Source organism: Cyclospora cayetanensis, unplaced genomic scaffold (assembly GCF_002999335.1).
Source record: "Cyclospora cayetanensis isolate NF1_C8 unplaced genomic scaffold, CcayRef3 CcayRef3_contig_16, whole genome shotgun sequence".
Classification (NCBI taxonomy): Eukaryota; Apicomplexa; class Conoidasida; order Eucoccidiorida; family Eimeriidae; genus Cyclospora; species Cyclospora cayetanensis.
The window spans coordinates 1-52579 of NW_020312103.1; the positions used below are offsets into that span (position 1 = coordinate 1).

Genomic DNA, 52579 nt, shown 5'->3' on the forward strand with positions numbered 1-52579 from the left:
ATGCAAAAGCGGAATGAATGCATGTATTCGTTTGCAGTGGTCGTAATTTGTGGAATTGCTTGGCATCTGTGGGGTTTTTTATATGGACGTCGTGCGAATGGCCCACTGGGTGCAGTTTGGGTTACTAGCTAGATAGGACTAAACCCGTGGTCCTATCTTGAAGCCGTTTACATTTGTGTATAATTGGATACTCATTATTTTCTTATCGGAAAAGTCTAAGTCGAAGGGTAATGAGTCTTATTGCAGTACTTCTGATGCTGGCGACGACTGCCGAAGGGGGAGACCGGGAGGAGTTGAAACAAAACATCCACAACGTACCTACGGACTCAGGACTAGATCTGTAAAAGGTGAGAAGAGCGAGAGGCTCCTTATTACCGGAGACGGTGGTTGCAATAAGAGCTGCGTAGGCGCCTAGTTGGATGAGGAGGCCTAGTCGAAGATTGTAGTTCACGCAAAAGGTCCAAAACGGCTCGAACTGGGGTCCCCGGCCCTCTGGGGCCTCGCCTGGCCGAACTACGTAGGTGAAATACATTGTATTCAGGATAATACAGCTGTTTTCGGCTATGCGCGCGCAAAGGACATACAGCTGTTCTGCGCTTTAGTCTTGACCGTTAGCTACGAAAGCGAAGGAAGTTCGGACTAGGGCTTGCACATGAGACACCAAGGAGAGTAACCCCACGATTGAATTGGCCGTCTCTGATTTTAAATAACTTTATATCTTAAGCGGGCGCGACAATGTGATGAAGAAGCAGCGGCAAATGGCGCGGCCGATACAACTCGGCCCGATGGCCCCATGGTGCTGGAAACAACTGAACCAATGTTGTTGCTAAGGCTAATGCCTTCAAGCTCTGTAAAAACCCTATTTAAGCACCTTAATTGCCTTTAAAGATGATAATTCTTGCGTCATTTATTCGTATCCATAATTTTTAGTGGTATTTCACATAAAACGCCGCCCGCTGGACCTTCGCCTACCCTGCATCGAGGTCGCTGCGATCGCCGAGCGTTGCTCTGGCTGGCATGCAACAAAAAACCCTGCAAAAAATAAGACTAATCATTAGCGCTGTAGAATTTTCTACGAGAGTGAAGCTGTCTTGAGAATATTTCGGAATATGAGTGGTGATTGCCCTATTGTTGCCTGATTTTCGTACACACTGCGGCTGGTTGAGACAATCCTGTAACGCAAACTGCTGATAAGCGGCCCAGTTTTTCTGGCCGAATGAAATAGCAGAGAAGACAGGACATTGTACAGACTTTGAGTGGCCATAAAGAGGTGTTCGCCAGCTTCACGAGTTGATCTGCCTATAAAATCAAGGGTGGAGGCCCTTGTTCGAGGAATTCCTGAAGACAGGAATACTGCGAAAAAAGGAAAGCTCAGGCGGAAGCATTTTCAACTGTGCGAAAGAGCACCTAGCCTACGTTGCCAACATCCGACGGAGTCCCCTGCGTAAGAGGATGAATGCCAGCGTGGGGGAACCGCTCACTCTCAAGCCACTGTGTGGGCATACTTAACTTCACACCCAATGCAAGCTTGATAGACATTTTTTTGGTGTTCTACAAAAGGGTATTCTTTCTTCCTCCCACCCTCACCCCTCTTAATTTCCCGTTATGTTGGGGAAAGGCTCAGCCAGGGTGCACATGGCTGCACCCTCTAGGGACTCCTAGCATTCCCAGCTAGTAGGACATGCCAGCTAGCGCACATACACACAATGATGCGTTGCCATGTATCGAGCTGACACTACTTTGAAATAATTAAACTACACAAACAGGCAAACCAGTTAGTCAATTTTTAACAAAATCGCAGTTTATTATGGCAACTGTAAAAGAAAGTGTTTTGGGTCTAATTTAGCTCAATACATATTCCCCTTGATTCCGTGAAAGCACGCCCTCGTCCTCCTTACGTGTACACTGAGATCAGCTGCATACGACGGAAGAGTTGCCGCCCTATCGCCCAACATCCAGGCAGGTACAAACGGGGAGACAATGATAACGCAAATGTGCGCAACAACAGTAAAGTGAAATCGATGGGAAGAAGTATGCAAAGTACCACTACCACTGAGGCACGATGGCTCGTTCTCGACAGAACGCTGAAAGATGTGAGACTTTTGCTGTGCAAAACAAACTATGTAATTTGCGTAAGGTGCACAAAAAGACACTAGTTGGGCAATGGTTTGGCGCCTAATGGAACAATGGCTGCAAGCCAATACAGCCTATGTACGATGGCATAGTAGCTTTCCAAGCCACAAATCGGGCGCAAGGAAGAGTGTAGGGACAAGCCTGAGATTGCGTATGCATGAATTTGAGGAGAAAGCGCCTTAAAAGTAATAGACTTCACAACAAATTTCCGTAGACGAAGGTAGCTATTTTAGGCCGAACATGCGCTGGGGAAGGACAATTAGCAAGGAAAGGTACGGTCGCCATTCAAGTATTGCTAAACACAGAGCCGCAAAGACCCTCACAGGTAAGAAAGCGCGCGATTTTTCCTCCGTTAGCCACTACGGCTAGGGTTCGGCACCCCGTAAGTAGAGACTCGCGTCGACTGTGCCCTTGTCGATCAAGAGTTATTGAATCCTGCACGTCTACGGCACCCTACGGATCCTCCTTCTCCACACAGATCGGTTGCCGGCTCACAAAGTCCACCAATAATTCGAGGAGGCAATCTCTATACAATTCAATATGGATTGTTGAGTGCAGCCTCCAACCTGTAGTGAAAATGATATGGTAAGAAAGATCGCTGACTTGTTGGAGAACAGCAAATGAGCATACTCACCTTGCCGCAAACATCTTTGCCTGTTCACCTTCTAGCGCGTCCTGTACAGCTTGCGGATTGATCAGGACCAAATCTTGAGCCTCGAAGCATACAACTGGCCGCTGATTACGATAATCATGTGCTTATCCTTTTTCGCATACATTTTTGTGCACTAGCAGCTCTAAAGGCCTAATCTTATAAGGGTGGCTGCTGACCCTGAAGCCCCAGGTCCACGCTTGGATCGCAGAGTCACTCAGGAAATAAGCATGAATACAGGAGAGCAATGGTCACACGACGGTAGTGTCTTATGACGATCCCACTCTGCGCATGGAAGCAAATCAAGTCGACCGATTTCACTATTATCAGCATGGAGTTGCAAATATCACAGGGGAGTGAGGGTCGTGCGATCTGTCTAACCGTCGGCCTATGAATGGATCGCGGTTCATGTCACACTACACTGGCAGGTGGATTAAAAGAAGAACGATAAGGCACTAGTGATTTTCGGCTTTTTATTCATAACACTAATCCTCAGAAATCAAGGAGGCTTCTAGACATGAGTTAAGAATCAATGAGCAGCTTTGCGCGTCGTGACAGAGGTGAAGCAAGACAAGAAATCAGCAATGCCTGTAAGTCGGTTGAGAGCGACGCTAAAGATATCCTGATTCTCGACAGCTGACACTAGGTTGATACATCCAATACGCAGCTTATTACAACTGCTCTCAGGATGCGAAGAGACTTGTAGAACTTCGGTTTGAAGAAAATTGTGCTGCTGCAGCTGCTGGCGATTTGGGTATGATAGTGCATGCTGCTCTGCCGCGATATGCATTCCACGCCATCACAAAGATCGCAGGACCTTATCCACTGTATTATAACTTCCACTGTGGACCCCCAAAATTCGATTCTGTGCTATGCGCAGGAGCGCACTGCAGAGGGACATGGGAGTGCACAAATGATGGAATGCTTTGTTTCGAAGCAGCATGCCATCCTCAACGTGGCATTTTTTTCCCATTTGCGGTTCTGAGATATTGGCATTAGTAGGGTGTTCATGGATGTCAGAAGCATAGGACTATCACGGTTCCAATAGGGTCCGTGAGTCTCCATATGTAGAGCAGTTGCGTGCACAATGGTGAAGTGATGGGGTGTCGCGATAGCGCCTAGGCGACCACGTTGGTATAGGTGACCACGTTGGTGATGTTCTTCTAATATAGTTTACTCTAAATTGGCTCTGCAGAGAGCCCTAAAGCCAAGGATCAGCTTCGATTTTTATCAGTCCTCAAAACTTTTCGTACGGCACAAAAAAGTCCCATGGCTTGTCTGGAGAAATAAATGACGCCTACATAGTACCAACAACTTTTTCATGCCCCCATCACGCAAATAAATTTCCTTCTCTTTCTCGGTCTCACTGAAGCCACGAGATAGACAAGCAATCCTGTGATGCTTTGAAGAAGCCGTATCCTGTTAGGAACTGTCCAGCTCACAGACTGCCTTGCACAAGTCGATCGGACGAAGGAGCATAAATCCAAGTGAGTCTCGAATAAAATTTCGATAAAACAATGTACCCATATAGAGCTTTGCGAAATCTTTGAGGGGAGTAAAGGTAGAGCCAGACCTTGATTAAGTAAATTTTTGCCGGATCTGGCTCACTACTTGCAGCCGAAATCCTAAGAAACCCAAATGCTCTAAAGGGAACCCAGTACTTGCGTGTCTTCACATACGATTACTTGCTATTCAACAGCAAATGCGTACGCTGCAGAAATTGTAGGTGCTCGTGGACATTTCTGCTGAACATCAGGATGCGGTCCCTTAAGACTGTCATACGCCCCTTCTTGATAGGCATACAAAAGTCCCAGCAAACTCAAAATTCCACAATAGTTCACACAGCTTAGAGCTTACAGATATACCCAAGTGTTTTAGTGCGAGTGTGAAAGGCCGTAGTCTACGTGAAACTAAGGTGACTGAGTAGCTGAGAGACGGCCTCCGTAATGTCAAGTGTCGAGTGAATTGTTCATTCGTGCATGTTGTCTTGTGATTGGGCTCTAAGAGGCATTAAAATCTTATGCCTGGCATTTAGTTTGGATAAAATTCGTCCTTTTTCCGAACCAACGCCGGTCAAGGATCACTTGCGCTGGCCGATTCTTGCACTTTGCCTTTTTCCAGCAACGCATCTGGCTAAGGCATACAAAAACACTTTCTACTCTAGTATTTATGATCAAATAATAATGAGTGGAAAGTTGAATACGCGGTTCGTTTATTTGCCTAGCTTATTGGCTGCAATGTAGCGTTAGCCCGATATAAATAAATAGTGTTGTGTGCGTGTGCGCTGGATGCGATATGCAGTCAGCTATGGATGCTTTGAGTTTTTAGAGAGTGTACCTTAGCGCACAGTAATTGTACCTTTCCCCCTAATGTCGGGTTTCCTCAGGGGCGCGTGTAGGGAAAGGAGGGAGATTTTTTACAGATGGCCCAATAACTTTCCATCAGGTTGTACTGAGTGTGGAACTAAGCGTGTGCATGTGGAAAACTTGGATTGAGCGTCACATGTGGTAATACAGCGTGGTTGCATGCAAGCGTTCCCCTCTCAGCCACTTGCTGTGGATTCACTGGAATGAAAGCGTTACATACAGCAGCTGCCTAGTGTCTAGAAGGTAATACGTAGCACAGTACGTGCTTAGCAATATTTTGAGGGCAAAGTTTTCTGCGAAGGCAGTTCACTGTGGCGCAATGCTTGTTGAGGAGTTCGAACTAGCTTGCAAGCTAGTGCAAACGCGCTATCTCGACAGATGGTGGAAAGGAATGATTTATCAGCCGATAGAATGTTTGTGAGTCATCGATGAGGGTATGCCAACCACAGAAGTACGACTTTCGTACGGATGGGCATGCGCTTTTATCAGCTGGTTAGAGACATACCTCGCTTTTCTACCCTCAGATTAAAGGAACGACTGTTCCTTGTGGCAAGCTCATCCGAGAGAGAAGCACTTCGTCGTGGCGCTTATAATACAGATGAAGGGGCCTGCCTGCTCGGATCACTACGGCTCAACCTTCCTACAAGCCTTGAGTTATCGGTTGATGCCAAGTTTAGCTCAACAAGATATGGGAGTATCAAGAAAGCTGAAGCAGGAACACCTACCAATAAAATGGTGTGTGTGGAGGAAAATGTGCCTTTGGTTTGTAACAGTCACAACATAGAAGAACAACTGTTTTAACGTTGTTTTAACTAAGGTCTACTTGGAGTGCCAGGTCAGGAGATCGCAGACTGGGCTGCGACTCAGCCACAAAAGCAACTGACCGGTGAGGTTTCCAAGACCAACAGACCTCTTGGCGTCTCAAGAGAAAATGTACGCGATTTCAGCTTTTTTGGCTAAAAAGGAAGTGCGAAGTCGAGAGTTGGAACTTATGGGGCGGCTCTGTCCAGTTCGAGAAAAAGGCGCTGAGCCTGCCCCTCGTCTATCTGGCGCCATAACCGGTTTTTATTGCAGCATCCTAACAAACGCTCTCTCGATAGACATCATGTATGATTTAACATGAAGTAGGATTTTTGCGGATCTAATGGTGAGCTGCCCGCAGGTTGGCCATCCACTCTTCGTCCAACGCCCCGTACGAAGAGATTCGCCGGGACAGGCTCATTTATGTTCCACATGGCATCAAGCGCTCTCACAGCATGAACGCAATGACACGGCAGACGGACGAATTGTTGGAAAGTCAAAGTGGAGGAACTGGTCAGAGCTTTTGGTCACAACCCTGTGTTGGTGTCTGGGAAGGACGGGAGGTGGCACAAATGTGGTAATTTCAACCCCCTGAGCAAGAGCATTGTCAGTCTATGATTCGCAGTTAAAAGGGTTTTTGAGACTTTGACAGTAGTAGGGTTATGTGCTGGCTTCGGTACCCCCAGCAGTACTACTTCACACTGAAGTACTTTGAAGGCATGTCCAAACGTGCTTGCCGACGAGCCCTGGAGACGCCCCAGGAATTAACTATCTCGCACTGCAATACATCTTGTCTGTGCTGATTCAATCTTTGTACCAAAACTGTTTCTGACACCCAGCTATTCCGATGCAATCGTCGAGCTGCAGAATGGCAAAACGCTGGGCGTTGCTAAGTAAGGAAATATATTTTTTGACGCAAAACACAGCAGGGGCACCAGAGCTTGTACACTTCTTCTTGTGAAGCCCCTCTTGAATAGACCACACGATCATACTGTTTTGGGCTATGGTATTATTCACACTACAGCAGAGAAGCTCTTATGATCCTGGTGGTGGCCTAGGATGCATTTGGCGGCAGAGCAGTGTACACCGTCACAACCAGATCGTCAGCAGTTCAAGGCAGCCAATTTTCTTTAATGTGACATTTTGCAAAGCCTTTCGATTTCTTAGGGGAGTTGGATTAATCTGAGTGTGGAGTTTATTGTTAGACTGCTGGAGGCCAAGGGTCAGTAAGCATCTACGTCCGTGTCGCCAGTCTCAGGAACTGTTCATTTCATCTCGTACTGCAGCTCTGTCACAAGAAGTTTCTGAACTGTTCTTCATCCATGTCTGGAAGCTTTACGGATCACTCAGGATAACCTTGTGGATAGGAATTCCAGGCTGATTAGTGTATTCTGGCGCGTCTTTTTAGCCCGCCTGTACATTGACCATGATATAACTACTACGAACCGCCTAGAGGCAGATGGAGAGTTACGGCACACCAGCAGCCTTTTTTTGCAATAGGTAATATCCTATGCATGTATAAAGCTAATTACTTGCGCACTTTTGGAAAGCACCCCACCGAGCTACGCCTGGACCTGGGGCTCCTCAGTTAGCAGACACCCTCAGGAGAGAAGGCCTGTAAGAGAACAGCTAGCTAGTGCACCGGAATGTATGCGAAACGCCCTGAAGCGACAAGCATGGAACTGTTATAAGCAGCGGTCGGTCGTATGTTTCGAGGCTGAAGATTGTGCTCGTGTATCAGCAGGCGTAATGCTATCCACATGGTGACCAGATGAAGCTTGCGGCCAGGCGGGTAGGAACATTTGCGACTCCCTCAAGAATCCGTGGTTATTCTAACCATAGAAGTCTTTTCGCACGTTGGAAGTAAGGCAGAGCTATCAATATTTATCTCCCATAGAAGCTGAAACCCGCCAATTATTGGTGAACTTTGCTCTGCATGCAATTGTCCCGTGTGGTGGCGGAGGATCCGCAGGGAGCCGGAGACGTGCTGGATGGGACGACTCTACCTCTTCTAGGAAATAGTAGACAAAAGATTCTAGTAAAATGGGGTAAGGAACGCCAGCCTCAGTGGTTAGCGAGGGAGCTTGTGCTCTTCCTTGCCGGCGGAAGATTTGCATCCCCGGTTCACAAAACTATTCGCGAATGATAGTTTCCCTTGCGGTCCTCTAGAATTTGCCCCTTCCTAGCCCATTATCTGTCTAAAACGCTTTCTTTGTTCGTGCCTATTGCTTGGAGAGTTATTAATTGTTTTTGTTCTGGTATTTTCTGGACTGGACTGTATGCGCACAGACACTCAGATTTGCTTCCTTACAATCTTCTTCGTGCGTCTCTTGGGGCAAAAACGACTACTCTGCTCGGAATGGCACTATGTAAAACTCAAAAACATCATTTTGTGGGGCATGGAAATACTGCTGACCTACTGTGTATTTTGATTCCTCTGATACATTTTCTTTCTTTTTCATTGCGTTGGGGCAAGAGGCTGACACACTGCAGCGCTCCGTAGACAGTAAGCCATTGCGCCACGTTCGACAGGTTGATGTAGTCTTCCATACTTTTGCTGGTTAGAAGTGTGTTTTTGAAGCCTATTTACCCGCTGAAGCCCGCTCTGCTTTGTTCATTCGCATTGTCTTCGCATTTTTGTATACCTGGATGCTGGCTATAATGCTGGAGCTCTTCTGCTGTTCTGTAGACAGTTGATTTTGGGAGAAGGGTGTGGAACAGTATGACGCACTTTTTAAGATGGGAGAAGACGCAGCGGACTAAAACACAGTATGGCGCTTCCCTCTGCAATGGTTATAAATAGCTGGGAACTAGTTTTAAAATATCCACTTGGTTTGTCCTTGTGTATAGCTTATTATTGCAGCATTGAGTTGGTTATACATAAAAAGGTGCAATGCTGTGCTTTGGCACACTACATGCTGCGTGCAACTATTTGCTAGTGCTGGGATTGCTTTGAGGATGCAGCTACGCTTATTCTAGTAGTCCTGCTTTCCTCATTCCAGCAGTGGAAGGAAAGATCATTTCCTAGACAAACACTCCACTGAATAATGGGCAATGCAACTTGCACTGACTCTGAAGCTTAAGTGCCCTATTCGGAGACCCGATGAACAGTACAGCCGTTCACCGAAAGAGCCACGAAAGCATTGCGAAGGAACTGACAGCGAGTGTAGCAACCTCGAGCTTCAAAGCATCGCTTTAAACAGCTCGAACAAGTTCAAAGATACCGCATGCAGAGTAGACAGCAATTACGATTCCATCCAAACCAACTAGCGGAACCAGATGATCGAAGCCTTCCGGCTCAGTTTCTTGCCACCGACATGGGTGACGGTCTGAAAGGGAGAGGTTCGCAAAAAAGACAAGTAAAAGACGACAAAAAGCCCTTAATCGTGTTTGTGGTGTGTGGAAATCAGCAAATAGTTTCTCAGATGCCTTCAAAGGTTCCCACAAGACTTGAGTCAGCACTCAGTGCGTGCAAGGAACGATGCATCGATCGATTAAGCACGGATCTGCAAGCTCAAGTCACACCTCGTGCGTTGATGAGTCCTATTTAAACCCCATAATCCAGCAAAAAATTATAACTAGAGATTATAGTTTTGGAAGAAACAAACGAGAATAGGCTAGCGGCTTGCTGGTACACAACAAAGTTTAGGCAAGCGCCCATCGATGCAGACGAGCATGCAAGCGCAAGGAATGTCTGGAACGTGATATGGATGTGAGCTATGAAATAGCGAGAAATATCAAGTATAAAATGGGGGAATTGCATGCAGAGGCGCTTGAAAGCTGCAGACGCCAGCCCGACCCCGCCGTGGCACGCACGGCCAGCTGGTGGAGGGCACCAGCAGGGGCGCTGGACGAGCATTGGGAATATCAGTACCGTCACGGCACAATGCACGTCGGGCAACATAGAAATACGTTTGGTAGACCCGTTCCTCTTCATTTTCCTTTGACCTTTTTGCCAAGTTTAGATTGACACCGTCTTCCAGCTCCCAGCAATGGCACGTCCGCAGCGGAGAAGGCCAGCATTCGGCTGGACACTGTCCGTGCTGGTTGGCGTGCTAGCTTTAAGTTCTACGTTACCTTCTTCACAAACAGGTTTGTTTCAACCATCCTACAGCAAAAAGCAGTCAAAATTTTATGAATGAACCCACTATGCAGTGCCGCCACACGGGGTGGACGATGTGCTAGCTATGATGCGTTGACTGTAGCCTTCCGGTATGCGTAAAGGCTTTCAAGCTGAAACAGGCGCTAAACGTTCTCTTTTCTTGGCTGAAAGTGGCATTTTTGGCACCTGAGAAGCAACAGTCGTCGTCTGAGAAGCAATTCTGCAATAATTGTCGCTGTGGGGTGTCTCCCTGAGTACATTCTTCTGCAGAGTGTGGGCTACGGGATGTACAATCATGGGGTAGTCGGATGTACTGGTAGTGCTTGTTTTAGTGAATTTTGGTGTGAGTGACTTATTAAGATGTGACATCCTAAGAGAGGCATTGCTTTGCTTTGGGGACCTTTGGCTAGCACACCAATTGGGGAGTTTGTGGGTTTTGTCCTTGGGTATGCGTGCTTATTTTACTTCAGACATAGCTTTTCTGTGCATGCGAGGCTCATTGTGTCTGTGGCTTTTGCATTTGTTCAGGTGTCGCCCAAGAATCCGCCCAGGACCAGGTCTGCACAAGCTTGTTAGATGTTTTTCTTGTGATTGACGAGTCTGGTTCTATTGGTTCCTCTAACTATGTGAAGGTACGCGCGTTCTTGGCCGATTTTTACCTTGCAATGCCTGTCACTCCTGAAGACGTTAGAATAGGGCTGCTGACCTTTTCCACCACCTCCAAATTACGCTGGGACCTCTCAGACCCGCGGTCCACTGACCCTGTCTTGGCTGGTGAGTCGATAATGAGCCTTCCATCTCCCACTGGGAATACCTATACTAACCTTGCCCTTGACATGGCCAGTGAGCTCCTCTACGACACTACGAAGGGAGCCAGGAAAGATGTACCGAAGTTGGTTATGGTGATGACAGACGGCGTCAGCAGCAGGGCCGATCTCACACTGGTTTCCGCTACCAACCTGCGTGAAAAAGGAGCCATTATAGTGGTTTTGGGGGTCGGTGCCGGGGTGAAAGCCAAAGAGTGCACCAGTATTGCGGGCTGCGAAAGTGAGACCAACTGCACACGGTACCTTCAGACAGACTGGACGAAAGTTAGTGAAGAAGTCAGCACCATTATTGAGGCTGCTTGCTTAGACTTGGCGAAAGATGCAGTTTGCAGCGAGTGGAGCGACTACGGTCCATGTGAAGGGGAGTGCAGCAAAGAAGGGCTGCAGACCAGCACGCGCACGGAGATCAGTCCACAGAAGCCAGGGACCCCTCCCTGCAGCACTTGCGAAGCCCCTCAGGGTCGCACATGCGCCGAACAAGCACCCGGTCTTACGCGCACCAAGTCTTGCACAATGCCAGTGTGCAAAGTGGATGCCCATTGCGGCGAGTTTGGTGAATGGTCCACTTGGAACACGACTTGCGGGACAGCAACGAGGAGACGACAGAGAAGTAATTATAACTCTCCACCAGCTAGCGGAGGAGGTTTGTCTTGCCTTGAGCAAAACCCTCCTAAAAGTGAGACCGAGGTTGAGATTGTGGACAAGGTTCCTTGCCCAGTTCAGCAGCAGCCCGGCCCTTGGGCTGAATGGAACGAATGTACGGCCACATGCGGAGGTGGCTCAAGATACCGTGGTCGCGTGGGTCTGCCTCAAGAGGGCGACTTGTATGGGGGGGAGACTCTGGAAGCTCAGGGTATTCCAGTAAGAGAAACTGAAGTATGCAATGAAAATCCTTGCCCCATAGATGCTAACTGTGGGGATTGGAACGACTGGACGGACTGCTCTAGGAGCTGTGGAGGTGGCTCTCAAAGTCGTAAGAGGGAGCCGTGGCTTGACAATGCTCAGTTTGGAGGCCGCTCTTGCATTCAGCAGCACCCAGAAGGCCAATCCGCCTTGCGGACGTGCAATGCGCAGCCGTGTCCAGTGGACGAGATCGTAGGAGACTGGGAACTATGGGGCGCCTGCAGTGAAAGATGCGGCCCTGGGGTGCAGGTAAGACATCGTGGGCAATCTAAACAAGAAGCAATGTACGGTGGCAAGACCATCGCCGAACAGAATGAGGAACTCGCCGATGGCGAAAAGATTCTGCTCACGGAGCAAAGGGAGTGCGAGAACAATCCTTGCGGTAAGAGACATCGTCATGATGTAGCCCCAACAAGCTGATGGGAGGTCCCTGAGTATTTTATCATAGTCTATGAAGGTTTCAACCCCGTTCCACGTTTTCCAGCTCGCGTGGGTGCCCGTCTTTGAAGGGTGAGATACCTCGAGTGCAGGGATTTTCTTTGAATGGAAACGGGGTTTTGAGGCAACTTGCGTTCGGAAGGTTCCGTACGAGGGTTAAAGCATTTTGTTGTGCGTAATTACACTGCTCAGGGCCCTGCACTTTGCCCTTTACTGAGTGGACGGACTGTCCAGTTTGCAGTGGGACCCGGTCACGTCAGACGATGGTGATTTTCGACTTCTTTGACGGCAAATGCACTGAACATACAAATGAGGTAGAGAGCTGTGAAAACCATTGCCCCGTAGTACCTGAAGAAGGTGGTGGCGGTGGTGGCACTGGTGGTAGTGGCAGTGGCGCAGGAGGAGGCGGTGGTGGTGAGGCTGGTGAGAGTAGCGAGGAGGAAAAACAAGAAACCGGCGGCTTCCCAACTGCGGCTGTTGCCGGGGGTATTGCTGGCGGTCTTCTTGTTATTGCAGCGGGCGGTGGTGCGGCCTACAGCATGTGAGTCACAGCCCCTCATGCATCAGCTTCTTTTAAGGTTTCAATGCTTATAGTGGTGTTTCTGCCGCTGCCAAGGTATATCCCACACTTTGTGGACAGCTGCCTTGTGGTGTTTCTCTTGTCCTTGCTCCGTTACAATCCTTCTTTGTTTGAGGCTTGTTTGTGAGTGACCTTTAGATCAACTATTCGATGTTCACGCGTTTCATTGCTTGCAGGGCTGGTCAAGGGTCTTCTCCTGTTGTTGAGGTAGAAAATGAAATAGCCCCTGACTCCAGCACTGCTGATATCGCCGAACAGGAAAGGGAGGCCTTGATTAGTCCAGGGGAACAGACTGAGATGTGGTCTGCATGACCGGAGCTGTTGGATTCCTACGCAGCAAGATGTATTTAGTCTGCTGGCGACCCCGGAGACAGGCGACGCTTCCATCTGTATCCCATTTTGGGCTTTGTACATCCTGTGGGTAACAATATAACTGAGGTGTAACCAACTGCAGTGTTACTGCCACCTCTCAATCTCGCGCGAAGTGAGCTCAATATATGCTGTACGCGACAGCACCCTTCCTATTCGTGGTAGGTCTCGGCTATTATTCTTGGGTGTCCTACAGGCACTACACAGATCATTAGAGGGACAAGCCCCTATTGCTGCCAGCGTAGGGGTTGATACCTTTCGGGTTGTGACTGGACCTTCGGTTTTTGTTTGGCAGACAGGAAGTAGCTGACTGGTTGCCCTTCTGCTTGGCTGTTAGCCGAAGCACAAAGAACCGAAGTCCAGGTCGTTCATAATTGCCCCTTTGGGCGCCGGCGTCACGCCCGGTGGTGGGCTCTTGCTGCCGGTCACAGTGTTCCATCAGTAAACGCGAAGTGCATGGTTCTTTCTCTTCAAGTCGTTTCATACATACATGCCAAAATGCGAGAGTGCATTAGACGTGCTGTAGTCCCAGTGGAAAGCCGCAAAGAAACAGCTGCTTGATATCCTTATCAATGCAGCTTTCATTCTTCGACTTCCCAACTCTCTACAGCGCAAACTAACCCGAACACCCGATCACAAGGCTCTGCGAGGTTACGGTGAACGACAAACACGGTTTAGCGGAAGAGGATCCCACTTGCTCGCAGTGTAGCAATCCCTTGGCAGCGCCAGGTTCAGCAGCCCTCGTGTTATAGGGCTCTCCATCACCCAATGAAAGCAGGGTATCGATTCATTCTCCCGATTAGACATTGAGGCATTGCTGCCCTTGTTTAGCTGCTCAGCCTCCCGCGCGTATCTGGCCATAGTGTATCGAGGCAGCGAAGACGGATTTCAGGAACTAATAAAGCTCCTCAAGAACAAGTTGGACCATCAAGTCTCAATGCCCAATAGTATTATCCTAATGTGCCCTTCGCACAACTAGGCTGGACGGTCAAACCAATGGCTCACTGTCAGTATTCGCTCAAGCTGTCGCAGCTGCTGTAGCACTAGACTGTGTCGGCACTGGATAAGCACGCAAAATGTACTTGATTCATAGCAATTTCCTACCTAGGAGGGGGTGACGAGGCCTAAGACCATCTACTGAGGCCCCCTATGCGAGGCACGAACCGATGTTAATTTACCCAGGGCAGAGCATCTGTGGCCCCACTTCCCTTCTCTGGTCCTGCTAGAGTATAGCTCTGCTGGAGACTTCTAAAGGTCGGAAAAGTAACAACATCAGGGACAGAACTAGCAACTCTAGCAGCACAAGCCAGCCACCTGCAAGGCCTCACCAGTGGGGTGCATCTCCCCAGAGCAGCCCTTGCACCACTCTCTCTAAAATTACTCTGCAGAAGAAACACGGTCCAGGATAGGGATAATACAAGCAGAAAAGTTAACGTGGGTTGGCGGGATGTGCGCAAAGCAGTCATGCGCAGTGCGGCTGTGGCCACCGGCCCCTGACTGTCAGCAGCAGCAGCTGCTGCTACACACGGAACAGTGGCAGCAACGCCTAGTTCCTGTATTGGAGGTTCCTGTACCGCATACAGACCCACTCTCTACCGGATGGTTCTTCTTGCCACTGCTGCTGCTGTTCTCTTGAGATGCTTCAGGGAGGGGCTTGTGGCTGGCAGGACACCAGACGAACCACGACAGGTACAGCAGCAGCAGCAGCCGACCGCAGCAGGGTAGGAAGATGTGCAGCGGATGCCCCTTTAGGGGTCTCGCCTTTTATGATTTAACAGAAAGTAATAGGCCCCATCATGATGGCCACAGACTCGGAGCAGCACCAGAGAAGCCCTCTGTCTGGTTCTGTCTCCGTTGTTGCTGCCCACGGCACTGCTGCCAGTCCTAGAGGGACGCTGGAGGGTCGCCTAGGGGCTGAGCTGGAGGGGAGCCAACTGTTGCGGTTTGCATGTCACTGCTGCAAGGGTGTTAACATCATAATATGCAGCAAAACTCCAGACGGCAGTTGGCTGATGCGCCGCGCCCCGCCTGAAGCTCACAGTGCTATTGCAGCCTCGAATACTGTAGAAGATCGGGCTAGTTCCGCCTCCAACGCATTACTCGGAAGTGGATGCAGGGGTCATGAATTCACCGAGGGATGGGTCTGCGAGAGCGAGAATTCCAATAGTCAGGATCAAGTCCCCGTTCAGATTACCATACAGCCCGCACCGGAATGCACTAGAAGTAACACGAGCAGTGATGATGGCCTCAGCCCCAGTCAGCGCGGAAACGAAAGCACCTCCCAGACTGGCCAGCTTGACGGTGCCTCCGCTCTGCTCTCTGAACAGGCGGCAGCAGCTGTAGTATCAGCAGCTGTAGTATCAGCAGCCGCAGTTCCATTAACAGTAGCACCACCAGCGGCGAAGCGCGAGACCGGTAAAACTGCCGTAGCTTTGCGTCCACTAGCGACGAATTCAACAGCGTCAACCTGTTCATCATGGGACAGTGGAGACCTCAGAGGAGGGGACGAGCCCCCCACTCCTCTAGAGGGTAACATTCCTGTCAGAGTCACGCCAAAGGGATCCAAGACAATGGTATATGTGCGGCCGCAGCAGAGAAAGCTGCCCAAAGCTGCTGCGCCACAGGAGAAAGAGCAAGTGAGAAAAGCACAGCAGCAGCAACAGCTCGAAAGTTCCGCTCTAAGTGCAAGCAAACCCGACACGTTAGGTGAGGAGGCAGCCCACGACGCCGTACAGGACAGCCACGGACGAGTCCGTAGGCAGAAACATCAGATGGAGGAATGCGTGAGCAGCAGTCAACACAGCACTGAAAAGAGGATGCAGGGCGAAAACGAGACTTATGAAGGGGGCCGCCCAGGGACAGCTGCTTCTGAAGACTTGGTAAGACAGCAGCAGCAGCAGCAGCAGCAGCACCCAAAGGACCGGCAAGAGGCCAAAGAAGAGTCACAGCAGAGTGAGCCGAAGGCACAGGAACTGTGCCATGTGAGTAGCAGGGATCCTGCGAGCAGTGGCGGTGATTACAGCAGCGTCACCCGCAGCTTCAATGTGGCCGAGGATCCCGTCATTGCGGCTATGGCCCCCTATCTGTCAACGCGCGAGTGTAAAGGAGATGGAAACTGTCTTTATCGAGCCTTCTCTGACCAGGTGCCGTACAAAATTTCCATGGCGTTTTTGGTCTGGCTAGCAGCGAGAGCTAGATTCTTCGTGGGGACTGCAGGTGACCTCGAAACAGCAGTAGCAACTGCAAGAGAGCGAACTTCTCTTTCCTTTGCGTTCGATGTTGCAGCTCTACGGATCTCAGGACCACCATTTGTTTCTACGGTGGCTCGCAGTGGACGTTATGGTGAGGCCTTTGCTGGGGATTCGAGGCATCAGGGCCTCGAAGGCTAGGGGGAATCTCGAACCCACTCTTGTAAATTAGCAGCAGGTGTGATTCTTTATAGGCTCAATTATTCTCATTTTTTTGCGCAGGTGAGATGCAAGGAAACTTTCGAGGCCTTTGTAGACGAAAGTGAGGGCCCATTCGAGCGGTGGATTCAAACCAAAAGGACATATGGAGGTACATGCCAGGAAAATCCATCCCCCTTATAGTGTTATGGGTCATCCCGAGGAGGCGCTTGGGAACTGATAGGTTTCCTTCACGGGGGCTTCTTAAATCCCACACAGTTGAGGCCACATTATGACAAATGCAGTGCAGTCTATTAAATTTTATGGGGGTGGCGCGCTGCTGTATCTCTCAAAGCCGTTGAGGGTGCTATTATATGACACTAGCGATGCCCTTGACTAAGGGAAGCGGCGAGTATGGTTTAGTGCTATTCCACGGAAAAGACAGGAAGGCGCTCAGAATTATTCCTTGCAATCTCTGTAGGTTCATGGGAAGGTGTAACACCCACGGCCCTATCAGTTTTTACTTTTTCAGGGATCTCTTCCTCGTGTTTGCTGGTTTCTGTGTGGCTTGCGTTCAGAGTGGGCAGACTACAGGGAAATGCATGCACTACTGCTGCTCTATGGGACCCCCATATTTGTTTTTGATGAGCACTTGCAGTTGTTGCAGGCTTTCGAGCCAGACGCAGAGAAGAGGAGGCCACCCGGTCCTGACGGGTCGATCCTGACGCCGTTTCGGGTTATTTGGCATGGCAAGCTGGGCCATTACACTTCGGTAAACTATGCACCCAATCCTTAACAGTTGTATACCACATCGAGGCCCCTGATACGCAGTGAATAGAGGAGCCTAGGGAGTCACGTGGCTGTGGAGTTACATGGCTCTCTAGCTTTAAATGTGCACTATTTTCCCTGGTGGTGGTAGGCTTGATCCTTTGTTGCGCATAGTGGGCCCTTATAGGTTGGAAAGGGTCTATTTAAGTGCCCTGCTCTCTTCTGTGTGGGGTGATTGTGATTTTGCAGCTTCACTACGTGAAGGAAGGATTCCCAATAGCCCGCGGCTTGACAATCGGTGCACTTGAAGCCGAGGGCCTCGCCCGTTTGGTTCTTTCCCAATTATCAGGAGAAACCGAAATGGAGGCCTCACAGGGAGCCTCTACGGGGGATGGCAATGTGGCGCTTCCTGCTGCCCTGGAGGAAGAGGCTCTAGCGGAGTGTCTGCAGGTCAGTACAGAAGAGCTGGCGGACCTCGCAGCGGAACAGGCAATGATACTGGCTGCTATTAAGAGGCAGAGAATGCAGGAGCTGCTGCCTCAGACCACACGTATGGTTGACAAAATCTGGAATGAGGCTAGGAAAGAACAAGAGATGTGGACAGTTCGTTTGGCAAAGTGTCCACAGGAATCCTCCCTACTGCCTCCCAGAAGGGAATCAGCGCAGCGAATGATGCCTTGGAGAGCTATAGATGGGCTCACAGGTGCAGCACCAGGACTGGCAGCAGCGGCTGCCGCACCCGCGGTAGAAGGATTCGCCGCCAATGTGCGAACCTCTGCCCCCCCCTTCCAATCCTTCAGGAGGCCCATCCAAGGGTCTTCATGCTCACCTTCGACGGTTTGTTATGTCGAGGATGGTGGTGTCTTTGAAGGGAACCCTTCCCGTGTTGAAGGGCGCACTGGAAATTCAAGGGGTGAAAACTGCACCAGCCAAGCAATCAGGTATACAAGGCCACAAGTGTGGCAGGAGCAACAGCTGAAATTGCCAGCTATTGCAACTGCCTCGAGTGCGACGGCGCGCCTTAGTCAAGGTCCGCCGGGGCCTGCGGTGGTCTCTACGCCGGTGCGGGGGCCCCCCCCAATGGCGGCCTCTAGAGGCTCCTTATACCAGCAGCAGTTTGCTTCTGCCTCAGGATTTGTTGAGCAGCAGCGACACCGCATGCGCCTTTCCGCCCCTGGAGGCTCCGTATACCAGCAGCAGGTTGCTTCTGCCCCCGAATTTGTTGAGCAGCAGCGACAATGCATGCGCCTTTCCGACGGGCGGCTCGTGGCTGTGCCCCCCATGGGGAACGGGGGGCCTGTGAGGCACGGCACGCTCCAGAAAAGGCAGGCAGACCTGCAGCAGGAATCGCTCTCTGGAGCAGTGACGAGGCAAGAAGGCGGGAGCACTAGACTTCCGCCTGAGGAAGCCTCCTGGTTTGTCAGATGGTTGGGCAGCGGCAGCCAAGGAAGGTGACTACGCCTTTCCTTCAGGTATTCTCTTTGTATTCTAGAAAGGCAGGAGCGGCGACTGCAGCAGCATCGTCAGTGCTAGAGGCCTTGTAATGGCTTGAGCTAAAGTATCAGTAGGGCCCGTGGCCTTGAGCAGCCCTCTGTGCACGCAGAAGGCTGCGAGCCCTATTGTCAAAACCAATTATTCACTAGCAAGAGTCGCTCCTATCCACATTGTGGGCGCTGAAGGTGCCCAGTAATGCGCCCTTGGCGATGCCACGGAAGACAGCACTGGTTACAGTATGTCTGCAGCTGCAAGCGGCAGCGGTGGTGTTTGCAAAGTCCACACCTCCTTGCAACGGGTGGCTCTTTGGGTCTCCCAAACTTCGGGGAGGCCCCTGTGCAAGCTCCTGCACCACTCAAAGAACCTCAAAACTTTTGTCGTTTCTCATTGCACCATTAAGCTAAATCCCCTGATAGACTTTTCCATTGAAAAAGACAGTCCCTCACGAGGTCAACTTAATTGGCGTCGTTTCCTTCTAGGGTAGTGGAGGCCGCCAGGGAGCTGGTACATGAGACTAGATACTGGGCAGGCCACGACCAGTCTCACAGAGGTGCTGAGTACATCCCGGAACCCCACTAGAGACTATAAATGCCATTTTGGGAATCCCTAATCTCGCAGGACCCCCCAACGGGGCATTGTGGTGGGCGACTCGCAAACCCCTGCCCCTAGTAGAAGTCACTTGCACACAGCAGCCTCATCGGAGGTTCTAAGCGCCTCTAAATAAGGTCCCTAATTCCCGCCATGCCGCATGAGCTTCTCGACAAAGGAAGATTCAGGGGCCTCTGACCCGTGACCATCGACAATATGGTGCTCGGGGGTCTCCTCTTGAGGCAGTTGGGATTCTGCCTCCATCTGTACCTCTTGCATCTTAGGAAGAAAAAACATGATTCCAAGAGATACGAGCACCAAGATCACCAAGGGCTGCCGCAGAAGATCAAAGAGGTTAAATCCTCCCTGCACAGGGAAGTAGCGGGGAACTCCAGTTGGCACCACCCGCAAGGGCACCGGCAGGGGAGTTGTACTTGATGCGACCATGTATTCGTTCAACAAGTATACCTCAATGATACTGCTACCAGTGCCCTTAATAGAGACTTGGTACTTTGGGAAGAGGAGGCTCGGATGCAGGAACTCCAGCAGGTAGGACCCCGGCAGAAGAGGCGGCAGGTGGAATTCGGCCGATATGTTAGAGGCACCCGGTAAGATGCCCTGCACCGCAGAAGAGCTTTCTGGAAAGCTCTTGTGAGGCAGTGCTCGCAGCAAGGTTGCACTGGTCAGAGGCGTTCCATTGAGGCTTATGGTGAGGCCAGGAATCTGAGACGGGTTGCATACGATGGAACCCCACACTCCCTGAGCACCTCCATCGCCACTTGGCCCTTGCTTGGATACAGCTGGTGGGGCCTTTGTGGCAAATCCTGTAGCCGCAAGGCATAGGCCTAACACTACTCCTACAAACCGCCCCAACATCGCCGTGCGGACCTGAGAAGGATGACGGCAGCAGCCTACGAGAAGGGACAGCCCGGAAGGACCCAACCTCGCCTATGGACAATAGATGCAAGAACCCTCCAAGGGGCAAGGCGGCTAAAATAGAAACAGCCCGAGGGGGCTTCCCTGGGAGGGCCCCCTGGAGGTAAACTTGGCGAGTTTGTCGAGCTCTTTGTTTCGAGATCGCGTAGAGCTGAATCTACCATCAATATTAATCAAGGAATACGGATGAAGGGGGAAAGTAGACCCGAGGCCACGCTTTCGGGAAGGCCCTTTCAGCAGGCATGTTTCTGTGTGGAGGGCCCCAGTCGCCACTTGCCATCCCGGGGAGGCTCGATGTTTTTGTATTACTCAATTCTCTTCTATTAGCACCCGCTACATTCTGTTGTGTGGCGCAGGGGTGTCTTGTTGCTTTTGTGTTTAATAGGTACTCAAAGAGGCTCCTTCCAGCCGCTCCGCGTGTGAGACTGCCAGAATCCCTCCTTGCTGCTCATCTCTAGCTTCAAATACGTGGGAAAGCAGGGGGGAGTCTTATGTAGACTACTGGCCTATGGCACGTTTCCTGTCATTGCCAAGGAAATTAATGAATTTGTTCAGGGGGGTGGTGCGGTGCATCGGCGAGCCTCTGTAGCAGAGGCGTTGTTGGCAACTTTAACGTGTGCTCCGGCTTGTCTAATTTTAGAGACGCCCTAGATTATTTATTTTTGTTGGTTTTCATATGTTAGAAGGAAGGACCACCCCGCACTTCTTTCGGCAAAGATAACGGAAGGCCAACCAAGTAGCGCTCCAACGTACTGCCCCGTCGAGGAATGATAATTGAGATTATTTAGCTGCCCTTATCATGTAAAGGCCTCACAGACTCAGATTATGAATAGGACTGAGAGGCCACTCGAAAGAGTTACTGGTGGTGGGTAAAGAAACATTTTAGAAACTTCAGCCCCCATCTAGCCGTGCTCCAGAGGAAATATGCAAACATTTTAACACTTATCAGTAATGGGAAGATGTGGGATCACGACGCGAAGCCGTAGCCTTACGGACTCCGCCTGTTGCTACTGCTCCTCATTGCTTGCCTTTGCTGTGGTACATAACGTCGGTGCACCTGGCGCACGCGAATGGGGTATCCTCAACGGCAGAACCAACGGCTTTCCCTGCAGCTGCTATTACCGTTGCTGGATATGCGACATTTGGTAGGTCTTCGGTGGTCGCGAGCCCCTGAGAATGCGAGGGGTCCCTCATCCAACACCTGCAGAACGGTAGCAGCATAAACGCATAGCATAAAGGAACTCGCTAACAGTGACCTAAAGCAGAGGAAGTGAGCTTCATCTGATAGTCCTTAAATCGTCCTGTGGCTTGTAAGGGCTCAGAGCTTTGTAGCCTCCTTCCGGTATACGTCAGCTGGGTCCTGAGACCCTGTAGCACAGTGCATCTACTGCTATTTCGCGTCATTCATCGGTTGCTTATCGCCGTCTATCCCTCTACCTCTTTGGGTTCCTTTTTGTTGTGCTTCAACTGAAAATTATCAGGCCACGTCTAATGCTGGGTAAGCTTTTGGTGCGCTTTCTCGCTGTAGCGTAGCGACTCCTCACCTCTGGCATTTCAGCCCCTGGGCCCTGTAGAGCCTCAGCCCCAAACCTGACTTTGATGCGGCCGCTTCCAGCGACGCGAGGGCCTCTCCTGCACCTCCCTCTTCTCTTAGGTGGTCTTCCGCAGCTTCTGGACCCCTAAGCACAACTTCGGAACACTGCAACAGCCACCGCAAATCGTCCACGTAGGAACGGCAGTGTGCAGGTGTTCTTCTCCCCGAGGTTTGCTGCCCCGGAGGGAACTGAAAATGCGGAGCTGGCCGTAATAGCTTCGCTTGTGGGAGCAGCTTTCGCAGTTCCTCGTGGCTCTCCCTACTCTGCACGCATAAAAAACGCTATATCGTAGTGCACGTGCAACTCCTAAACTATAAATGCACATCCACCCCCGATCAGCATGCTTTCCATTCCGTTCGTTTCTACCTGTTCCGGCGCAGAAAGGTAGTACAATTACCAGGCAGTGGCTACCTTTCAGTGACACAACCAGTAGCTGAACTGAGAAGGGCATTACCGGAGCATCAATAGTCAGCTTCAAGTCGTTAAGAGACCCCAAACGGGAGTGCCCCCTTGGGCAATCCTTCTGCTGCTGCCCTGCCCTCGTAAAGAGCCAGTGAAGATCTTGGCGAAGGAGCAAAAGGAGCGTCCACAGCCGCTCAGCCTCGGCCGCTTTGCGGGGTGCTACAGCATAGTGCATGCGGGGCCATCCCATCTGCAGGAGTCACGGTAGCAAGAACACGAGAATCAGACTGCTGTGTGCTAAGCTCGAAGAGGTTCGAAAAATGCAGTGATACACAGAGCATATGGACGCTACAAAGAAAGAGAGTCACAAAAAAATAGGAAGAAGCGAAAAGGCAAAACGAATGGATGCAAGCGGACTGTAGAAGGGGAGACCGATCCAAATAAAGGACGAAGACGCACCTCAAAGATGGACTTCAAAGGTTCGTAAAATCCGAGAGTCCTTGCCAATTCGCCTCCTTTTGAACCCAACAGGTCGCACACCTTGCGGGTGCGGTGTACACACAGGGCCCTCCGTAGTCCGTGAGGCATCCTCCAAAAGGTCTCCTCCGCCAGATGGGGAGTCAGGGGGGCCACCAGTGGCAGCAATGCCAGCAAAGAAATAGCGAGTACTGTCTGCGCACCGCAGCAGTTGCACGAAGAGGCAACATGACTAAAAGCGAGCAAAGGGACACTCGTGAGAGGGCCTCAGGCTAGCCACGTAGAAAAATTAGGACTGGAGAAGTGTAGGAAAAGGTTCCCCAATACATTGAAGCAGGAGCACTCAGACGCGGTAAAGAAAGGTGCTTATGGACAAAGGGTTACATGACCTGGCAACTGCGTCTGCGGTAGCCTCCATAGTGGTCGAGGTATAGTCTGTCCTTCGCTGTTTCGAGATATGTTGCTGACAGATCCTCAGAGACAAATCGAAGAAGCAAACGCAAAGCCTGAGCAACACGAACACGCATACACACCGCTTACAGCGCCAGCTGCAGCAGCTTATGCGCCAGTGATATCGTATTCATGCCCTCTACAAAATGAGCACTAAAAAGCATTTAAAGGAATTACGGAGGACGAGAGGATGTTGTGGCAAATAGAACAACAAATAAAAAAGCACCTTGTTTGATTGTAGCGTTTCGTAGGCTGTGCCCATCCCGTCGGCCAGGGCCTTGAGCCTCAGTATCATGCCTACATCAAGAAGCGGTAAGTCCTCTAAAGAGACGGCGTGCTGCAGAAACATCGAATTCCTTCGGGTTATGTTTTTGCTACTCTTGCTGGATTGTAGTCAGTGCGAAGCGTCCCAATACCAATTTTCAACTCTGACATCGCCTCCACAAGTAGTGCTTTGTGCCTGTTTTTGCGGGCAGCTATTATTGCAGCCATTACAGCTCTTGGTGTCCCTCGTGCTCCAACAAGTGCTCTATCGCCTGTTACTGCGGCTTCTCCCAACCTGCAACCAGCGTGCTGATCCGCTTACTACTGCCCTTGCGAGCTCTCCTACTAGGTGCTTACAGTTCTGAGGTCAAAGTCTTGAAGGGCGCCGATGAGGTACTTAAATAAATTTCTCAGCTTGATATAGGCAGCGCTGGATGCATGCACTGCAGTGTCTCTACTCCGTCGCTGCTCCGGACCCCAGGAAGGACACGCCATATCCGTCCCAAAGTCCAGAGATCCAACAAACAGACGCAAAACGTCAGCCCCGTACATCAGCTGCCCATCCTTCCGTTGCCGCTGCTGAGAGAGCTGCTGGGGCTGTGACATGGTCGGGATGCTCGACGCAGCAGAAGGCAACGCTTTCGTTGCTGTGACCGCTTGTTGGGCTTCTCGTTCAGCAGTGAAGAAGAGGGCCGGCGACAAGGCGGTACCCTTGGACTTGCTTAATTTGTTTCCCTGGAGGAAATACATACATATGATACACAAGAACCCCAGTGCAGCACACAGCAGGAGGTTCAAGAGCCAAGGTACGACAAGATGGAGGGGGGAACATAGCTGCAGTAGACCTACGCTCGAGTCTACAACAAACCCATGAGTCACAACCAAGTTGAATGGAAGCTTTGGTATATCCCACTCTCCCAAATCTTCCCCTGCGAGCGGCTGTCGATCAGCTCCTGGCCCAGCAATCCCTGGTGCGAGCTGGTCTGTTTGTCGCTTAAACATGCATCGCGTGTCGGGGGTGTCTCCAGGTTGCAAAGCCTCAGCAGTCCTCTCCCACTTTGCCTGCTGCCGACGGAGGGCTTCCCGGGCGCCTGCGTGAGAGAGCAACATGCTCTGGAACCATCCTCTGCTCTGATCTGACCCCTCAATAACAAGGCAGCAATAGGGCTCTGCCCTTCCTTCGTGACGCTGCTGCTGTTGCTGAGACACCTGAGGTGGCGGCTGCTGCTGAGGCTGCACGCTCGGTTGCTGGTGCTGACTGCACTGCGCCTGCTGCTGCAGCTTTTTTGGAAGATGTTGGCTTAGAAGAGCATTAGCGCTTGCTGTCCACCGCTGGATAAACTTGTGAGCCGTTAGCCAAGCAGAAGCTGCATCAAACCACACGTCGAAGGTCGCTCCACACCAGTTGCGACTCCGAAGCCTGTAGAACAGCAGAAACCCAAAACCACAGCACCCAAACGCCGCAGTCCCCCATGAATATGCAACTTCCTGCACTTGGTGTGCCACTGTTGTCTCTGTTGCTCCTGCATTCTGCGAAGCTCCAAAGGCGCAGAAACGCACTATTTACCTGGATAGTAGGCCTTCTGTTGTTTTACTTGTTGTTGCTCCCGGTATTTCGGCATATACATCCAGGTCCTCATCGAGCCCCAGCTGCGTCCATCCTGCCTCTGTTCCCTTTTCGAGATTGAGGGCTGCTTCACACAGTGCATCCAGGCCTTTTACTTTGGGTTTCTTAAGAAGGGGAATCGGTAGTCCCCATAGTCGCTGTCGAGAGATACACCACGTAGACGGCCGTGTCAACAAAGCGGCCCGGATGCGCTCATATCCAGGAGCAGCTGCTCCTTTAGAACCCGCTTGTGGTGCTGCTTGCATTTCGTCTGCCGCTGATTTCTTGCGGCCTTCGCTTTTTGCGTCTTCCGTCGAAGTACCTTTGAAATTGTCGCCCTCCTGTGTCCCTTCCTTGATGTCATGTTGCTGCTGCACGTTGTGGCTGCGCCGAGCGGGCAGCCACCTGATGCTGTGCAAGTCCCTAAGAACCCGTGGCAGGAGCCCCCTCAAGTTATAGTGCAGTTGGGGTGTCGCGCGGAGAAGAAGAGGGCAGCCGCGTCGCTCGTCGTACGGAAAAGGTAACACCAATCGTTGCTGCAAAGACGGATACAAACACCAGAACAAGCAGGATACCACCGACGTCCAGTGGTGTTTGCTTATGCTACTGCACTCGGGGAGACTTTCGGGGCGCTCCTCGAATGGGCAGTGCATCTTGATGAGAGGCACCGGTAGGCACCTTCCTCCCCACACTTGCACGGCCCCCAGAGATACTTACGGTCAGCAGCAGAGTGTTCTTACGACGCAGAAAAGCACAAATTTCATCCTCGCCCCCTTTCAATGCCTCAAGCCCTTTAAAGGGATCGCTGCCGATGCCTCCCAGAAAGGTGCCCTGGGGGCCGACAGGGCACAGAAGGGGAGCCCCCGCGGCTGCTGCCGCTTCTTCTTCTTCCAGTTCAGGGAGCAGGGGCACCCGGAATGAGCTTGTGTTGCCTCCAGCTCGTTTAACAACCAGAAAGGTCCCCCGCCCTGCTCGCTCGCCTGCAGAAACAAATTGGCACAATCTAGAAAGCGCACATGAGGATTAAAGGAACGCGTCTGTCGTCATAGCCGTCTGCCTTGTCGATAAGGGTCCTCCCATCGGGTCTAGCCGTTCATTAGGAATCTAAAAGTTGCAAGGGCAGCTTCTTCGCGCAACTTTGATCTTTGCGGAAGCCCTAGGGCTGTCCAGGTAGTAGAACGGGGGCTATCAATGGAAATTGGGCGTCTGCGCACAGAGCCGAAAGTCCTCTTGAGAATGTGCTGGGGCCACGTGAAGGACGGCAGTGCCCTTATCGACTTCCACCACGGGGTCCAGCAGGACGGGGCAAGTCACACTGCTCGCCACAGGATGAACGTATCTGGGAGGAGCAGCAAGGCGCCAAGGCAGTGCAGTACGAGTTAGAGGCATAGAAGCAAACGATCACACTGTCAGAGGCAGAACCATATGTCTGTTCGTTTATTGCACACATAGAGACAGAAAGGCACTCATGCAGACACACCCACGGAATTGATGCATGCAAGCACGCAAAATGAACAGCAGCGGCAAAGAAAAAGGCGTACATCTGCGGTGGCAACCAGGGAACGAGTACCGAGAGGCCTTTAAGGAAGCTTGTTAAAAAAGCTTGGACGTGCCTTGACCCACCGCAGTCCGCCCAATTGATCTCCGGAAAGTGTGCCGATCTGTTCTGCAGTCCAGGAGGCCTCTGCGCTCCTCAAAGCCTCCATAAAAGACGGTACGCACTTTTCCCCCACTAGCCATATTTCCTCTTTTGTGCCCCCTGTCTCTGAGGGGCAGCACGCGTCCGAAAGTCCATGGGAGCCTTTCATGGAGGCTTTAAGGATGGCGTATTGCGCTTTGGGGTGGAGCGCGAGGGCTCTGCTGGCGGGGACTGTAAAGGGAGTGGTAGTCCACGAAACGAAGTACCACGGGCCTCGCGTTTGCTTGAAGAGAGGCAAGGTTCGCTCTGGGAGAGATGGAGGCTCTTGCAGCAAGAACTTCAGGTAGAGGCACTCTCTGTTCGTGGGTTTAAAGATCACCTCGCTGTCTGATACGGCCGAGAGGCTTGCAGTGCTCCAATAAACAGGAAAGCGAGAGGGGGATATGAGACCCTGAACAGAAGTGGTCAGGATGATTCGCGAGCAGACAACCGCATCTTTCTCCCTGGCCGCAGGCCAGCATGTGTCTGCGTGCTGTTGCCCCAACGGAGCGCAGAGCTGCAGCTGCCTCCTTGCCTCCTACCCCCGTTCCCTCCACTCTCTCCCCCTTTGTGCCTGTGTGACCATGCAAGCATCCTCCGTGGAATATGACGCGGCCGTTGCCGCAGCAGACTGACCTGGTTCCACAGGAGCGCGAAGAGCCGCAGTTCCTTGGCCTTGAAGTCGGTGTCCAGCGTTTTGTAAGCATCTTCCCAATGTGCCCACACACCAAACCTGCGCATGCATTTACATGAGAGGACTCACGGTAGCGGGCAGAGATGCAAGAGGAGGGGCCATATGAGAAGCGAAGGCTGGGATGTAGGCAAGCACGCAAGCAGGCATATAGGTGGAAGGGGGACTGAGCTAGCTGTGAAGTACCAAAGATAAGTGGGAAACGATACGAACATGAACTACATGCATACATGCATAAGGAAAACGAGGATGGCGCAAGGAAGCAAGGAGCATCAGACCCTTGCTGCGCAGAGATGTTAACTGGGGGCGTAGGGAGATAGACGAGTAGGCCAATGTATGCGCATGCATTAAGCACTTGGCGGCAGTACAGGGACAAATGCAAGCGGAACGGAGCCCCTACAAATCAGGAGTGCTAGGAAAGTTCTCAAAACAGAACCACGAGAGACTTCAACCAGACGTCCGCACACGCGAGCGATTGCCCTAGAAAACGCCGGAAGGGGAGGAGGGAGACAGCAGCCACACAAGCATTGCAAGGGAAATACAGGGGATGCATGCACAGAAGTCCGTAGGTTGATAAAGACGGGAGAGGAGCTCTTGAAAGCGCGCCAAAGCACCGCATAGGATGTGCTTTTGCGTGCCTCCCGTCAAAAGCAGGGAAGAGCAAATCATGCTCCAGCTGCCGGGACGGGCTCACCGCTCAAACGCTTTTTGTTGCTGTGAAGCAAAGTGAAGAGCCACAAGGCGGGCCCTCCTACGCAGAGATTCAGACTCGCCCTCTTCTTCTTTGCTGCGGCTCGGTCTAGTATCGCTGCTGGCATCCGCGGGGTTCCCTTCTCTTCGTTGCAGCCCGCTGAGGATGGGGAAATGCGCTGGTGAAGCTTCCCCTCCTTTCCGTTGCGCCTCCTCAGCAGCGGCAGCTCGCAGCTCGATGGGCAAGCCGTGGCAGTCCCAGCCGGGCAGGAGGTGGCAGCAACGGCGTTGCAATAGCGCTGCTCTAACGGCAAAATCCTTCAGGCACTTGTTTACTGCGTGGCCTAAGTGAGGCTCTCCATTGGCATACGGAGGGCCGTCCAGCAGCAGCACGTTGCTGCTGCTGCGATCCTCACTGTTCGGAGGCGTAAGCGCAAACCCGAGAGCGTCGAGCCACGCATCTGATATCTCCGACTGCTCCATGTGGCCTGTGTCAATGTTGCTGGTTCCGCCACTGGAGTTGTTGTTGCTGCTGCTGCCGCTCGTGTTATGCTCCTGCGCCCATCTGTTGAGACACCATATCTGCAGGAGCAGCCGCTCATAGGTTCGGTGCCGTCGCCATAGCCGTTGCACCGCTAATTCAGACCTCCAGATATCCCCACGAAGCCGCAGGGGAGAGCGCGGGAGAAGCACCGTAGACGAAAACGCATGCGAACTGCTGCTGCCACGCGTCCTCCCACTGCTCGCGGCTGGATCAGCGGCCTTAACGTCGCCCGGTGTGTTGCTGCTATCAGCGCTTCCGTTGGCGTTGGTGGTGCTGCTGAAAATGCTGCGCTTGGAGTCGCAATGGGTATGATCGGCGCGGGTGTAGCTGACACGGCGTCTGCCGCTGCCCAGTGCCCCGAAGCCATGGCATGCATGGCTTCTGCAGCTAAGGAAGCCCCAGCGATCCGCTTTCGAAGGTGGTTCTGTTGCTGTGGCCGCTGCTAGGCAACATGTAATTCTGCAGGGGATGCAGGCATTGTAGCAGCGGCTCTGGCTCCTCACATTGTTACTACCTGGCGCAGCAACAGCAAAGAGGGTGGCATGCCCTTTCGGCTGCTGCCGCGATTTCAGCAGCACACTCGAGGCAGCCCCAGTGCAAGCCGTCACCAGGAAGAGATGCAGCAGCACGAGCAGCAGCAACTGCCGCAGGGAGCGACACACCGACTTTGTTCTCCACTTTAAAGCACCCTCCTGCTTCTTATGCGGAGAGTGTCTTTGGTAAGTACCCACGGGGCCCTGTAGACCCCAGGGTAGGGATACTCCCATTGGAGTCCATCTGAGGCCATCCGCTGCCGACTGAAGACACCTCTCCTGGTGTGGCAAGTTGAGGGGCCAGCCATTAAGACCCTTAATCCTTGAAAATACCAAATGTAAACGGTGCAGCCATATGGCGAAATCGAGTCGCTCCCCGAGATTTGTTGCGTATTCAGCCTTTTTCGCAAGCGGGGCCCCGCAGGGGATATCCGAGGCGTCGAGGGGGCCCTTGCTGCTAGTCCTCACGTTGTTGTTGTCTGCACTGCGATGACTGGAGTTTTGTCTGTAGCTTGCTGTATACTGCTCTGTTTTCTGCTGAAGTGACTGAGAAGAGCAATGGGCACAGCTGAGAGCTTAGGTGTCTCGAGACCCCGTTAGGTCTGCGGAGGCGAGCCGGTGATACACGCAGATTCTTCCACCGGCTTAACTTGCTGCTGAACTAATTTCGTTAGTCATGATCGTATTGTGGCCCGTGATAGGTATCCCATTGCCTTGGTCCCCGCGCAAGGCTCTCAATACCACCAAACACTTGATCAGTACAGCTTCAGCGTCACTACCGAGTAAGCCGGCAGTCCCAAGGGCAAACGGGTGTACCTCTGTATATATTCCGTCTCTGAGCCTATGCAACTATGAGGCTTTCTCCGGTGAAGGTTCAGTTGCGGCCGCTTGGTCCACCCTCCTCCTTGTCTCAACGATTTAAAAAACGCCAACTGCAGCCCATGAGCTGTTTTGACACCACTTCAACACTAAGAGCACAGAAAGCATCTAAACCAGAAAATCGATTAATTATAGCGTGTTTTGGTCTCCAGGGGGCACTTATTGGAAAGCAGTGGCAAAAGGTGGCAACATTTCGGCAGCATGTACCTCAGCAGAAAGCTACAGTCCACGGCAAAGACTGATATAGCACCCTATCTATGTCTCCTTCTTAAGGAATGAGACCGCCATGATGTTCGTATTCCTTGCTACCTACGAAGAACCATGCTTCCTAAGAGCCATTTACTTGTCATCCCCCTGCAGAGGAGGGCAATCTCTGTATCACATTGCAAAAAAGAAGAAACAGTGCAGAATGGAGGGGGTTGGGGGGTGACCATTTATTTTGTGAAAAGAGCAGCCTAGATGCATACACCCAGACAGCAGAGGATCTTATACAAACAGCAGCTTCAGGGGTGACGCTGCCTTTGTAAGACACCAGCACGGGCAGCAGGCTCCCCCTTTGCCCATCTGGCACTAGAAAGTCGAGGAGCGTTCATTATTCACAGGGCCGCCTCTCGGAGAGTAAGCAGATCCTGCGTGGGGTGTGTGTGTATCCGATAAGCAAATTGTGAAACCCTGCACCATTGCGCCACGTCCGTTGCTTATACTTCGAAGGCACTGCCACTCTTGATCTACCTAATGGGTCCGCAAAACATTCTGCTGAGGACTAGGCGAAATGGTGGATAAATTATTCACGGTAGACGCATTGATAGTCAATTGCGGCATTCGGCTTTCCCAGGCCTCCCAAACACCGGGTCAAGTTGTAGATGGCACTGGATTATGATGGTATGCAGAGTCCGACCAGCTTCTACTGTAGAGTGCGGCTGCCTCTAGAATTTGTCTCTCAACTGTAAGGCCCTATGGCATTGGAATGCATGGCTATGCCTCCTGATTACAGCCGTGCAAGTCAGGCATATTGTTCATCCTGCGTCTTCATTCAGCCATACTATTGTAGACGTGTGTTTCAAACGCTCATTGACGCTAACTCTGTAAGTCCTTGTGCCTGTAAAAAGTTATCGTGTGCGTGAGTGGAGTCCCCTAAATGCTGTTGTTCGAACGGCAGGTGCCGTGACAGTTGGCTGCGCCCTTGCTGTTTCGCGTACCGGCAAACCCAGGGCCACCTGGCAAAGCAGCACGTAGGGGGCTATGCGTGTCTTAGGCGTGGTACCATTTCTCTTTAAATCCTCGCCTGGCTACCCAGGTTGCGAATCTTCTGGATAGCAGTTACTAACTGCCCCATGCGGTAGCATTACAGATTTTGTACGTTTACACATATGCATAATCCTGTTACGTGAAGCGGATTATATGTTGATATAAAGCACATCAATCGCGTAGCTGCGCCGCTCGTAGCTGCCTTCAGGCGCAATGGGAGAGCTGACTTTGTAAGCTCCAGGCCAAGTCAGAGCCTCTTTGTCCGCTGCTCATCCAATGCCCCAGCCGCAGTGTCGGATACGGAAAACCAGGGATGCTGTAGTGCGGCCTCTGCTGACAGGCGTTCCTGAGTTTCAAAAAGTCAAGCACAAATAAGAGAAATGGTGGGTGTACAGGAAAGAACCAGAAAGCCCGAATCGCTAATCCTTAGTGCATACTTGCAGCAGGAGGCTCATAATATAAGGTAGAAAACATATATCTGCAAATGCGCATGGGTTTGCATAGACAAGCGTTTCAAGAGATACGCATGCACACCCATAAATTCGGCACGAGCATGCACGCAAAAGGGAACACCTACAAGGGAAGGCCTCTGCACAAGAGAGAGCAAAGCGTGTGCAGAACAAGAAGCAACGGGCAGCATGTCCGGGGGGAAGGCGAACGAGGAGAGAGAATATCGAACGGGAGGATAGTCAGCGAGAAGGCAATGCACATTACCTGAGGATCATAGGCGAGAAGCTTTCTTAAAAGATCTCTCGCGAGGGGATTTGGCACCCCAAGACCCGCTGGATCCCGAGCTCTTAGCAGCTCGGCAAACTACAACAGAAAAAGGCCACGCACACCCCACCCGCCTTGGAAATTCACATCTGAACTGAGTCCACGAATACGTTCGTGGTTATTATAACATCTAAAGACCAAACAGCGTGAGCACGAAGAAGCGCAATTGGCGGCCAAACCAGACGGAGTAGCGCACCGCCCCCTTCGACCAGGAGGTGCTCAGATGCAACGCAGCAGAGCCTCATAATGGCACCATGAGGCGTAACATACCAATGCATCACTACAGTCCTGATGACTGTGTGATTGGGTCCCTTGATTTCTAAAATCGTCAGAGTCGTCGGGGTCCCCAAATAGCCGTTTAGTTTGGCCGTAATGCGTCGGCCCCTGCAAGGCCTGCTGCTGTCGCAATATCAATTCCCCTCCTCCGTCAGAGCTTCGCACTCGCGAGAGGAGCGTAAAGAGGCCTTCACCATCTACCTCACTGTCCTGTGCACCAACCAACTATCAGATGAGATGCAAGAATAGGAACTATCCGTAGGGGCGCTATCTAAGATCCAGACTTTCGTGTATGGGTCTCCTAGCCGTCACGCAGAGGCATACAACTTGAGACAGTGGTCGCCCTCTGCCGCGCTGCGCTGTACAACCTGGCCAATCAGATGATTAGGTAACAATACCTGTATCATCCTCACCGCCGCCAAGCGCCAATCGGTACAAACTGCAGCAAAACCAATAACTGGAGGCTACAGCTTCTATGGCATGCGTGTGGAGGGGTGTGCTTTGCGTGGGACTTGCCCTACCCTCCAGTGGTCCTTCTTCATAGCCAACACAGCAGAGGACCCCCGAGGATGGATTTTCCCCTGCTCCTTCACCTGTGCCTCCTTGTACCCAGCAAACGCGATTGCCCTGAGCACATCTGTCCATCTGTAGTAGAGGCTTTCTACAGCAGAGAGAAGCGCGTTCTTCAAAGTCGAGATGAACGGGGCAGGTGGCGCTGGTGCAACAGCAGTCGGCGCGGCAGCAGCAGGCAGACGATCGGAGGCCCAGGGCACCAAACACAAATCTCCTAGAGCCAGAACCAATAAATCACGACGCAGCACTTCAGGGGGCTTCCCTTGGGATGCACGCGCCAACTAAACACACAACAGCAAGCGAAACAGCATACTCCCAACAAGTACACAGCTATAGATAGACACACACTCCCGAGGAGCCTGGAAAAGCAGGTAGTCGCAGTGAGGGTAGCAAAACCAAGGCAGGAAAAGAGCAGCAGCACGAAAGGCAAGAGCAAAGGCTGCAGCAACGGTAAGGAGCAGAAACGGCAGCGGCAGTATATGCGCACCTTAGCAGACTGTCTGGCGTCTATAGGCTCCAGAGGCGTAGGACTGCCAATTGCGAGCTTGAGAAACACCAACCCCACTCCCCATATGTCGTACGAAGGCAAGCGATGCAATGATCCCACGCCCCTGCCGTTACCGTTGTTGTTGCTGCCATCGTCCTCACTGCTGCTGCTGCAGTTGCTACAGGAGTATCCTTGTTGTTCTTTGAAATGTTGTTGCTGCTCGGCTTGCGCTGCCTCCTCAGCCCACACCTCCGGGGGCTGATAGCCTTCTGTTTCCTCCAAAAGCGACGGAGCCTCACCACCCCACAGGACCCTCAGCGCTGCGAAAAGCAGCAGCAGCACAGCATTTGTGCCAGCAATGTGGCCATGTGGAAATGCGACAAAGGGGCCTAGGAGGAACGCAAGGACGCCTGTGCAAGGAAGCTCAGCCGGCACAGCCGCAACACGCAAAACACGGAGCCTCCTGACGCCACAGCCAGATCAATATCAGAGAAAAAGGGCTCCACAATGAAGAGGAGGTGCCACTCTAACCACGCAAAAAGCTGTCTGCGCTGAGATACGAACTGCCGTATATTCAGTATAACCAACAGCGTCCAGCGCAGCCTCACCGCTGGCCAGTGAGGACGAGGGGTCATGGCTGACAGCACTACCCCAGTCGGCTAGCCGCACGGATATGGGCAGAAAGGGATGCAGCAACACATTCTCCTGAAGCAGCAGACATCCAGAAAACGGAGCAAACACAACGAAGCCTTGCATTTTCCGAGACGCGCTGACGGGGAGGGAGCGATTTGCAGGCGAGAGAGACACTGGCTTGGGGACAGCAGGGAGACTGGCCAGGAAGATCTGCGAGCACGTAAGCGCTGAGGAAAAATCTCCGGCAAGTGTGCCTATCACAGCCCCTCTGCACGGCATGCATGCAGCTTCTCTAAAGGGTTACGTAGTGTGCTGGCAGCAAAAGCCTTTATTAGGAACCTGTACACCGCGCTGCCCGAGGTCGCACCAGTTTCACATCCCTGTGAGTTATGCCTCGTTCGTGTGCAACTTGCAGCGCCGTCAGCAGCTGCTTTAGCAGAGAACGAATAAAGAGCAGCAAATCGGTCTGACTGTCCCGCAGCTGCGCCAGCAAAGGGTAAAACGAGGCATCCGCTGCCGTGGCAGCGGTGGCAGCAATACCCCGCACGCGAAGCGGCACCAGCAGCGAAGAAGAAGCCTTCAAGTGCCACCACAATGCATTCTGCGTGCAGCGACAACGACAAGGAGGCGAGTGTCAAAATACAGAACAGCACAGGCCCGGCCAAAGGCCCTGCCCACCAGGCTCCTGCTTCTAAATGCTGCAGCTGTTGTTAGGGCTATAACGGTGGGGGTGGCTAAGAGATGTCTGTCGTTGGTGTCTCACCGGCTCGAGAAGCCCGCTGCCTCCCGGATCAGCTCTAAAAAACAAGTGCGTGAGGGAGAGCCCCTCATTCGCAAAGACCAGCCAGCTGCCGCCGCAGGGCAGCTGGAAGCTTTTCGCCGCTAGAATCAGCTCCTCCCTCGTCAGCTCAGGCAAAAACTTGGATGCGGCCTCCGCTGCTGCCGCCACTTCAGCGTCGAACTCCGAGTCTTCTGCTGCCTCTGCTGCAAGAACCTCGTTCTGCACGGAGCCTTCAGGCGGTGAGGAGGACACCGGAAGAGCGGGAAGAAGCTCAACAAAACGCGAAACGTGAGGTGCGCCACGGAGCCACAAGCCTGAAGCCTCAGCAGCCCAGGCAGCAGCACCCATAATTGTGAGTAGAGGCGGCATCGAGAGACCCCAGGATGCTTAAAGACATGGTGGACCGTTGAGAACCGCGTGAAAACGCCTTACCAAAAAACACCTCCCGAGCTAATCCACGCCGCAAGCGCTCTGCCTGCTGCTGCTGGCCCTCCAAAGCCCCCTGGGCCTCAAAAGTCTCGCAACGCATGCGTTTAAGGACCGTCTCAACAAAAGGGGCCTCGCTTCCCACCGACATGGCACGCCACACCTGCAACACGCCCCCAGCAGCATCCGCGAGTCGCATCACCCTAAGGACCAGAAGCACACACTGCCGTTCCAGGATATACTGGCCCGTCAGCTCTTGCCGCTGCCGACACCCTAGAAGCAGCCTAGTGGAGGGCGCCAGCAGCTTGGGCGGATGCAACGCAAGAGGATTTGGCAGAAGGCATGCACTGCGATGCACATACATATGCATACGTGTCGACTATCATCCAGGTGCACACACACCCATACGCACACAAGGCTCCTGGAAACAGCATGCGCCTCACTTCGCCGTAGGCTCCACCTCCTAAACGGCTAAAGACACGATAACGTCTGCTGCTGCTGCTGCTCGTAGGTGGAGGCAACGAGGGCAATTGAAACCAGGAGGGGAAGGCCTTCAAAAATCTGTGGCCTCAGATCCGCAAAAAGCACAAAAGATTTTCAACTCTGTCTCTCTCCCGTCCTCCTACTGGCTGGCCTGTGGGGCCCAAACGGGTGCACATGGGTGACTTCTGGCTGCTACTACGTCTGCTCGGCCTTCCTACTTCAAGAAGGCCCTCTGCCGCAATTCGTCCGCTAGCTGTTTCCTCTCTCTGCCTGTGCCCCGTGCCTCTTTGTGCAGATGGCTGCCTTGCTGTCTCTTCATTAGCGACTGCCGCAGCCGCGCGCTGTCTCTCTAGCCCTGGTCTACTCCTTTTGCGCAGTTTGCCTGCGCCGCATCTGCTCCCCCGTGAAACACACGGACACCTGTTGGCTCGTTCACTCGCAGTTCGAAGGGTGATTAAGGCCTTTTAAAGATATCCAGTAGCCGCAAATTCCCAGGCCCACGAACGGTTCCCAGTAACTTACATGAAGGGGTCGATGCAGAATCCCTCCGCCTTTTCCATGGGCTTCCTAGACAGCACTAACTCGGAGTACACAGACACGATAGCTTTGGCAAGAGCAGTTCTTGATTCTGCGTGTTCGGCTGGCGATGGCAAAAGCGGGCTAATTGGAAGGTCTGCCGGGGCGAAGAGATCCCCATTCCACCACGACACACGAAGGGACTCGCTCTCTGCGAATGTTTTTTGTTGATCGTCTATGAAGGGATAGCTGCTGCTGCTAATGTCGGGAAGCGCGGGCAGCTCCCTCTGGACCTTCAGTTGCACGTTAGCGCCCCTCGAATCCTCGTTCCCTTCACCCTCTACAGACAGAGCCTCCACAGCATCGCGAGGCGAGGCCGGCAAGACGGGCCAGTGCAGCTGCTCCAGCAGCAAGTACTTCCCCTCTATAAGAGAGCCCCGCCTCACGGGTGCAAACGCCTCTTTTGAGGCGTAAAAAGGTCTCGCACGACGGAGCGGCATGGCCATCGCATCTGGGGAAGCGGGAGCATCCGATTGGGATTTGCCTCCACCGACAGAAAGGGCAGCAAAGCCTGCGAGTTGCAGATCGGGCTGACTCTGAGAGAAGTCTCCAGGGCTTTCCTGGAGTGCTTCGCTTTCGGGCACTTGGCCATCCCTGTCGTTGGAAGGCGTGACAAGAGGGCACTGGCCTACGATGGGATCGGAAGGGGCAGAGCTGTTGCACGCGGGAAGGGGAGAGACTCCTTCCTGGGTAGGCTCCTGCGTTGGAGGGCTTCGAGGATGGCTCCGTTCGCTGGCAGCAGCTTGCGGAAGGCCAGCAACAACGATGGATACGAGCAGAGCAGCTGTTGACCACAGCATCATCTCGCTGCTACGCCCCTTGGGAGCAAAGGGGCTCCACTGCAGGGGGTGAGCAGCCATGGAGCACGCGACCATCGCTGTTGCTGCCACCCCTCTTGTCGATGCATGCGCAGGAGATGGAGCGCGAGAACTGCAGTCCGACGGACTGCAGCCCTGAACAGCAGGGGCCTCACGGCTTCGGTCACCCGCTGAGCGTCACGAGGCTCCTGTATGGGGCCAAGCCGCCAGTAACTCGGAGGCAGGGAGCCCCCCTTGCGTCGCAGGAGGCGCAGCCGCGCGCACAAAGGCGGCGTTACAGAGGCGAGTCACGCCAGAAGGTGGGCGGGGGGTTCATGTATCACCGGCCTCCCAAATCGTCCAAAGCTGATTTTGCTCGGTTTTGCCAAGGAATAGTCGGTGCAGGAGGTACAGTCTTGGTTTTATTCACTGCAACGAGGGCTGGGGATGCCCAAATCGCTTGGTTGGCCTTCGGGGTGTTACTGTCTTGATGGCTCGCAATTCTTCGCAGCCTTCGGCTCCCGGGGGCTAGAGTGCCATTGCACTTTGCGTTACTTTACAAAATTAATGACTCAGGACTTTGAGGAATTGCCTGGAGTGCAGGACTTTCGTGGGGTGGTCCATTTAGGTGACTGTACTACGAGGCAGCTACTACCGCTGCCGCGGCGCTCCAGAAAACGCCAAGGTCACTCCTCCTTGGCTTCATGACTTCTTGCTAAGCTCATACACAGCAGAAACGAGGAAATCCGTGTCTATACACTCATGAAAGCAGCTCGCTGTCGCCATGGGAAGAGGCGCGGCGACAAGCTGTTGTGCTCCCCTGTTTCCGACATGCATTCTTAATAAATCATTTCGCCCGCATTGAAATATGTTGCAGCTCGGCTCAAATAGGTATTTGGTAGTTTCCAATCGCTCTGGCTTCTTTTTCCATCGGTAAGGCGCATGAAGTACCTCGCAATACCGTGCACCAAAACTCCGTTCATCGCCCTAGCGCTTGGACCCTCAGGCGCTTGGTTGTGCAGGGCTAAACTACGCGCATTACTGGGCACTTATGACTTGCCACTGCTCGAGGTGACAAGGGTCGGCTCGATTCGCCACTCGTGGTCTCGGGATGGACGCCTGGCTGCGTTGGTTTGCTCTCGCACGTTGCTAGTCACTTCCTCACAAGGCGCTCACCCCTCCGCAGTGCCTGTTTCTTCCTGTGCTGCTGATTTACGCTGATCCAGGTCTATTCTCCAGCCACAAGCCAGCCTCTAGCTTCTTCTACTGTGCATGGGGCTCCACTTCCACTAGAGACTCGACGTACCTATTCGCCACTTTTCTGTCCTGTGTCTCTCGGTGTTATTCTTGGTACTCAGTCTATCTGTTAATTGGCACGTGACAGCGTCTTCGACTTCGCTTGCGAGCTCATCGGGGCTGTCGTGATGCCGCGAAAGGGGATAATCTGTGGGATGTGTGGTGGGGAGTTCTTTGAGCGCTCGTTCCCTATACATCAGAAAGCCTGCGCAGCAAAGCAGCAGCACATACGTCTCACATGCCAGCACTGCCAACAGGAGGTGCCTAAGCTGCAGCTGGAGCAACACCTGGTTACTTGTTCAAAGGCTCCCAAGGCGAGGCCTGCCTCTGGCGGCAGCCCGTCCTCTAGTGGACCTCTGAGTAGTTTGTTTGATTCCTCGGGGCGGCTGCAATGTACGATTTGCTACCGTTGGTTCGCCGCAGATAGGGTAGCTAAGCACCAAAGCATATGCGCGTCCATTTTTCACAAGAAGCGGCAAGTCTTTGACTCTTTCAAGCAAAGAAAATTTGATCCTCTCATACACAGGGCGGCGCCCACGACAACCTCCAGTGGTGGTAGCATCAGTAGAGTCGCTGCTGCCCGTTCTTATTACTCCTCTGCCCCAGCCTTGAACAGCAAGGCAGCATATCAGGCAGCCAAGCGAGATAATGCTATTATTCGGGGGGAAGGCCAACTTCGAGTCCCCGGGGTGCGTGGAGTGGAAGGGGTAAAAAGAAGCGTCACTGCTGCTGCCAAGCAGCCCCCAAAGGTCGCCTCTCATCGCAACAGCAAAACTACCAAGAGCTCCGTGGCAAACTCAATGACCACCCGTAGTGCACGGTCTAGCCTGGGGAGGGAAATGACATTAAGGCCGCTGTCTCCTGGTCAGCATGCTACCGCTGGCGGGGGTCTGGGTCCGGCCCAGCGAGGCCAATCAACTGGAGCCTCTCACCCAGGAAAAGTTGCCCAGCCCCCATCTCCATCTGCTTGTAGCACTAGCGCAACAACTGGAGGAGGCGGTCGTGCTTCTGCATATTCCAGGGGGCTTTCCCCTTCTAGTATGGGCAAAGCGTCCCCAGGGTCCCTCAGTCAAAACAGAGGGATACGAGGCTCAAGTCAGATGGATACTCATCATATGGAGCAGTCAAGTCGCCTTCAAAGAGGTCGGGGGCCCTCTGAACAGTTTGGTGCAGGGGGTGGCCTCTCAACTTCGAATGTTTGCTCTCCAGACAACCCGTTTGCGTATCCACATTACCCGTCCTGAATCGCTTGCTGCACATAGGACGCCCGAGACGGCAGGTATTGCCTGCGGCTTTCCGAAGGCAGGAGGTCTTCGGGCTGGTTGGAGGGATGGAAGATTTGTCTATGTGGGAACGAGTACTTCGGGCGGCTCTGTTGTACATCCTAAGTGCGTGAGCACATGTGCCATATCTATTTCCGCATGCCCGGAATGGGGTCGGTACCCTATGCAATTTACTATTTCATGTTACGACGGACAAACTCTTGAGGGAGCCCTCAAAGGCATGTTTTCGGTATCGTCATGCGTACAGCAGTTCGCAGTTAAGAACTGGAAGGAAACGTGAATGAAGATTTCTAGATAGCGGGGAATTTGCCCCTGCAAAGCAGCGCCTCTTTTTTAGGGTTTAGTAGCAGTATCTCTTGCTTAGGAAGGCATGGCGTAGGACTGTGTAGACGCTTGTGCTTTGGGCTAGGCATCCGACAATACTTAGACCTATTGTAGCAACAGCAGGAGAGTTCCAATATTAACAGGGCCCCTGATGTGTCAACCCAGGTTTGCATACTGTAAGGCCACCCCTGCTGAGCCTGCTTTGGAGATGGGGAAGGCGCAGGGCTCCCTTAGTCGGTGCCGCCTGTGTCCTATGCTCGGGCCCAGGGGGCCCCACGGACTTTGCGATTTCCGGGTTGTTTTTACACGCCTTTGTCGAACAAGGGGAACAACGGTTACAAAGAAAGCACCCTACTCTAGTGAAATCGAATCTTCTCACACACTAGGCCCGGAGGCACACGTACTGTCTGCTCGTGGCACTCCCGGTTTTTCTTAGCCGCAAAGACCCAAGTACCACAGCGCCATCCCCTAGTCTGCCACACTGATACCGCACAGATCCTTCTACCTCACTACAAATCTGGGGCCTCATTGGAGCGTCCTTCGGATCTCCAGCCTCTCCGTAGACGCCCTCTGAGCCCCCTGGCTCAGGAGGGCCAAGTAGCCGCACAACAGTAGAAACTTCACTATATCGTAGTAGGCCTTGACCGCGCAGCCCTTCGTAAGGCTCGCCACAGTTCCCTTGCATTGTGACTGCCGATTTCGGTGGCTCCGCACGCAAAGCGCAGAACTACCGGAACTCTCGCCCTTTGTGCGTTCTTCTGATCGTCCTTATTTCCAGTGATTTTGTGCGTTCTAATTTTCCTGAAGAATACCCCCTGATGCCAAGGCCCCCTGGAGTGACCCCTCGACCGATTATTTCTTGGGGTCACTCAGAGGAAACCCCTCGGGAGAACGCTATTTGAGACCTTTAGTGCGTGCTCGCCTGACCGAAGGGACCCCGACATACCGTCCAAGGGGGCCCTCAGTAAGTCGAGAGCACTCTACGCATCCAGAAGACCAGGGGGAAAGGCGGAGACGTTTGCACACTTCTGCACGGTGGAGCCGTCTCTTGAAAACGTAACCCGGCACTTCATGAGCAGTGGCTTTTGGCCACCCGGGAGACTCGCTGGAACCGATGCTGCCCCTACTCCTACCGAGCAACAACTGACCCGCAGACGCTGCTGTACTGGGGGGGCCCCCGGGAGCACTGTTGAGTCTGTGGGAGGCTCCAACTGCAGCTGCAGATACTTTGGCACTGCTGCTTCGAAGCGAAACTGCTGTAGCGGCTTGCTGCTTGCGTCCGCCGCAAACTCCGCGAGGATATCGCAATACGCAGGAGCACCTACTACGGTCCCCGAGGGGCCCCTGCGGCACTTGAACACCACCCGAAGGCCCTCTTCATCTATAACTGGCACTATAGCGACATCGCCATGTGCGGCAGCCGCAGTAGCTGCTGCTGCCGTTGCTGCAGAGGGAGAAGGGGTTGTGCCGCCTGAGGATGCTCGTGCATTCAAGACCGCTGCGAGAGGGTCCGTGTGGTCTCCTGCTGGCTTCGCCAAAGGGGCCGTGGTGTTTATGTTGGTGGAACTCGACGCAGACTCCAGCAGGAAAGGCAGCGGCTCCGTTGCGAGCATAGGCGGCACAAGCGAGGCGGGGACTGCGGCAGAAGTGGCGAGAGGGCTGCTGAGATCTAAAAGACCAGCGAAGGGATCTGCTGGCTTTGTAGCGGCAGTGGGTGTTGATGGTGCAGCTGCGCCTGTGGTGGGGACCTGGGGACCCTGAAGGTTTGCCCCCGGAGAAGAAACGGAGGCGCCACCTAACAAATCAGCCAGGAGGTCTAGGCCGCTGCTGCTGCTGCTGCTGCCCATGGAGGCAGCAGCAGCAGTTGTCGGAGTTGAGGCTTTGCAGGGAGCGCTGGGAGTCGCACCAAGACCCAGGAGATCATCGAGTTCCAACAGTTGTGCTGTGCAGACAAACCGAAGCAGGCGGCCGCCACATTGTCGCTAGAGGCGCATGCAGGATGATGATGATGCGGTGATGGAAGAGGCACATCTAGACACGAAGCGGGCAGTAAGTGAATGTTAGACATAGGCATAAGGAAGAGGGCTGGGACACGTTTTGATAGAAGGAAGCTTTAAGGGTCTCCCTCCGGGTTTCTTTCCTTGAAGTAGATACACAAAAGAGGACTGCAATATGGCACCACGAGACGGCGGGATACACGGCCGCTGACTGTAAGGCTGCAGCGGCGGAGGATGAAGAGGGACCTAGGGGGTGAAGAAAGGCTAAAGAGCTGCAACAGGGGCTTTCGGGATGATTCAGACGCGGAAGTGTTTTCCCACGAACCTTCGCCTCGTGTGCCTTGAAGCTTTTCTGTAGCGGAGTCTGCGGTTTCTGTTTCGGGAGAGAGCTCTGAAGGAAGGTCAGCCAGGTCGAAGCAAGTCTCACCGACAGGCCGCTCTTGCTTTCCCAAGTCTTGCTGCTGCTGCTGCGGTAGTGGCATGCGCTCAAAGAGAGCGGCAAGCTCTGCCTGGGGCCAGTCGTTGGACTCCAAGATCGCCACAAACTCCGCACTGCGCTGCTGCACCTCCAAACATTTGCTGCCGACAAACCCCTTCAACAGCTGTAGTAGGCGATCCCTCTGGAGCACAGATATTGGAAAGAAAGGAGTGGCAGTGAAGTCGTATGGTGAAAGCCAGGCCCGCACGAGCGACACCCTCGAAGGGGACGTGAGAGCAGACACAACCTATCGAGACGATAAAATGCGCAGTCCACCCACGACGGACGCGCCAAGGACAAGCGTGGTAAATAACACGCAAAGAAGAGAAAGCGATAAACGGACAGACAGACCGAGAGACAGACGGACAGACATACAGACAGAGAGAACCACAAGGAAAAAAGCCCCAACAATACCTGATCCGGCAGTCTTGTAGTAAGTTTGGCTAGGCAGGTTAGAAGGGCCTCCGTAACTGAGTTGGAAGAGGAGGCGCTTGTCGCTGCCGCTCCAGCAACAGCAACAGCACCCGGTGCTGCCTTCGTATGTCCACACAAGAGTGCCTGGCAGATCCCTGCAAGCGTTTCTACAACGTCTCCGGCAGTCAAAGACAGGGCAGCGGCAGAGGGGTCCTCGATCGCCCCTGGAGCATCCAGAGGGCCCTTCTGTGACTGGCCCCTGTCCGAAGACATCAACTGAGATTTGTCAGCGGCGACTAACAGATCTCCGAATTCCCCGACGCAGTACAACGCAACCTGAAGTGCGCAATGACTCAGGAACCCACAGACATAAGAGGTAAAGTTTAGGGGCACTGAGGGATGCATGAGGTCGGCCAGACACAATAGATGGCCTAAGGGCTAAGGAAGAAAGTTTAGATAGGGGCCTTAGGGCGGCACATACCCGACAGAGGACAGCACTCGTAGCGCTGCCTTCCCTGAGGCAGAAGAAGAGTTTATGGGTGGCGTAGCTCTGTAGCTGTGGCGTCGTCAGCACCATTGTCAGCATCTCATTGCCGGCGGACTCCTCCACATAGTTGCCTTGCACAAAACACGTCCCCCAGCAGGAATTTCATCGCAACAGGCTGTGACTACCCTTCCCTCTGGCCGTGCGTGGATGCAGCCCGTCTCTATTTGGCTGCGCATAAGTCCTTGTCTGTGCCTGACTGCGCTCTTCCTGAAGTAAACGACTTCTGACGGGGGGGGGAGGGGGCCCTATGTATGTGCCAGCATCCTCCCTAAACAGTGAAAAGATCGCCCTGCACCTGCCGCGTACCTGCCAGGCAGAGGAGCTTCAAGGTTGCGTCAAACTGCCACCTGCGTGTTGGTGCATGCGTCTCCGCGGCCATGGCCAAACGCGAAGCGACTATGGGCTTGAGCTCCTTGTCGCAGACAAGCAAGAAGGACAGAAGCTCACGCCCCAACACTTGAATGTTTTGAGGCGAAAGCAGAGCTATCAGTACCTCTAGGGCCCGACGACGGATTGATGCGTCTCCGTCCTGCACGCAGAAATGCCAAACTCAGGAGATGCACAACGCTTACTAGAACAATGAAGTAGGACACTTTCCAGGTGCAGAGACACGACATCAAGCACGGGTGCACGCATGCTTGAAATTTCCGAAGTGGCGTTTTTGACGCTCCGTCTGCCGTAAACATGGCAGCAGCTGCAGCTGCTGCAGCAGCGCAAATACGACGCTGCTGCTGCTTGCACTGGTCTGGGGGAGCCAGCCAGTGTTGCTGTAACCCGGGGAAAGGGAGAGGCGGGAAGAGAGAAGAAGAGCTAGCCCCCTTAGTCCCACCTTTAGGCAATCGAGAAGTGTGTCTCGGTGTCTGGTGACCGCGTCTGTGTCTGTCCTGAGAAGTTGGTGGAGCGTCTCCAGGGAAACGTATTTGAGATTTTGCTCGCGTGAAGACAGGAAACGACCAAGAATGTTCAATGCCAGAACGCGCAGTCCTTTGGACAGCAAGACAAAGCGACCTACACAGAAGCTCTCTGAGCAAGACTGTAAAAAAGGCGGGACCCTTTAAATTCCAAGAGAAATTCACGCCTTCTCCCCCCCCGCCCTCCCGCCCTCCCGAGTCCTTCCTTACTCAGGCGAAATACTCAAGGAGAACGCACGAGAAGTACGCTTGGTAGATAGGCAGTGGCAAGGAGGCATCAAGTGTAAGGCAGCAACCGGCAAAATAAACGCGAAACAACGGACTTTCCAAACCAACGCACTGCATACCTTGGTCCGTGTCGATAGAAACGATCGCTCTTACACACTCGAACAAAACACAATTGCCAGCATTCTTAGACCCGTCGGTATTGGTGGCCACGTGCGCCAACAGGTCCGTCACAGCCGCGCTCGATGTGGGGTCTCCCTGGAGGCAATCAATCCGCAAACGCACAGAACCAAGCGCATTACCCACCGCATGCTTCTGCTGTCTTCTTCCGCTGCATTAGCTTTGCCGATGCCAGCTGCAGGTTTAGAAACAAGGCAGCAACGTTTCGCCGGAGTCCATAGCGCGTAAGGTCCCCATCTCCCCGTTCCTAACCTATGGGGACCCCCACGTAAACAGCTGGCTGGACTGCTTCGAGCTACGGTACGCTGCCTCTTCTTCTGGCAGAAAGGCGCTTGGTACTTCGAGCATCTCCTCGAACGCCGAAAAATCCCAGCCTCCCTCTCTCAGCGGAAGCCGCACATACCTCGGCCAGAAGGGCCACTGCCCTAAGGAGCCTCGACTGCAGCAGCGGATCCACAATGCCCGCAATGTCGTATTCTGCACTCTGCGCATAGCTAGCGCTGCTGCAAGTCCTGAGAGCCTTGGTGAGTGGCTGTAGAAGCTGCTGCCGGCACTCTTCACGCAGCTGCGGCTGTGCGTCGAGTAGCGCGAAGAGCAGCGCACAGGCTCCCAGCAACACCCCGTGGCTTCGATCTGCTGCCAAGACGGGGAGGACGGGGAGAAAGCGGGGAGCTGCTTCCTCCCCAAGCCGTCGCACGCACTTGGCCGCGGCGAGGGAAGCCTTCTTCCGAATGAAGGGATTGCTGCAGTTGATCAGCTGCTCCACTTCGGGAAGCAGCGAGCGACACACCTCCGGAGACGCCCCATTAGCCAGCGCGGAGAGCGCAAGACTGCTGATATACTGATTTGTGTGCTGAAGGTCCTGCTTTAGGGAGTTTGTCGCCAGCATGGACACCTCAGACGATTCGTCTAGGAGGAGCGTCAAGCCGAGATACCCCACCCGCTTCTCCGAGAACCTGAGCCCAAAAATCCCCCCGCATCACAGCAAAATGTGCCCCAAGACATGCACAAACTACAAGACGCAAGAATGGCAAGACCGAGGGCACAATACCCATACGAATCAGCCACGTGTGTTTGGGGACCCTCCATGCGCAGAAAGGGCCAGACGGTGAGGGCAGTCGACCAAAGAAAAAACGGCAAACAAGACGGAGTTAAATTAGGATTCCTGAATGCAGACCTGGGGCTGGCAACAAGTTTGAGGCATTCCACTTGCGCAAATTGCGTGGGGTATCCAAGCATGGAGATGAACAATACCTTCGCTACATCTCGGTGTCTGTGTCGGCTGTCCCCTTCCTGAGAAGAGAGAGCACGAACAGCGACAATCGCGACTCCCTTTTTAGCTCGCAGTCGCGGTAAACTAAGCCATGAAGGCCCTCCCTCTCTCTCTCCTTTCTTGTCTTGCAACCGCCTCAGGGGACTACCTCAAGTGGAGCGGCCCTCAAGGAAACACAAAAAAGCCGAGGTAGAAGTCAAGAAGACGGTGGTGGCACAAGATCAGAGGAATAACACAACCAACTCACCCTGAAATTGGTTCTGATACGAGCACATTCCCTCGCGACGACTGCCCGTTCCTCCGCTGCAGTGCGAGCGGCACGGACCTGGCGAATGAACTCTCTGAGCTTCACAGACATCGCTGCCGCCCCTGTAGCTCCCTCTGCCTCACTCTGGTTGACTGTGTGTCTGTGGCTGCAAACGCTCTCCACCCTTCCTTCCTTTCAGTCGAGGGTGAGAAAGGCAGCTGCTGCTTTTCTTGATGGGGTTTCTGCCCCCGCTGGTCCTACGGCCCGGGCGAAATTGCCGCTGCGCCTCTCAAAGAGTGGGATCAGCAGACTATTTGAATATGATGAGATCAGGTAGAGGCAAAATTCCACTGGCAGCAGACGCAGCTCTATTTCCACACCGATGGACGATGCCACTGTCCTTTCCGCCGCAGCAGCTACTACGGTGCAATCTTCAGTCTGCGGCCCCTAGCTAGGGAGCCTTGCAGGCTCCTAGAGATGCTGTTGCTGCATGCGTCGCTGGGAGGCTTTGGTTTCTTGTTAAGGCACGAGAGTCTCGTTGGACAAAATTCAGGAGTCAACAATTGGGAACCTTGCGGCAATTGCTTCAAGGAAATACCTGCTGCAGAGGTTAGCCCAGGGAGATATTCGACGCCGCCGATATTGCTTTCCTATTTCCTCTGGCTGTTTGTGGTAGAACGAAGACACAGAGGCGTCGGCAGCACAGCGGCCAGACTGACGGCCCGAGGCGCCGTCGGAGTTCTCTGCACACTGCAGCACTCACGGGGCGAGGATAGCGGCAGCAGACAGACAGAATGATGAGGGACACTGCTTCCTCTCTGCAGTGGAAGACTCAGTCTTTTCTCTGTTGCTCGGGCAACAGCAGGACACAGCAGCAGCAGCCGCTGGCAGAAACGGCATGCGAGCCCCTGTCCGCCGTCGGCGGCTGGAGCTGTTCACATCCTGCAGCAGTCTTTGTGGCCTTTATTCTGTTTTTTGTATAATTGTCAATTTGTACTCAAGGGGACTGATGGCTTTTCTGTTCTAGCCCTCTTTTGATTCCTAGGATGAGCGACCTCGATCTACCTCCACTCAGCAGCCAATGACGCCTCTGGCTTTGCCTCTTGTTCCTCGCTAGTGTACACACGTTATACTTAATTTCATCACCTGCTTCACTTTGATAGCTAGTGGGCTATCTTTGCTTCTGTCTTCCCATGAACATCCATAATTCAGTTGCTCTGCTGCGTGTGCCTACTGGAGCTCGTCTCATTCTACGGTAACACACCGCAGAATGCTCTTTTGTATGCACTTCTCACCGTGTCGACAGAACAGTTACCCTGCAGAGTGAGAGAAACGTCGAGGCTGAGACCTCAGGAAGACAGGGGGCGTGAGACTGCTCCGGACAGGGAAAATGTACATGATGTACCGCTCGGTCTGACGTACCCCTAAAAAGGCACTTCACCCCAGACTCGATGCGGACTTACTGAAAAGATATTGAATGTTCTTTATTGAACTCCTCCCTTCTCTTTCCCACTTCCCTCAGAAACAGCAATAAGAGGAGAGAAGGGCAGCTAATGTGCGAGTAGCTGTAACCTGTCAGCTCACTCAGCACTCTCAGCCACCTGTATGCAACGTCTAGCACACATGCACACAACATTGGGAATTCTTGTGTCGCTTTAACAGCACGCTGCAATAAATGAGGTACACGAATAAACAAACCATCTAGTCAAAGTTTTGCTGATGCCTAAACACATGTAACTAATGTACCAGCAATTAGATGTAGTCTTGCCCCCCACAGCTGTTGCTGGGAAGGTACGAACCTGGGCAACAAATGCATCGGTTCGTTCGACTTGACATCATCTGGGAATGAAACTCTCTTTAGGCAATAATCCAAGTTTTGTCTATCAGGTAATTGAACCTTTTTATCTTCATGCGTAGGCCAGCCCGCTCACGAACTTTTTCTGTTTATAAAGCTAAATTAACGTTAGGTAGCTCATATTATATGAAGTATATTATTCATGTGGGCTCGCTTGTTTGGTTGCTCGCAAAATTTCGCATGTCATGTGAAACTCAATACTGTAGGAACAAGCGCTAACCTCCTGTGTGCCAAGTTGGCTTGTGAAACTGGGTGTGTGAATAGTAGGGATGTTTGGGGATATGAGTCAACGCAAACTTTTTCTATCCACACTCAGGGTGGAACCCTATGTATCTAGGGCAAAGAACAGGCAGGGTTTTTTGAAGGGGATATATTACAAGTTTCTGGTGTATCGATAGGATCGTAGACCTTAGGGCCGTCCTTCAAAGCTCAGACTAGAAGCGTAACACTCCAGTTGCTGGAGGTTGTACAGTGATTGAATCAATGGATGCTGGTTGGCGCTGGGTAGCGCTGGCTGCATGCATAAGCTGTCTGTTTGTCACGTATTTTGCGTAGCTGCATTTGGCTTTACATTTTTCAGTGTCTGCACGTCTACCGCTTCCTCTTCTTATCTTCCTGGTCCATGGAGCTTTGTCGTGTTATTCATTTGTTGTTTTAATTTCCCCTTACTTCCTTTGCGTAGAAGACTCTGTTCCCTTGTCCCGGCACCTCTTGATGGACTACTCAATGCAAAGAACGACCATTTCTGGCTTCATTGAGGATAGCAGTAGTGTAATATCAGATAATGCTTCCCTGCTCATTGTTCACATCCCGCGGGTAAGCAGATTCTTGACTACTTGCTCTCTGCAGCGCCCTCTCATAATGTCCTTAACAAGAATCAAGCACCTAGACTATAATGTGTCCAAATAGTAAAGTACATGAGCCACCGAGAAGCATGTGCTGTTCCACTTCGACTCACACTGCGAAAACCTGGACTTGAAGCATTCTGTCTTGCTCTTTAGTAATCCCCTGTCCTCACCGCTTCCTTCATCCTACGAGTGAATCGTGTCCACAGATGTTCAACAGTTTGCACTAGAACATACCGTGAATAAAAGCCAAAATGGAAAGGGCAACGTGAAAGCCACACTATGCGTGCAGGGCTCCATCCAGGCGATCCGTAGAAGGACACTTACTAGCAGACTCAATACGGGGGTAATAGAACATTATTGACTGTTCTTCCGAAGACGGGCTTTGGCTTCCCGCCGCAGGTGGGCGCCGAGTAGCTGTACCCTCTAAGCACTGTAAGCATTTACATCTAGATGCATGTAGCCGACTAAGGTACCCCAAAACACTGGTTAAGACACCAGTTCTATTTGAGAAGTTAGTACTATAAAATTATCTAATACGTTTGTCTATTCGTGGATGGCTTTGATTGTAGACTACTGTAAGCCTGATAGAAAAGGACATAATGTTGTGTGCGTGAGCCGTACATGCTATGTGCAACTAACTGCCAATGCTTGGAGTGCGTGCAGAGTCAGCTGAGCGCACCTTGGCTCTCCCTCTCCCCTCAAAAGGCAACTATGAAAGGCGGGGGCAAGGCAGCAGGAGCGGGTCTGGGAAAATACCCAAGAACTTTCCATCAACTTTCTATTAAGAGTGAAGTATCTTTCAGCGTAGACCCAAGATGGACAGGTAAAGTTGGTAGCGCCGCACGGTTGATGCAGCTTTTCCCCGCTCTCCCACTAAGCCTGTATGCTGCAGGATATATGGCTTCCTACAGCAGCTATGTGATTCCGATTTAGCTACTTGGTAATCCAATATATGGTATTACTCGGCAAGACGCTGGAAGGTAAAGCCTCTGGCGATGGCAACTGCCGGAGACCCATCGCCTGTTGGTGCGGTAGATGCTGGCTTGCAAGCTGATGCGCATGCAGTAGCTTTACAGCTGGTAGAAAAGCATAATACGTCTGCCGATAAAATGTTTATGAACGCGTCGTTGGGGTTATGCCAACGACGAAAGCATGATGAAGGGTAGGCAAGTGCTCAAACATTTCATCAGCCGGATGGAGTTGTACCTCGCTATCTCCCACCAGATCATTAAAAAAATACCCTGTGCGGCATGTTTATTTGGCTTGCCTTATTAAGCCGAATTCGCCTGCGTAGAGGGACTTCTGTAGCCAGCTATCATAAATGCCTAAACACCTCGGTTGTTCCAAGTGCAGCGCACCAGCAAGCTTCAAGGGAGAACTGAGAAAGCCGAAGCGTGGATATCTATCAATAGATTAGTAATCGAGAGATTTGGGCATTAGGTCGCCAAAGGCGCATGATAGACGAGCAACTACCAGATGAGTGGTGAATTCCAGGTGTACCTAAACTGTCCCATCAGGTGGTCGCAAGGTGGTTAGCGACTCAATGACTAAAGAACACATTGGTGAAGTAATCACAGAGGAGACACTGGTTGAGGCTTCAATAGCAAGTGAGCGCAGCTCTTACGCACTTGGAAGGGAAGAGCCACGTCAGGACCTAGAACTAATTGATGCCCGTTCTGTTTCAACCAGCCTTAGCCAACAGTCGTAGATGAGCGAGAAAAGAAAGCCAGAGGAAACGAGGAAGCACATACTTTTGAGCAGCCCCAGACAGCCCACAACAACGCCATATTTTCATTATGGGAGATGGGTTCCTACAATCCATAATTGGGAGTGCATGTAAAAAGAAGAAAGGACATTGAAGCACATAACGGAACCTAGCGGAGCCATGATCTTTGGTGAGCAAAGATGGCAAGCCAGTGACGGAACACCCCCACGCAGACTGAGGCGCAGGGAGTGGGCCTAGAGGATATCGCTGCAGCGATACTTGATATGGGACATGAAGTGGATCTGTCAATTGAGGAGTTGGCGCAGAACTGCAATTTGTGTGTTCCCTCGTTGGCGGAGTCCCGAAGTCTGAGGCTTCTACCGAGCGCCGGAAGGCAACGAAAGGCGAAGCTACAAAAGGTAGATGCCACTGCGAATCACTGCAAGCAGATGACGTATTATAAAAGGTAAGCGCAAGAATCGGCGCGCTGCCTGGCAAAAATGCGGTGTTTGTGCCAAGAAAGGACGGAAGGTGGTGGCGCGTGTGCGCTATCTGTGAGCCCCTAAATAGGACTTCTTTCAAACAAAAGTTCCCCATGCCTTGTGTTGGCAAGATACTCGGCAAACTGCACGGATCAACAGTGTATATGGGTTTTGGCTTCACAGACGCTTGCTTACTCGTCCTCATCTTGATGGCAAGCGCACTGTGGCATCCAATACCGACACTCGAAAACTCGAGTATACCTGCATGACGTTTCATCCTTTCAGTGCTCCAGCTTGACCGCAACGGCTAGTTACTTGGAACTTCAAGGGACCCATGAAGGAGGAGTGGATGGTTGCCTACATGGACGACGGCCTAGTATGCAAGTGAAACGTTCAAAAGCACCTACAACTACGGCGTGCTCTACAGCTACTGCGGAAGAAACAGTGCTAATGTAAAGCATGCAAGTGCCTGTTTTGGATGAGTACATCGACATTCGTGGGGTTCGGTGCTCGGTTGCAGGCATCGAGCTACATCCGGCAAAACTAAAAGTATTCAAGCCATAGTTTTGCTTTTACTCGCCGGCAAGTATGCTTAGAAGTTCTATAAACTTGCACCTTATTATTGATATATAAATCCGGACTTCTTCGCATCACCGTTCCTTTGACCGATCTACCAAAGAAAACTCAGTCTATAGCCTGAACAAAGAAGGTTGATGCCGCAACAAGGACGGCTTAAGCCACCTTACCACTCCTCCCGATGCTTGTGCTTCTGCATTGGAAAAGTCGTATGCTCCGAACAACCGATGCTACTGACTGTGGGGTGGCTGCCGTCTTCTCCAAGCAGACTGCGGGTTTTTCGAACTGTTAGGGTATTGCCTGTTATTCGCACCGCTTAACCGAAACAGAGTAGCTGCTTCGAGGGTGGCGAAAGGAAATCTCTGGGGTGGGAGCTGCCCAGACAGACCGCTTCTTGATGTATATTAACAAAGATTTGGGGGACTTGATTTCTCTACAGAACTTCCTGGATGGGGCACCTTCTGTAGATGACTTCACCTGCACAACGCAGCATATCAAGGCCTTGACGTGGTCGCCGATGTGCTCTAGAGATATTCCAGCGAGTCTCTAGTGCACATCGCAATGCGCTTTTGTCTCTGATGATTCACGCTTTCTACCAAAACTGCTCAAGTCGTACGCTTTTGACACCCTTGCATCCGCTAGTCTCGCCAAAGTACAAAACCGCAAAAGAGCTAAGCACTAGCACGTTGAGGATGGCCTACTGTGGCGCAAAATAATACTGACCCTCCATCGCCT

The 52579-nt window shown here is 52.5% G+C and overlaps 7 protein-coding genes across 7 annotated transcripts; 3 read left to right on the forward strand and 4 right to left on the reverse strand.

Moving 5' to 3' along the window:
- Positions 1-9697: 9697 nt before the first annotated feature.
- LOC34622456 (coadhesin) lies at positions 9698-13111 on the forward strand. The gene is made up of 4 exons (XM_026336995.1): positions 9698-9866; positions 10580-12163; positions 12412-12760; positions 12976-13111. The coding sequence occupies exons 1-4, from the start codon at positions 9698-9700 to the stop codon at positions 13109-13111; spliced, it is 2238 nt and encodes a 745-aa protein (XP_026192780.1).
- A 1853-nt stretch (positions 13112-14964) lies between these two features.
- LOC34622455 lies at positions 14965-18777 on the forward strand. The gene is made up of 8 exons (XM_026336996.1): positions 14965-15507; positions 15580-15697; positions 15875-16311; positions 16454-16510; positions 16639-16726; positions 17133-17326; positions 17572-18384; positions 18517-18777. Exons 1-8 carry the CDS (start codon positions 14965-14967, stop codon positions 18775-18777), a joined length of 2511 nt encoding a protein of 836 aa, XP_026192781.1.
- A 768-nt stretch (positions 18778-19545) lies between these two features.
- Positions 19546-20280, reverse strand: LOC113147212 (ER membrane protein complex subunit 7-like). Its single transcript, XM_026336990.1, has one exon. The coding sequence runs from the start codon at positions 20278-20280 to the stop codon at positions 19546-19548; it is 735 nt and encodes a 244-aa protein (XP_026192775.1).
- Positions 20281-21880: 1600 nt separating this feature from the next.
- LOC34622454 (isoleucine--tRNA ligase) lies at positions 21881-29215 on the reverse strand. Its single transcript, XM_026336997.1, has 14 exons — positions 29181-29215; positions 28198-29010; positions 27449-27545; positions 26758-27224; positions 26349-26473; positions 25853-26114; positions 25288-25581; positions 24378-24879; positions 23886-24263; positions 23491-23601; positions 23204-23320; positions 22825-23009; positions 22390-22588; positions 21881-22198 (listed from the first exon to the last, which is right to left on the reverse strand). The coding sequence occupies exons 1-14, from the start codon at positions 29213-29215 to the stop codon at positions 21881-21883; spliced, it is 3903 nt and encodes a 1300-aa protein (XP_026192782.1).
- A 2223-nt stretch (positions 29216-31438) lies between these two features.
- Positions 31439-38040, reverse strand: LOC34622453. Its single transcript, XM_026336998.1, has 14 exons — positions 37913-38040; positions 37552-37685; positions 36353-37394; positions 35791-35908; positions 35364-35510; positions 34904-35242; positions 34508-34741; positions 34116-34212; positions 33508-33827; positions 32969-33301; positions 32442-32672; positions 32112-32210; positions 31664-31743; positions 31439-31529 (listed from the first exon to the last, which is right to left on the reverse strand). Exons 1-14 carry the CDS (start codon positions 38038-38040, stop codon positions 31439-31441), a joined length of 3393 nt encoding a protein of 1130 aa, XP_026192783.1.
- Positions 38041-38627: 587 nt separating this feature from the next.
- On the forward strand, positions 38628-39743 carry LOC113147213. Its single transcript, XM_026336999.1, has one exon. The coding sequence runs from the start codon at positions 38628-38630 to the stop codon at positions 39741-39743; it is 1116 nt and encodes a 371-aa protein (XP_026192784.1).
- A 1343-nt stretch (positions 39744-41086) lies between these two features.
- LOC34622449 (AP-1 complex subunit gamma-2) lies at positions 41087-46489 on the reverse strand. Its single transcript, XM_026336989.1, has 10 exons — positions 46379-46489; positions 46036-46151; positions 45262-45814; positions 44801-44936; positions 44372-44526; positions 43849-44071; positions 43477-43613; positions 42996-43331; positions 42429-42723; positions 41087-42048 (listed from the first exon to the last, which is right to left on the reverse strand). Exons 1-10 carry the CDS (start codon positions 46487-46489, stop codon positions 41087-41089), a joined length of 3024 nt encoding a protein of 1007 aa, XP_026192774.1.
- Positions 46490-52579: the final 6090 nt, after the last annotated feature.

Excerpts from the sequence above, each read along its gene's own strand:
- LOC34622449 (XM_026336989.1), bottom strand. The coding sequence starts at position 46,489 with ATGTCTGTGAAGCTCAGAGAGTTCATTCGCCAGGTCCGTGCCGCTCGC. Across the intron at positions 46,152-46,378 it reads GTATCAGAACCAATTTCAGG|GAAGGGGACAGCCGACACAG; the intron begins GTGAGTTGGTTG and ends CTCTCTTCTCAG. Across the intron at positions 45,815-46,035 it reads AAACTTGTTGCCAGCCCCAG|GTTCTCGGAGAAGCGGGTGG; the intron begins GTCTGCATTCAG and ends TTTTGGGCTCAG.
- LOC113147212 (XM_026336990.1), bottom strand. The coding sequence starts at position 20,280 with ATGTTGGGGCGGTTTGTAGGAGTAGTGTTAGGCCTATGCCTTGCGGCT.
- LOC113147213 (XM_026336999.1), top strand. The coding sequence starts at position 38,628 with ATGCCGCGAAAGGGGATAATCTGTGGGATGTGTGGTGGGGAGTTCTTT.
- LOC34622454 (XM_026336997.1), bottom strand. The coding sequence starts at position 29,215 with ATGCCTGCATCCCCTGCAGAATTACATGTTGCCTA. Across the intron at positions 26,474-26,757 it reads GATCAATTGGGCGGACTGCG|ATACGTTCATCCTGTGGCGA; the intron begins GTGGGTCAAGGC and ends TGCTCCTCCCAG. Across the intron at positions 23,321-23,490 it reads AAACGCTACAATCAAACAAG|GCTTTGCGTTTGCTTCTTCG; the intron begins GTGCTTTTTTAT and ends CGTGTTGCTCAG.
- LOC34622455 (XM_026336996.1), top strand. The coding sequence starts at position 14,965 with ATGATGGCCACAGACTCGGAGCAGCACCAGAGAAGCCCTCTGTCTGGT. Across the intron at positions 16,727-17,132 it reads AACCAAAAGGACATATGGAG|AGTGGGCAGACTACAGGGAA; the intron begins GTACATGCCAGG and ends GCTTGCGTTCAG. Across the intron at positions 18,385-18,516 it reads CTGCGGTGGTCTCTACGCCG|CAGCAGGTTGCTTCTGCCCC; the intron begins GTGCGGGGGCCC and ends TCCGTATACCAG.
- LOC34622453 (XM_026336998.1), bottom strand. The coding sequence starts at position 38,040 with ATGCATGTCGGAAACAGGGGAGCACAACAGCTTGTCGCCGCGCCTCTT. Across the intron at positions 35,511-35,790 it reads GAGGTGGAGCCTACGGCGAA|GTGTGGCGTGCCATGTCGGT; the intron begins GTGAGGCGCATG and ends GGCGTGTTGCAG. Across the intron at positions 31,744-32,111 it reads TTCTCGCCTATGATCCTCAG|GAACGCCTGTCAGCAGAGGC; the intron begins GTAATGTGCATT and ends TTTGAAACTCAG.
- LOC34622456 (XM_026336995.1), top strand. The coding sequence starts at position 9,698 with ATGGGGGAATTGCATGCAGAGGCGCTTGAAAGCTGCAGACGCCAGCCC. Across the intron at positions 9,867-10,579 it reads GCAACATAGAAATACGTTTG|GTGTCGCCCAAGAATCCGCC; the intron begins GTAGACCCGTTC and ends GCATTTGTTCAG. Across the intron at positions 12,761-12,975 it reads GGTGGTGCGGCCTACAGCAT|GGCTGGTCAAGGGTCTTCTC; the intron begins GTGAGTCACAGC and ends CATTGCTTGCAG.